The sequence below is a fragment of the Cyrtonyx montezumae genome, unplaced genomic scaffold, assembly GCF_038088225.1.
Source record: "Cyrtonyx montezumae isolate F1298 unplaced genomic scaffold, pur_monq_1.0 scaffold_3, whole genome shotgun sequence".
Lineage (NCBI taxonomy): Eukaryota > Metazoa > Chordata > Aves > Galliformes > Odontophoridae > Cyrtonyx > Cyrtonyx montezumae.
In genome coordinates, this window is record NW_027072034.1 from 120,693,471 (window position 1) to 120,765,559 (window position 72,089).

At 36.4% G+C, this 72,089-nt stretch overlaps 1 protein-coding gene across 3 annotated transcripts; it reads left to right on the plus strand.

The window, feature by feature from the left end:
* The first annotated feature begins 719 nt into the window (after window positions 1-719).
* Window positions 720-35,003, plus strand: SLC6A15 (solute carrier family 6 member 15). Of its 3 annotated transcripts, none has more exons than XM_065743211.1 (12): window positions 720-800; window positions 9,968-10,442; window positions 18,260-18,417; window positions 18,893-19,019; window positions 21,675-21,856; window positions 23,474-23,584; window positions 25,870-26,111; window positions 26,213-26,405; window positions 27,263-27,455; window positions 29,681-29,840; window positions 32,533-32,695; window positions 33,398-35,003. In XM_065743211.1, exons 2-12 carry the CDS (start codon window positions 10,154-10,156, stop codon window positions 33,767-33,769), a joined length of 2,190 nt encoding a protein of 729 aa, XP_065599283.1. In that variant the 5' UTR covers window positions 720-800; window positions 9,968-10,153; the 3' UTR covers window positions 33,770-35,003. The 3 variants fall into 3 exon arrangements, with proteins under 3 accessions (XP_065599283.1, XP_065599284.1, XP_065599285.1); XM_065743212.1 differs by lacking the exon at window positions 720-800 and adding an exon at window positions 7,973-8,283; XM_065743213.1 differs by lacking the exon at window positions 720-800 and having other exon boundaries at window positions 9,758-10,442.
* The last annotated feature ends 37,086 nt before the right edge of the window (window positions 35,004-72,089 follow it).

Sequence of the window (72,089 nt, forward strand, 5' to 3'; positions counted from 1 at the left end):
TAATTAAAATGCACTAACAATGAGGAATATACCACACAATGACAAACTGCTTCCAATGATGAAGTAGAAAAACAAACCTAAGTTTGTACCACACCCTTACTCAAGTCAGCTAGAGAGACTCTGTAACACTGAGGAAAAATCTCTCCTTGATTCCGGCAGCGCAAGGAAGCTGTATTGGGTTTCAGCATGCGTTAAACTTTTTCAACAGTTGTACTGAACACTAAGTAGGTTCGTTCTCCATTCCACTGCGCCCATCTTTTGCAAAGCAAACCTGCCTTCCTAGGCCAGTCTTCCTTCTAACCAGAACTGATGAACGTTTCTAGAGATAAAGGCTTGCAAACCCAAGGAAACCCACATCCCGGGGGCTCCCTCCCGACCCGTGCCCCTCTACCCTTCCCCGAAAGTCCTCTGCAGCCCACGAGTGAGACACACGGGCTCGAGGCTGCCATTAGGCCCCGGAGGCGCCGGCAAGCAGGCGGGTGGAGGGCGTATCCTTCCTCCTCCTCCTCCTCCTCCCTTTCTCGCGGCCGCCTCTGCCCGCCTCCGGCGCAGGAGATGCTGCTGCAGACGGTGGGGGGCTCCTCCCTGCGTCAGGAGGTGCGGCTCTCCCGGCCCGCCGCCACCGCCCTCCCCCATCCCCTCCCCCCTTTCGCTTTTATGTCTGTCTTTAAACGCCGCCGCCGCCGCAGCCAGGGCTGGGCACATGTGCGCGCCGTCGTCGTCTGCCTGCCTCTGAGCCCCGCGCCCTCGGAGCCCCGCTCGCCGCCCCGCACCCGCGGGGTTACCCGGCTCCTGTAGAGGTAAGGCGGCGGGAAGGGGCGCCGTGGAGCCGCGCCCGGGGTCGGTGGTGCGGAGGGCGGCGGGAGCGACCGTCGCGCCCGTCCCGGGTCCGTGCTGCCGGGCGAGGTGCCCTGCGCTCGGTGCCCGCGTTCCCTGCGGTTCCGCGAGCGGAGAGAGCCGGACTCTCTGGAGACATTCGCGGACGTCCGCGTGTGTTTGCAGTCAGCAGTGGGTAACGGGGATGTACGGTGCGCTTTTTTTTTATTTTTTATTTCGCTCTGGCGGGAGATGTATATTCTTTTCCTACCACGAGTAGGAAAAAAGAAATAAAATCATTCATTCATTCAGCTCCCGCGTGTGACGTACCAGCGCGAGTTTCAGTAGCAGAAGCGGGGCGAGGGCTGGCTGCGTGGCAGGGTCCGCTGCGTGCTGCGAGCGGCTGCCGCCGTGCCCCGCCACATGCGGGGCAGGGATGTGCCATTCGCACCCATCCCCTTGTCCCTCCTTCCGCAGCCTCTCACGCTGCGGGAGCCGGGCGGAGGAGGGCTCGGGCCTGGCTGCGCAGCGCTGTTGTCGCTGAGCATCGGGCGTCGCCCGCGCAGAGCGGCGCGGAGCATCCCAGCGCTGCCCGCATCCCTCGGCCGCGGTGGCCGGAGCAGCCCGGCAGGAGCAGGACCGGCGCGCCCCGGTGTCAGCCATGTTTGGGTGGGTATGGTAATGAGGACCTTTTCTCCACCTCGATGCGTCTGGGAGGTATTTTCTGTCTGGGCTTCTAATGGCTGCAGCCCTCTGCAATATCCACGGGATGACAGATTGATGCCCGCGTTTCTCCTCCAAGTTTTTATATCTCTTCAGTTTTCTTATTAAACCTTTCAATTTCCCACGCCCACGTTTGCATTAGGGTGAGATTTCATTGCAGTGCTTTGCTTTTGTTTCGGAAGTAAATGTGATGCCTGCACTGTCACACTGACTTGCCAGTTGAAAGGTTGCAATAGAATTTACTCCATTTCAATAATTTATACATAATTTTATTTCTAAGAGATGCTGTAGTCCAGACCTCATCCTTATCAGCCATTTTATTTTGTCTGTGTGTTACTACTGCGTACCAAGCTTGCTGCTGTAGTATTGATTTATAATTACTTATTTTTAAACGGTAAGGCACTGTGAACATGGCACTATGAGATGCTGTAGGATGGAGATCCAGATATCTGCTCTCCACTCCAAAGAGTATGAATGAAGAAAATAAACATTACATTGAGTTATCTGATGTAATGTGCATATGCACTGGACACGTTATCCATCTGTTATTCTGCTTTCTCCCTTTGATAAAAAATGATGACGATATTCTCTTTTTCTTTCTGTTTAGCATGTTTTCCAGATATGTCACCAACGTCTTATTAAAAAGGAAATTTTACAGAATATATGGGTAGATTATTTTTTTTCTTGGCCAGTATACAAGATAGATTGACACAGAGACTTGTTTTAAGACAACATTAGAATTACGACATGATTCTGTATTTGCTGCATATCAGAAATTTTATTTAGAGTCATTTGGGCACTTCAGATTCCAGAGGAAAGTATTCCACTGGTTTTGAATTAAAGGTGAAAAACCAAGCCTTATAATTGTTGTTGGGTGTTCCACCAAGATGGAAATTGAAGAAGTCAGAGTGCTAAAGCATGTTGTTAATTAAGTTAAAACTGCTTGTGAGGGCTAAGCAGATTCCTGTGTGACCTCTAGTCACACAGACAGTCTAGTCCTCTAGTGTAGTCCTCTAGTGTAGTCTAGTCTAGACCTCTAGTGTATCGTCATTCTTACAGTTTTTTTTTTTTTTTTCTTACAGGCAGCAAGTGGAAAAGTAGTAGTGCAGATGAGGAACGTAGAGTCTGAACAACTCTGCCAGCTCTTTTCCCTGCTGTATATTTCAAAAGCCTGTATGCACAAAGTTTTTAAAATGTTGAATTTATCAGGAAAAAAAAATCACAGGTTATTCAGAAATATTTTTGGGAGATAGTAGCAGGAAACCTGCAAGCTACTAATAAAAGCTAATCCTTTTGGTATAAATTGCATTGGTGAAGTGCATTGGGGTAGTTGCAGGAATTAAATCTCCAGGGAAGTATTTGTGATGGAAATCTTCTCAGGAAGACAGAATTTCTTCTGTAAAACACTAGTACACAAACAAGAGCATCCACAGATGTATGTGCGTACACTAATGTCCCCAGCTGTATTACACTGCACTTTTCATTTCAAGGAGTAGTGTTCTGGCTCCAAAATTCAGGATATCAAGTTTTTTGAAAGAGCAGCTTACTCATAAACTGTATATATCAGCATTCAAAGAGCTGTAAAAGAAAATGATACTAATATTAGGAGTAGCTTTTCTATGTATCAAAGGACCTCTAAATTTTCCATTCATTGCAGTAGAACTTTGACATATCAGCAGGTGGCATCCCAAAGCTTTAGCAGCTCTCTTTCTTGGAGTAGCCTTGCTGGTATTACTCAGGAAATGTTCTAGGAAAAAAAAATATCAGTGAATAATTATAACTGAACATTGATTTTTTTTTCAAACAGCTGTACATTCAAAACCTGACAAGTCCATAGAAAATAGGTTGAAATAACAATGATAATTATTAGAAGAGAGGTTGAAATACCAGTGGTAATTGTTAGAAGAGTTTTTAGGGAATAATTGTGCTGAGCTTCCCAGAAGCCTGGCCTGAAACCGAGCTCTTTGTTCTTACTCTTCACTCTGAGACCAATAGTTATTTGCTTATGGGAAAGGGAAAAGAACAAGACTTGCAATGCTGTGTACAACAAGGCCTTGAATCTAGTTGATGGTGCCAGTGGTCTGTTTCCCACTTTGGGAAAACTGACTTTTGCTTCTGGCAAATGATACTACTATTTCAAGTGCCAGAAACGAGTACCGCAGCAATAATGATTCAGCATATTCTTATGCTAAAATGGAGAAGGGAAGAGAAATTGGGATAGGGACTTCATAGTTCTAGGTTTTCTATAATGGAATTTAGATTAAGAAGTATTTTAAAAGTCAGGGATTTACTCTAATTTGAAAGTGTGATATATATAATTAAATAAAACACTGTTTTGAGAAGCAAGATTTCTGCAACTTCAGCTGGAAGAGTGGTAGCTACTATATCCAATCCTTCAGTAAACTTGTAAGGATGAGTGATAGTTCTTTCCATCTGAAGATGAAATTACAGAGAGCATGCCCTGCAGTTCTGTCAAGTATTTCAGCAAAGTTGCTTTGTGAAAGGAAATACTGGGAAACCTATGAAAGCTGTTGATAAACTACTGTAGGACCAATAAAGTTCAGAGATTGCATGCCATGAAAAGAAAAGAAAAAAACTGACATTCAAGAGGTCTAGGTTGTAACCTTCTCTCAGATATTTCTCTTTGCCTAGGGATGCTGAAGAAATTGAATAATTCTGAGAAGCAAATCTTACTTTTGTTAAATCATTGTATTTTTCTTCTCACTGTAGAGAGCATTTTCCAGTAACTGGAGAAAACTAGTCTTGGAAAGAAAGTATTGGCAAATTCTTGATGCACAACAGAGAGAACATTTTGTAGGAACTGAAATTTCCCAGTGATATTAAGCAGACCCAGTGTGACTGAAGTCTAACTACCCATACTTTACATCAGGTCTGAATTTTATATTGTGTATTTAAATACTTTTGCTCTTTTTCTGTAGTCTAAATGATTTAGATTTATGGACACCGGGATGGGGAAGAAGTGTAATGTACATTAGCATGTGACAGCATCAGTAATGAATGCAGATAAATGTAAGTTTCATTCTACAGAATATAATTATCTTTCATTGTGATTGAGTTAGATATTCTTTGAACCTCTATCTACTTCTGATGAGCTGCATTAAACCAGCTAGAGAGAAGAGCTGGATCACGTAATTCATACTGAGGAGCAGAATAATGACTGCTGGAGTGTATAGATCAAATGGACTTGACAAGGCAAAAAGACTGGTGCACATTCTTGTTTCCACCAAGAGGCATAATGCTGCATTGCAACACTACTTCAGTTTGCTAAGTGCATACTGTAACCCAGTGTAACTCTTGCTGAAATAATTGTCTGTTCACAGATTCCTTCAGCAATAACCATTCTTCACGAGTTCATTAATCACACAAAACCTGCTTTGTTCCTGCAGTATTCTTTTTCTCTCAGTCCAGTATTATAATCAGCTCTTCCCCCTCATCCTGTTGGCACCAGTTATCTGATTCCTTATTGAGGACTAGCAGTAGTTTTTTGATCCTAAAACTTAGTCTTTCAACTTATATATTGCTTGCATATGTCCTGTTTAAGGTGCATTTTATATGTTTCATCTTCATCGCTTTTGCATGTAATTCTCATCCATTTGATGTGTGTTTCAGTACAGATCTTTTCTGAATGTCTGCCATAGTGAGAATCCTGACTTTTGTTCCTTGTCCTCTGCTGAGTCATGCTGGTCAGGGTAGAGATTCAGTCAACAGGCAATTTTGCCAAGTTTTTGGGACTGAGCTGGTGCACTGTGTTCTGATAATCTATGCTCAAATCAGAGATAGAAGTATCCCGAACTTGCTGCAGCTCTGTATTGTTTTCTGCTATCCCCAGGGTACCATGTTAGTATGGTGGCTGCTTCATCAGAGAAAAGATCAACAAGCTCTGAGGAAATATACGTTAATATTTTATCCCTGCCTTTAATAGCAAACATTGAACTTAAAAAGGTATCCAGTCATCCTTTATGAAGTTACAGTACCATATTATAACTTCTAAAAGTTAGTTTGACTGAACTTTCCTAATATACTTCTATGAAGTACAGACAGTTATTTTCCCTTCTTCTATCTTAGGCAAAGATAAAAAAACATTTTTTACCAAAGAATATTTGAGGATTCTAAAGTCTGAGTGTAGATAATTCTATTGAGTTGCTGTATTTTGATTACAGCTAACCCTACTACAGCTCCTTTACTAGAGAATGCGTATTAGAAAGATTTGGAGAGAACATTTTGAAGCAAAATGTTTCTGAATGGGTCTTTCTGTACTTTAGCTGACAAAGTTGTCTCAAGTCCTACTGCAGATGCCTGCAGTTTGGTCAGCTGAGGCTGCCTTTCTTATCTCCCTGTGCCAGCATAACAAAATTTGGATTTGAACCTGAATTAAAAGTTGTATAGAGAGCTCTGATCTGCTAAGGAGCTAATTCAAGTCTGAATTTTGTATTGCAAGGGATTATTATTGCTTAATCTGCTAATAATGTGGAATTCTAATCAAGTTGCGTTCCCTCTGCATGCTGGTGTGCTAGGGCTTGATTTTTCTCCCATGAAGGAAGATAACAAAATTTCCACTGCCTTAGGAGGAAAGCTTGGTTCTGCAGTTTTCTTCATGTATCTGAAAAAAAAGACTTTTTATCTTTCAGTACCAGAAAGAAGCGTAAATTTTAACATATCAAGGACAATACTAGTAAATATCTTGTTAGGTTGATTTAGCAACTTATTTCCAAAAACTTTGCTTATGCCAACTCAGATTTTGAACCCTGATAATGTTCAGCAATTTCTGTTCTGTTAAATTCCCTCAAACAGTACAGACAGTTGTCAGGTCAGTTTAAGATTAACTAGGATTTAAAAGAGGTATTTTGCATAAGAAAAGGTAGTGCCTTTCTTTGCTACTTTAAGTTGTGGAGAAGTCCAGAGAAAAATGATTTTCTCCAGTAGCTACAATAAAAATTTTCCTTCAGCATTTTCATTTGACACATGACATCAGTTAGGTTACGAAAAGGATGAGTAAAACTGCTCAGAAACAAAAATGACATCAGTTATCTAATTCCATGAGGTAGATCTAAAATAGGGTAAACAAAAAAAAAACCAAAAACCCAACAGCAACAAAATGAAAAACAACAAACAAAACAGCTTTAATAAAGCTAAGTTGTATTTTTGACATTTTACTTTTAAATCCAGTGTGCTGGTAATTTAATATTGTATAGTAATATTTTGCCATACATGACAAGATTTAAGACTTAGAGCTTAACATAAGAGCAGTAATCTCTGAGTCTGTTACCAGAATCTGTAGTTTGTTGGTAAATGTGGTGGTTTTATTTACTTTAGGAGCACACTTTGGAGATACTTAGGAGATAAAAGAAGATAGCTGGAATTGGAATTGAAAGGGAAGTTTAACAGAATTTGGCATTATATTTCTTATTATTTCTTGATTATAATGAAGAACTTCAGCTCTGTACTTGACAAGAGACAAATTATGTGAGAACCTAAAATAGTATTTTATAGGTAAGAAGTGCTGTTGTTCAATTGCATTATACAAAATAAACCAACAAGTAAATAAATCTTGTTTAGTGATTCCTGGTTGTCCAACTCTGCCAATGAGGGATTTTTATCAGGTATCTCCTCATTCACCCTGGGGACATTCATATCTGTACTCAACTCAGGCTGAGTAGTGTGGAGTTTACCTTCTGTGCAGGTTGATCAAAGAAAAAGGTTTTTTGTGCAAGTGTCTTGGAGCGTGTTCTGGGAAGGCACAACACATCATCAAAACCCTTGAACAAATCAACTGGGAGCACATTTTAATAAAGTGCATCTGATGGTCACGTCTGCTGAGGTAGGACTGTATTTGGTTTAGTGTACACACTTAGTACAGAAAATAAGTTGTAAAGTCCAAATCTATCCGTGGATTTGTGATGTATCCTGAGGGACTCTAGCTATATACTCTTTGATACAGTCTGGCCAGTGGTACATGTTCAATTAGCAAACCAGTACTGTTGAAAATGAATAATGTCCCATCAGCCTGTTGAGTATGCCTTCAGCATTTTCTCAGATATTGCATACCTATACTATGATATTTCTACTACTGATAACAGCCTGCTTAATGGAAGGTTAATGAAAAGGAACTTAATATGTTATTCCTAGCACAATAACAATATCAGGTCCAGTGTATTTTGAAGTGTATCACTGCAGTGTTTAATGCATGAGAGAACAGGCAGAATGATGCAATTTCTGTTGGCATTGACTCATATGGGAGAGCAGCAGATAAATCATATTGCTACCCTGCAAGTTAGTATGTCAAACATACCTGTATAGATGTGACCTTTTAAAATATTTTAATAAATACTTATGAATAGCTTTCTGCTTCTTACAGTTCAAGAAGGATTTCAGATGTAAAGACAAATTTTGATGTACATTCACTTCTGAAACTTCTATATCAAGAACAGATAAAATTGTTTCATTTTAAATATTTACTCCCCTATATTACTCAGTAATGGAACTGAGAAGCTGCAATAATTTACATCAATGAAACAGAAGTTTAGAAAGTGAATGGAAGTAGCAATTGAAGTAACAGATGCTGTGGTTTATAATCCCAGAGCTCCACTAGGATTGCATACACACTTCAACAGTTTTACCATTGGTGTTTGCATTCTGTGTCTACCTAAATATCAGTCATAGCTACAGCTGCTGAAGATTGACTGGAATAGGATACAGTTTCTTGAAGAATCTACAGCCTCAAAGGTGAAATCAAGTTGCTTTCCTGTTACACTGTTCTGTGTCCTGCTCTGTCTGTCTGTCTGTCTGTCTATTTTTGGAAGAGCTAGTTTCCATCAAAACAAAGCCTGCTACTAGCTCCACCACACTTTAGAAATAAGGTTTATATGACCTTGAACCTTTCCAACATCAGTGGTGATCTGTAAAGCAGATTACAAATCAACTTGACTGTGAAAAATGTGGGATGCATGCCCATAGGTGAAGTTGGTGAGAAGAGGTAGTGACAGAGGGAGAGAGAGGGTGGGTGAGACGGTAGTGACAGGAATCTAGGGAATGAATGGAAGGAGATTACAGTGGGGTTCAGTAGGCAACTGGAGTGAAGTTCAGCTTCAAAATCCTAGGAAATTATCAAAAAGTTAATTATCCTCTCAGTCCCAAGGCTGATAATAGAACTCATGCTCTCAGAGGTTTTAGTGATTTTTGTGAGTGTCTCCTGGATAAGCTGTGGGCTGCATTCCAGTGGCTTCTCTCTTTGTGACCAGTCACTAGGCACTGAATTGCTCTTGGGGTCTCAATTATTGTGCTGTCAGTCTAGTAAAACCATGAACTATTCTTATCTCTATTTGAGTTCCTCGCAGTATAGTACAGTCTTTGTCTTGTGGACCAGATATTGTACCAAGTTCATAAGCAAAACTTGAAAGTTTACATGTATCCTCTAGGTATTCTGATTCTTATCCGTTAGGAGTTTTGATTAGATTCTGTGTGGAAATCTAGTCCTGCTTTAGGGTTTTCAAGAAGCTTAACACATAATCTAAATCCTTCTTAAGACTCTTAATTGTGCAGATGGTTTTGCACATATCAGTTTTGTCCCATGTGAACAGAAGAGAATTTGTGAATTTCTTGAAAAAAAAATTCCTACCTTCAGTATGTCAGCTGCAAGGAACTCCATCAGTCTTTATAAATGATTCATTGTGTTAAATAAAAGCATATATTTAAATAAAGGTTGCTTTTATTTTTTTATTAATCTGCATGTGCACATCAGGGTATTTGATGGATTATATATATATATATACATGTTTAGTTATTTCCTTTTTCCAAGAAAGTGTCTGAAGCAGTAAAGCTTTGAAGAGATTAGGCTCTCTCCTTTGAAAACATGATTGTGGTTATGTATTCCCAGATGAAGAATAAATAAGTCTCCTTTGCTTTTGAAGTGCTGAGTTCGTTCTATACATCAACATCTTAATTGCTGTATGACTTTCAGAAATGGCCCCCAAACATTAATCTACTTTGTTTAAAGTATATTTTAATAAACTCAACAGTTCAAGCTTCTAAGTCAGGGAAGAATGGAGCTGATCTCTTAAATACTATGTAAGTGTGTGCCCTATTACGTCTATTAAGAAGTATCTGATTATGCTTCCAGATTGAAATATAAACAATTATCCTACCAGTCTTTAGGAAACAGATGAAAAAACAATAAAAAAAAAAGCCCTCAGCAAGTGAATAAAATGCATTTTATATGAATATTTAAGACCAAAATGTGAATTTACATCTGACAACTGAAAGCAGTTTAATATCTCTTCTGTTTTTTTTTCTCTTCTCAGATCTTGAAGATAAGAAAAAATGGGTAAGCCAAAGCATGTGATTACTGAATTAAGTTCTGCATTGTATAATAATATTCCTTTTTTTCTTTTTTTTTTTTTTTTACCCACAGATACTTTCAATAGGATAAACATTCAGAAACAGAAGTCTTTATTTTTAAGTCCCTACTGTCAAGGACTCAGGCAGCATCTTTGTTCTATTTTTTCAGTTTTTTTTGCCAAGCAAAGGGAGAGCTTTCTTCAGCAATTTTCCATCTGTCCCATCTGAACTTGACTTCTGTGTTTTTTTCATATTACAAATGCCTAAAAACAGCAAGGTAGTGAAAAGAGACCTAGATGATGAGGTCATTGAGTCAGTTAAGGACCTTCTCTCTAATGAAGACTCTTCTGATGATGCCTTTAAGAAGAGTGAGCTGATGGTTGATGATCAGGAAGAAAAAGATGTGGATGTTGAAGAAGGCTCAGATGTGGAAGATGAAAGACCTGCTTGGAATAGCAAACTCCAGTATATTCTGGCACAAGTTGGATTTTCTGTAGGATTAGGGAATGTGTGGCGATTCCCATATCTGTGTCAGAAAAATGGTGGAGGTAAGTTTTTTGATAGTGGTGCTAAGTGATGAAGCTAGCCTTTAAGATTAAGGTTAGCTCAGGTACAGTAAAATCTGCTGCAGCATGCTGGACTTTTAATTTCTACCAGGTCTTTTGAGGAAAAATCCATATCCTCTTTGTGAGATAAATCTGCTAAAGTAAGTAGCAGATAATTATAAGATTCCATTTTCGTATTTCAAGGCAGAAAGTGTCTTACAGCTCTCGGGACTTTACTAGTGGCTATCCGGAACACTGTCAGGTCTTTCTGGAGGTGTTGCATTATTTAGGACCTGGTTACCATTGTGCTAAAGTGCTCTTTATAGTACTTGGAAAATAAAGTATTAAATCTACTTCTGCTTTAAAGACCAAAGCAGTATTTGGTCCTTACTATTTAGCAGTACTAAGCTTCAGAGCTTTGCTTTTTGATTGCCTTTAGCTCCTAGATCTTTATTTATTTGCTGTAAATTAGTGAGTGAAAAGGAGGGCATAGAAGCTAGTATCCAGCTGTAGTGGACTTCAGCATAACAAGGGATGTAGCTGTAGCGCAGCAAGTACTAAGAGAATTTGAGGCCTCACTGGTGCACATTTACTTGGCTTAGGATGAGGGAGCACCCAAAGGAATTTTAGGATAGCAGTTTATCTATTCATGTTTAATTCATGTTGCACTTTGAGCAAAAGACAATGTAACGAAACAAATCCTGTATTAATTCTGATAAAAAATTAACTACTCACGGTGGACCATATCATGTGGTGGTGAAAAATAGCTAAGTTTCAAGGAGATTCACAGTGTTTTAAATGATCTGGGGATATAGCCAACGTGAATAGAAGAAAAATAACACCATGTTAACAAATTGTTCTTTAAACACTGGCATGGGTCTTTGTCTTTCAGTATTTAATTATAGCCATGGTGAAGTTACATAGGAGAGATGATGCAACAGCTGTTACCACCATGCAGGAGGATTCCCCCTCATACTCTGCTCAGTTTGCCCTTGCACCTGGCCTCTGTCCTGTTGCCTTGCCGTTTTTTCTTATTTTTGGTTATCTATCAGATTCTGTGGATTCTGTTGAGACCTGAAGCTATTCAATCCATTTCTCTGAGAATAAATCCTAATCACAACATCTGGACTGTCTGAGTGAGAGAGGTGTTTCTGAAGTTCAGGATATCCAGAGAAGAGCAAATTGTTTAGGATAAACTGGAAGAGAGGATCTAGATGACCTTAACTTAGTGATTAGCACACTCTTTTTTTTTTTTTTTTTTTTTTGTTCTGCTCACTTCATTCCTTAGTTGATGATGTTATAATACTTTGACTTACCTCAAAACTGGGATGTCTCTTTCCTGCCTGTCTGTGAAGTCATACTATCTTCTATGCCCTTTTGTGAACAAGTGACCCTGGTTGTCATATTTATTCAAAGTTAATGCCTCCTATATATTTCCATGGGAGCTGCAACAGAGAAAAAGAACACAATAAATCTACTTGATAGAGTAAATTTGCAGCTACTAAACACTATTTTTCAACGTAGTAACTGCTATTAGAGATGCATTTTCACCAGGGATGAAAAAGAGTCTGCATGCCATGCTCTTAAAAATCTGTAAGGCCATCCAACACGTGGTTTGTCTTTCACATCACTGTCATCACAGCTGAAACACACCATCCACCCACTGCTGAGCTCTCATTGACTGTTTGGTCTCCATAAACTCTCAGGAAGCATCAGTGTTGGTGGGTACAATTTTTTCCATATGGCAGAATTCAGTAACACACCTTTGCTTCATATACACTTTCATGTCAGATACCAATTTGTCAGACTGCCCCTCTGCTGCCATCTGACAGATTGCAACAAAATGTAACAGTACTGGGAGGAATGTTCAACCTTTACTGCCACACCACCACCGTTTGCCTCTGACACTGTGAGCCAACTTAATAAAATAGGAGGTTTTACTTTCAGAGCAGCCCTCCTGTGTTAGCGTGCAATAGGTTCAAAGCTCTCTCAGTTCCCTGGGGTTTGTAGTGAGTCTTAAAAGTAGGGTCTATTCTATTGAGTTCAGGTCTGCATTTTCCTGCTGTTCTTTGCAGTCATCTGGCGAGTAGCTACTACACCTTTCACGTTTTTCAAACAGACACATATTTAAAGTTGGTTAAAGGTTGAAACAGAGTGGTAGATTCACTGATTAGAAGTAATCAAAATGAAGTAATTTGTCTGTTCTGCATGGATAAGTGATATTTAAGTGAGCTTGACTATGAAGGCAAGTGAACACAGTTGTCTAAGAGGTTCTGCTGTTGTGTTATTGGGTGCCTTTCGCACCCCAGAATTTTGTGTTGTACTTTCATGAGTACTGACTCAGTTTTCTGAATTTTTTTTTTAAGGTCAGTCTTTTTAATATTCCTTTAATGTTAGATGTAAAAACAACAACAGCAAAACTAGATAAACAGATAAAAGGTGTGACAATCATGAGAAAATCTATAGCAGATTACTTTGCCAATACATTTTGAAAAGATAGAAATGAATGAAATTGTATCAGGAAGTTTCATAGTTAAGGAGTCTGGATTTTGTACTGAAATATCAGAGATTGAACAGTTTTATTTCGTAAGCTTATGAAAAGCAAAATAGCTATTCCTGAGAATTACTGAGGAAATAAAATGTAAATTCTTAAAGACTCAGCAATGACTGGTAATTTTGTCCCATTGTCAAATTTTTAAGGAATGGGAACAAAGGAAGTACTCTCTTGTATTTCCAACACTGATATTTTCAGCAGCTATGTTACTTAGCTCTTTATCACTAATGTGTAATCAGTCGTTTGAGTTCATTAATATTTTCAATATTATTTTGTGGATTCTTAATTTACACTATAGCATGAGGTTAATGAAATTTAGTTTTATCTTATTCAGTGCCCTGAAAAAGTCTGATTTTTATTTTGCAAACTTAATTTTTCATTAGACCTGTCTGGGTAAGGGGATTTAAACAGTTTTGTAAATATTCACACGTATTAAATATGTGTTAGACTGCTGACAGGAGCACTGTCCAATCAGTAAGATAGGCTGTAAACTTACTGATAAAACGTAAAACCTTTATTAGAGTTTTCTTGATAAGAATTTTGTATTCTGTAATTGTGAATAAATTCACTTAAAGTAGTTTAGTAAACCTTTGACGTTTTGTTGTTAACTTCTCACAAGTTTGAAAATTTCAACATTTGATATTCAAAATGTTAATCTCCATCTGGATAAGATCTTGCAAGTTTTCTATTAGTAAGTATGCTGTAAGTTACAAGAATCCTGATGTCTTGTCCACAGTGGTGAAGCTCACCTTCACTGAATAAGAGTTGAATCATGGAATCATAGAATCCTTAGAGTTGGAAGGGACCTTTAAAGGTCATCTAGTTCAACTCCCTTGCAAAGAACAGGAATGAAACAGTAAGTGAAAAACTATGACAGCAGCAATTGAAACAAATCTGTGAAGATTTTAGATTTTTCAGGTTATATCAAGAATGGTAGAGAGAAGAAAAGTTCTGTACTACCAGTATAGTAATAGTTATATTGCTTCTGAAACTGTTTTCTAACACTCCACTCACTAAAAGCCATGCCCTTTTTCTTTCTTTCTTTTCTGTCTTTCTGTCTTTCTGTCTTTCTGTCTTTCTGTCTTTCTGTCTTTCTGTCTTTCTGTCTTTCTGTCTTTCTGTCTTTCTGTCTTTCTGTCTTTCTGTCTTTCTGTCTTTCTGTCTGTCTTTCTGTCTGTCTTTCTGTCTGTCTTTCTGTCTGTCTTTCTGTCTGTCTTTCTGTCTGTCTTTCTGTCTGTCTTTCTGTCTGTCTTTCTGTCTGTCTTTCTGTCTGTCTTTCTGTCTGTCTTTCTGTCTGTCTTTCTGTCTGTCTTTCTGTCCGTCTTTCTGTCCGTCTTTCTGTCTGTCTTTCTTTCTCCGTCTTTCTTTCTCCGTCTTTCTTTCTGTCTTTTTCTCCTTCTTTCTTTCTGTCTTTTTCTCCTTCTTTCTTTCTGTCTTTTTCTCCTTCTTTCTTTCTGTCTTTTTCTCCTTCTTTCTTTCTGTCTTTTTCTCCTTCTTTCTTTCTGTCTTTTTCTCCTTCTTTCTTTCTGTCTTTTTCTCCTTCTTTCTTTCTGTCTTTTTCTCCTTCTTTCTTTCTGTCTTTTTCTCCTTCTTTCTTTCTGTCTTTTTCTCCTTCTTTCTTTCTGTCTTTTTCTCCTTCTTTCTTTCTGTCTTTCTTTCTCCTTCTTTCTTTCTGTCTTTCTTTCTCCTTCTTTCTTTCTGTCTTTCTTTCTCCTTCTTTCTTTCTGTCTGTCTGTCTGTCTTTCTGTCTGTCTTTCTTTTTCTGGGCATTTATGAAAACTTAAGAACAATTGTAACATTCCACCTCTATCAGTATTATGTTGCTAAACTGAGTACATATAAAGAGAAATTACTTATTAGATATCTGATCATGATACTTGGCTAAATAGCAAAATAAGACAAAATCTGTATTGTGCGCAGTATTAATATTCACTCAATCAAGAAATGAATTCAAATGAAAAAATATGTAATATATTCTGAATATATTTATTTTTTGTTATGAAGTTGAGATGAAAAATATACAGTAGTGCTTTTATTTAATTTGTTTATTTTTTTAAATAGAAAAGCCAATGTTTAAGACCACAATATGCAAATAAAGTCATTTTAGAGTTGATAGTTTTTTAAACTATAGAAAGGAGACCTGGGGATACTGGACCAGAAAATTGTAACCACCAAAAAATTGTTCAGTTGGCAGATGTGGCAGACTGAATGTAACTAATTTTAGGATGCTGTTCAATGCTGGCATGTACAGTTTATTGTTCTAATTCAAATAAATATGATCCTTATTCAATATTGCTACTCCACGGACACGTGTTTTCATGGACTGGCAAATAAAATACATGCTGAACTGTTTCCATAGTGATTCTGTTTTATGATGAAGTGAAGATGTCTTACAGATTACTGAAGTATGTCTTGCTTCAAGGGAAGGATGAAAACAAAACAGTTGTGCAGAGATACTGTGAAGTATGTGAACTATAGGACACAGAAGCATTTTGCAGCTTTGATATGGCTAGATTCATACAAATGTGTACCTAAACCACATTGTATTTAAACCCAGATATGCACCATTGACCATTATGTCCTTACGGGGACGATGGTAAGGGAGCTCAGCAGGTTTGATTGATAAGAGTGCCAGTGTTTCAGGTCCTCTGCACAAGCCCTTAAATAAGGAGATGATATCCTCTGGCCATCCATAATGGATTACAGGGTTGTGTAACATGATGTAATGTGGATTTAACACCACATTTACTTAACTCATTTAGTTGAATCTGCCTGATAAATCTTGCTACTTACATTGATACTGCACCGTAAAGCACCCACATCAGCCCAGTCTTTAAATATGTGCTTAACTTTGCAGCCTTGTGATTAAGGTTGTGGACTGGGACACAGAAGAGCTGGGTTCAGTTGCTGCTCTAGTGCAGTCATCCAGAGGGATACAGGGTAAGTCACTTAGGCCCCAATTTTTTTGAGATGTTTAGGCTTTTCTCTGCCTAGCCATGCAATGCCTATCTAATTAAGGCATAATTTGCAGAATTGTTACAGTATTAAAAAAAAAAAAAACCCAACAACTACGCACTGTTTGTTTTCAATGAATTGTACAACCACATTTTTAAAGCTAGTGATGCATAAGCTTCCATGTCTCATTTATGCTGTGAATTAGCAGTGTAGTCCCGTCTCACAGAAATTTTGGGGGAACAATGGTGATAAAAAAGAGTACTTAATGGTCTTGTATGTTTTGTATATTCTTTGATAGGCCCCCTCATTTTGAAATGTTGTTACTCTGTTTCTCAGTTTTCATCACATTTCTTCTATCTCTTCTGTTTTTGGTTTGTTTTGGTTTGTTTTTTTTAAGTATTATTTTTTCCACAGTTGGACGTAAGTTCTTTGTAATTGTAGTTTTACACGGTGAACCAGAGGAGATGCCAGAGTATAAATTGAGAATGTGGCTAATTCTGCAGTACAAAGAATATTTCTATCACATACTTAAGCAGACAGTATATGAAATAGCTAGACAGATGATGATATCTGTCTCTGTGAAGTAGCATTGTATTTTCTAAACCAGCACATTTTTCAGAGCCTGGTGTAGATTTTATACAAATGCTGCTCTAGTATTTTCAATACATATTGTCATGAAAATAAAACTCAAGAAGGTGTTTAGTTGCTAACAGTAGCCTACAAACTGTAGTACAAATAATAGGTTCTTTGCCTGGTCCATCAGTAGCTGTTTCTTCTTTTATTTTTTTTTCCTCTGTATTTTTCTTACTTTTCTTAGACTCAAGGCTTCAGTTACTCCATTCTTAGGATCTTCATAAATTCTTTATAACCAAAGGTGATAATGATGTTCTCTTTGTGCATGTTTCATGAAGAGTGAGATAAGAAATGGACCTAAGTAGATGCAGATGGCACCATAAAATCTGATGCCTCCTGCACAGCTTATGAAAGTTTAACTTTTCTAAAATAAAGCTTATTCCTGAAATAAGCCACCTACTAAAGATATGTAAATTACAATGTATTTTGATAGACTCTTGAAAAAATCCTAGAAAGTTGTCACTGGGTAAAGAGTAGTAAAGTAGTGCTAAAGTAGTAGGTAAAGTAGTGCTTAGCTAGAGTTGAAGATAAATCCCAAATTGGCTTTTGAACTGTGCTCAGGTTCTCTCATCACAGATGTGAGTAGTCTGATTGGACACCTTACTAGCCCCATCTCTGTTGCTTTGCAGCCTGCTTTGTTGCTTGCTTAGACACAACTCTCAGGTGATTTTCTTTAATGATACAGTGGTTGCAATTAAAAGATGGATGTCCTGCACAGTACCCTGTGTTGCAGTGTCTTACATTTGAAAATAAGGTACTGCATTTTCAATTGCTGGTACCCAGATTTTGTTATAGCTGTAGTCCTATGTATTTCTCAGTAGCAAATATGAGATTCAGCTCTATAGTGTCAGTGTGCTTAGCATATGAATAAATTTTGCTTGCAAGTGATTTTGCCAAAGTATGCACCCTGAAATTTGCCAAAGATGCACCCTGAAATTAGAGTGGTGTGTGAACATTTCCTGGGAGTACAGGTTTGAAAAGAGGAATTGATTCACATACATGTAAAAGGTGAAGTTACAGTTGCATTCTCAGAAGTCTTTAGCTTGTGAGTAGGGCCATCAGTTCTCTGATAACTCCATCTCACTTCTGTCTGGTATCTGCCTAGAGCCTGGTAGAAACGGGGCAAGACTGTTGTTTGCTTAGCTGAATAGGATCACTGTTCTGCCCTTCCCAAGCATCTGAAGTGCATATGGAGAAAAAAAAAACCCACAACACTATAGTCTTTTGAAACTGAGCTGAAGATGGGATTAAATTCAGTGTTGTAGTACTGTATTTCCTTTATAAATTCTGTCTTGCTACTCTGTTACAAATCCAGATTCAGAGCTTTTTTTAGGAAATCATGATTCAGCTCCTGAAACAAAGAAGTTCGTTCATGTGCCCAAACTTTCACATAAGCAAAAGTAATGGCTCAAACAACCAACTAGATTAGACAGTGATTCACTTCTAGTAAAGTTTTCCTTAAAAACATTACAGTGCTTTAGAAACAAGCTGTCTCAGGGCTTTTCTGATCTTAGGAGATTTGTGACCAACATCCAAGTAAGATCACTCTTTGTATGCAGTAGAAAAAGCTTTGCCACAAATGACACAAGCTTGAAGGTATTAGGTGGTCTCATATGAATTACGTCAGATTGTGATTCTTTCTTCACTCACTCTGATTTTTACTTTGTTCCTTTTGCAGGTGCCTATCTTGTACCATACTTAATCTTGCTACTGATCATAGGGATCCCACTCTTTTTCTTGGAACTTTCTGTGGGGCAGAGAATCCGACGAGGGAGTATCGGTGTATGGAATTATATCAGCCCTAAACTTGGAGGAATTGGTTTTGCAAGCTGTGTAGTAAGTACTTTCACCTTCACTTCCAATTTGTATGATTTAGAATTTCTATTTTCCTCCAAGGAAAAGGCACTGACCTATAGCTGAGTTATAAGGTCGGTTTACACTGTTTAGGAAGAACTTAGTACTTAAATTAGTACAGTAAAAATGTTTATATGTGTGTATTTTTAAAATCATCTGACTTTGGAGATTGGGAACGTGGGAAAAGATTAGACTTCTGTTTGGAAAAACAGGCCTGTGAAAATATAGCTGTCGTGATAAATACAATGAAAAGCAAAAGTGTAAAAAGCCGTCATTAAATAGTGTTTAATAGAACAACAATTCTGACTTATTTTAGTGAAAATTAAGTTGACTTTCAGAAATCTGCAAAGGTAATGTAAGCGTTTTTTTATTTTTGAAATTACAAATGTAGTTCATACGTCTAACCTTTTTGATATGTCTGATATGTCTTTTTTTTTTTTTTTTGTCTTTTTAATAGGTATGTTTCTTTGTGGCCCTGTACTACAATGTCATTATTGGATGGAGTCTATTTTACTTCTCCCAGTCTTTTCAGCATCCATTACCATGGGACCAGTGTCCTCTAGTTAAAAATGCATCCCATACATGTAAGTCTGTTAATGTTCATTTTTATCATATAAATACAGGCCCACTCTTTGTAAAACCAAGTCTTTCTGCTGAATTTCACTGGATCAAGGCTTATTGGGAAAAAATGTGGATTAAAAGTCTGCTTTTAAAACTATGTCTTTTTATTGCTGGTCATTGTTAACATAACTGAAGAGAACTAAAAAATTCTTTATTGTCCCAGTTAATATATATTTTTTGCCATAATACTGAGCAGAGTTTATAGTGAGTTACTCTCTTAATTCTCTATGGTCATTTTGTCAGTGACATTAAGTTTGAGATTTTCAAACTAAATGGAGAAAAAAATGTGATTTGAACAGATATTTGTGGGAAAAAGTGTTGTACGCAAAGCCGATATTGCATCTTAATAAGATGTCACACGATCCTGGGAAAAATACAGGAAACTAATCTAAAACAAATACAAAGGTTTTGAAAGAGAACATTGCAGTCAACAGCATTTGTAATAAGTAATAAAATTAGGTGAGCATTACTTAGTATGTTGCAGACAAAATAATACAATTTTTCATAACTTTTTTCCAATTTTGATACTTCTTTTCATGATTACTTGGTGAAAAAGATAGAAGAGTTGTTTCTTCATTTCCTTTAGCATAACGTACATCTTGGCGACAAAGTATGAGTGGTTACACTACTAACAAAGCAGAAAATAGAAAACTGTAAGCAACAATAAAATGCATATGATTAAAGCACTACTTGCTTTCTAAACCAGTAACATTTAGATCATTGGTCTTTTGTTGTTGTTGTAATAAGTCTTATATGGAAATATGCAACAGCAGGAAAAGTTTCTAATACCTTGATTTCAGTTATAATTGCACACATGGCATTTGTCTTGCTCTTGAAATCTGAAGTATTCATTTTCATTTATTTTTAATTCACATCTTAAATTTCTCGCTAGAGATCATCTAGTCCAACCCCCCTGCCAAAGCAGCTCCCTAGCCCAGGTTGCACAGGTAGGCGTCCAGGCGGGTCTGGAACGTCTCCAGAGAAGGAGACTCCACCACCTCTCTGTGCAGCTGTGCCACTGCTCCGGCACTGCACTGGGAAGAAGTTCCCACACACATTTGTGTGGAACTTCCTGTGCATCAGTTTGTGACCATTTCCTCGTGTCCTATTGCCACACACTGCTGAGAAGAGTTCAGCCTCATCCCTTTGCCTCCCATTCTTTAGGTATTTATAGATGTGGATCAGATCCTTTCTGAGTCTTCTTTTTTCATAGAATCACCAAGGTTGGAAAAGACCTACAAAATCATTCAGTCCAACCGTTCTCCAGTCACCAGTCATTTTCTCTAAACCATGTCCCTCAACATAGTGTCTAAACATTCTTTAAATACCTCTGGGGTTGGTGACTCCACCACCTCCCTGGGCAGCCCATTCCAGTGCCTGACAACTCTAGAGAAGAAAGATTTCCTAACATCCATTTCTAACATTTCCCCTGACACAACTTAAAGCCATTCCCTCTCGTCCTATCACCAGTTCCACGAGAGAAGAGGGCAACCCCCAGCTCACTACAACTTCCCATCAGGTAGCTACAGAGAGTAGTAAGGTCTCCAGTGAGCCTCCTCCTAATCCAGACTGAGCAATCCCAGCTCCCAGCTCAAGGTTGAACAGACCCAGGTCTCTCAGCCTTTTCTCAAAAGGGAGGCATTCCACATCCTTCATCAACTTTGTGGCCCTCCACTGCACTCTTTAAGGACATGCCTGTCTTTTTTTGTATCGGGGAGCCCGGGACTGGACACAGTACTCCAGGTGAGACCTCACCAGGACAGAGTAGAGGGGGAGAATCACCTCCCTTGACCTGCTGCCCATGCTCTTTTTAATGCACTCCAGGATACCATTCGACTTCTTGGCCACCAGGGCACACTGCTGGCTCATGGCCAGCCTGTCATCCACCAGGAAAATACACAAATGATTGTCAAATAAAAATGATTTATCAAAAAGTCAAGTAAATTTTTTTTGAAGAATTATTTATATTTCTTTCTATTATATATCTGGATGCATGAAGTTTCTTAAACTGTTTAATAACATGAATAATACGGAATTATAGTATAAGTAAAAAAAAATAACTGTTGGAATGTGTAGCACTTTTTCTGAGAACATAGGTGTGTAGGAGACATTTTTTCTTTTTTTCATTACTTTAATATCGCTGTTTTATTAACATTTGTAATTAAGTGTCTGTTGATTTGAGTTCCATGACAAAGCAGACACTATTGGTAATGTTCTTCATATTCTTTTTAAAATTATTAAACATCAGCTTTCAAATTCATAGAGAGAATTTTTACAGAGAGTAACTCACAGTTTTATATATAGGAAATCTAATCTTATGTGTTAAAAATAAAATTCAAGTCTTTATCTACTTATTTGAATAATAGTTTCTGTTTAGGACTTCTACTGACCATATACAGAGGAATATGTAATACCAGAAGAGTGCTTTAAAAGTTATATCCAGAACTTTCAATTGCTAGCAGTTCCATTTTCTTTTACTCTTTGTGAATTCAATTTCTCTGTAAGCAGTGTTGGCAGGCACAATTGCAAGTATTAGAAATTGATATAATCTTGCAGTAAAGTGTTGGGAAAATAGTTATTTCCTGAACCAGTCTTTACTTGCTAACATGTCTTGACAGTTGTGGAGCCAGAGTGTGAGAAAAGTTCTGCGACAACCTATTACTGGTACAGAGAAGCACTGAATATTTCCAGCTCTCTGTCAGAGAGTGGGGGTTTAAACTGGAAGATGACTATCTGCCTGCTGGCTGCCTGGGTCATGGTATGCCTAGCCATGATCAAAGGCATTCAGTCTTCTGGCAAAGTGAGTATGCTGTTTACCTAAATGACAGTGCTTTACTTTGAAACATTTAAGAACTATTTTACTACATTTTTGTTCACCGCACCCTCTGTTCTGTCATGAAATCTGTAGGAGTAAGCTGGAAGCTATGACTCACCCCACTATTTGTATAATCTCTACTCTCTTAGTAGTTAAGCATTAAAACTGTAGTAATTTTCATGGGAACTGTAATTTAGTGGGGATTGAGATCTGAAGAAAAATCGTTTCAGTTCTCATCAACATAACTGTTGCAAGTAACTGCACCTTAGCCTTGTTGAACTGTTAATGCAACGTGAGCTTGTGTGCTTCTGAATGTCTAGGGAATTAAGTTTCTGAGTATATCTGTAATTTTCAGCATGATTGCAGTGCACCTAAGCCCTCAAAATTCTTTTTGTTTGCCTTTTATTGCTACTGTCATAAGTATCTATGCTTCTGACATTATCGCAGCCAGGATGCTGGGTTGTTTCTTTGGTTAATGACTGACCATCCCTTTGGATCTGAGTAGATGACTTCTACTTCTTTCCTGTCCAGCCCGTTAGACTGGCTAGCGAATGATTTGCTGAGATCTGTTCCTCTCAGTGGGATTTTCAGATCTATCGTTAATTCCTGTCACCTACTAATTATTTCTGTTGTTAATTCTTGTCACCTACTAATTATTTGCTATTAGGAATTTTTGCGCTGTGGTGGAACTGTGTTTGATCTCTTTAGTATCCTTCAGTTAGAGAAATGAATTGCAACTTTAGTGATAGAATTGTTTTTACTAAATTTTAAAGCATTTGCTTTTCAATGATGGATAGTGAAAAATCCTATTTAATAATGAATTCTTTATTTCCTCTGTCTATTAGATATATGAATCAATCATTGTGTCACAAATATGTTCTATTTGTTGATAAAGAAGCCCAGAAATGTTCATCTTCACATAGAACATCAAAAAAAGCTTATTAGAAACCATGTTAGAAAGCATGCAGCATTACACTTCTGGATTCTTAGGGCCCTGTGGCATTTTATTGTCCTGCAGTCAAAGCAACATTAGTTTCTTGCTTTTATGGGTCAAACTCAGGAGATTTTGAATGATTTCGGTAGATCAGAGATTGTCCCCAGTTTTCTTTTTAGCTATAAGCATTCCTTAGTGGTTTGAATCCATCTGTTGAATGCTTTCCCCCACAGACTGCTTTTTCTCTCTTTTTGACCTCAGAACGACTTTCTGTTTATGCTCCATCTTTATCGTATCATGTTCTTGAATTAAAGTACGTTTGTAAAGGAAACATTCTGAAACTGTAGTTCTGTTAATCTCCTCATCTTCAACACTCCTCATCTTCTCTTTGACTTCACACACAGTTTCCCTAGAAGACTTATAGTTTATTATCAGTTAATTAACATATTGGAAACTGTAGTCTTTTATTATGGTAAGGATGTTATGTGAGCATAGTCTTGTGATTTTGCTCTGTTCTGCAGGGACAAAGGGAAAGGAACATGTTTTGTATATTTCTTTGTGAACAAATAGTTTTTAGTTCAGCCACATGTACAAAAGACACTGAGTGTGAGACTATTGAAAATAGTGTCAAATGATGTCACGTTATATTTCTTTTTTATGTTTTTCAGATCATGTACTTTAGTTCTCTTTTTCCTTATGTGGTACTCTTGTGCTTTCTGGTCAGAGGACTGCTCCTTAATGGATCTCTGGATGGAATTCGTCACATGTTCACACCTAAGGTATGTTCATTATTATTATTATTATTATTATTATTCTTTGTAGTGTATCAAAGTTTCAGGAGTAATTAGCCCATTTATGAGTGCCCTAAGCATATTGCCTTCATAGAATATGGACAATTTTCCTGTTTGCTTCAATAGAAAAATTGCTGTTGACCTAGGTGCCGAATTATTAAGCCCTGAGGTATATAAGGCTCTGAGTGTTCTATATGTGTGTATGGAGTTAACCTCCATTACATGACAGGTTCCCAGAGTTAGCTACTTTTACAAAGCTAAGCAACTGGAAGTGCTGTTTGTAGGAACGAGTATGTTTAGAAAACAAGAGAAAAAGATTGGTGCATTTTTAATCTTGTGATTCTCTAGGATTTAAATGCTTCATTCTGGGGCGTCATAGTGAAATGCATTACCTTGACTACAGACACAGATTTAAATAATTTGTTATTTTTGAAAGGATTTGTTTCTTTTAGAAATAAACTTCACTTGCTTTACAGTGTTATGGTTCTGCAGGAAATTGCGGGCTGCTTAGACAAATTTGGGGAAATCTGAGCAACAGAGAAATGTAATGCTTATTGACAAAGAAGAAATCCATAGCAGAGATGAAATACAGACCTCCTGAAGTTACAATCTCATTACTCAGTGACAGTATTCTTTCTTTAACTATAAAAGTACCACTGCATACTGAGAGAGAATCAGTACTGAAACTCCTTTTTAATATCCACGCTGCACCGTTATTTCATCTTTCATACAACAAAGAAGCTGCAGTTGATCTTCACTTTATAGTTAACTTCCATCATTTAATTGTATAATTGTTTCAAATATTCAGATAAACAATCTTGAAAGACTTAGTCTGTCAATTTACTATTATTATTATTGAAATATAAGTTATGGTTTAAATCTGAGGTTAGGAATCATGTAAGTCAGATGGGGAATATGTGTATATAAACCTTCAGAAGTATTTTTATAGAAATTCTGTACTTAAACACTAACTTGGGTCGCAGTTTCCCGGGAAACTACTTGGGAATTCAGACTCCCCTGCATTTATTGTTTCCATGTAGCCTGTGAAAACGGAGAAGCATTTCATTAAATAAGCCAGTTACAGATTTGGTAAAATGAGAGCTATTCCTGTAGTACCCTCTAGTGGAGATTCTCTAGCATGACTCTGTGATACAAGCAGTTTGAAGTAGGTATAATAGCTACTTAAGCATTGGAAATATTAAACATATATATAATGACAGGAGCTAGTTTAGTGTAATAAAACACCTTTTTTCATATGTATTTTATTTTTGTCTGTGTACTTAGGTGACTGAAGAAAAGGTGTTCGTTATCTGTATATAGCAACAGCAGACTTTTTTTCTCAGAATAAGTTAGTCTGTTGCTGGCATCTGTTTGTGCTTTTCAATCTGAATGTTTTTAATAAGGTTTGAGTTTTAGAAAAAAAGCCATAAAAAAGTTTTTTTAGAAAAAAACTTAAGAAGATGAAATATTGAAGTTTTGTATGCACTTCTTTTTATCATTCAGAATTGAGAAGGATCTTACGTACGCAATGACTAATAACTTTAGACAAAGACGTTAATGAAGTTAAAGTTTAAATTGAAAGACAAAGATTAGTTGTTCCTAAAATACATCACTCACTTAACTTCAGCTAGGTGCCTTGAACTTCTCATAAGGGAAATTCTACTTATGCACTGCACAAATTCTGGTGGCCGAATGTTTGTTTTATATGCTACATTTTTGCTTCACCTATTTGAGTGTAGTAGAACTCCATAGAAGATGGTTTATTTTATATTCAATCTGTTGCTTCTAAATGAAAAACAAGCAAAACAACAAAACAAATTTCACTGTACTTACTGCACTTACAAATGGATTTTTCATCCCTACAGAAATCTTAATTTTAATGCCTGTCAGTACAAGCACTGTAAAAAAAAGAGTGAGTACTACAAATTTAAGAAAGAAAGATGTTTTCTCCGATTTCACAGTGCTACCAGCTACTAGTTCAGTTATCTCATAGCTTCAGTAGTATCTCATTGTTAAGAACCTACTGTAAAGAATATTTCTCTTTAAGATTTGCATTATATAAATTAAATGGAAATTCTGGTCTGTAAGTGCACCCAACTTTAGCTGTTGCATTCAGCTTTATCATGATGAAAACATGTCTGTAGTGGGGTGTGGTGGGATATTAGTATTTTTTGATGTAGGTTGTCTTCATGTGGAGTTTTTTTTTCTGTGTTCTTTTCGTGTAATAGAAATGCATTTTATAGCTGACATATATTGTATCTAATTTCAAACAGCTTGAAATAATGCTGGAGCCCAAGGTCTGGAGAGAAGCTGCTACTCAGGTGTTCTTTGCCTTAGGGCTTGGATTTGGTGGAGTCATTGCCTTTTCAAGCTACAACAAGAGAGACAACAACTGCCATTTTGATGCTGTACTGGTGTCCTTCATCAATTTTTTCACTTCTGTGCTGGCAACCTTGGTGGTGTTTGCAGTTCTGGGCTTCAAAGCCAATATCATAAATGAGAAATGTGTTATCCAGTATGAATATCAATTTTTTAATTATTATCTTTACGGTAAATTTCATTTATGAATGCCCTAGATCATCATGTTTGATTTCTCTGTTTCGTTGTGTTTTACAGAAATTCAGAGAAGATTTTAAAACTTTTGAAAACAGGAAATCTGAGCCAAGATATGATCCCACATCATATCAATTTCTCAAGCATTACAGCTGAAGATTACAATTTAGTTTATGACATTATCCAGAAAGTTAAAGAAGAAGAGTTTGATTCTCTTGGTTTGAAATCTTGTCAAATTGAGGATGAACTTGACAAGGTGAGAGAAGTATTTTGAAGGGGGGATATTTATAAGCCTGAAATAAACTGAAGTACACCTATACAGAGTATTAGTACTGTGTACCTATAGCAGTCCATATGAAAATATGATTCTGTGCAAGATCTCAGGTAAGTTCTTCTAGGTTTGATGTCTCCACTGATTTCTAGCATATTGTGACCATAACATTAAGAGGTTATAAATCTTTCAAATTTTGTTTGACCACAGACATTTTTCTGTATTCTAAATAGAGATTCAGAATCTCAATTCTGTCTTTCAGTGTCAAGATTATTTAATAATCAAGATTATTTAACAATATATATTAATAATTAATAACTGTTAAACTATTAATTATATATATTACTTTATATAAGCATTACTTCAATTGAAAGAAAAAGAGTTAATTACTACTTAGACATTTGTTTAATAAGCATCATCCTGTTTTGAAGTTGTTGTTATAAACCATATTTGTAGAGAATATTTTACTAACTTTAATTCAAAGAGATTTTGAGTTTGAAGCAGTGACATCCGTGCGTTTGCACCAGCATTTGAAGCTATAAATAAATATTGGTGACTTATGCATTAAAAAGTTCTGTACTGTTCCAGCCTTTTAGATCTGAAACATTGATACAGAAATGATAGGAATTATATATTACTATATGTTAGATATTACTATATATTATATATTGCTAGGAGATATTAGAGTGTATTTTGTAGCCATTTGATCTAATAACTCTATGCAAAATTATCTGTAAAAAATTATGTTGTTAATGGAGCATGAAGTCAAACTGTCACCCTGCTATTGCTACTAAGACTACTACTGCTGTCCCTGATTTATAATATTGATTTTTTTCTGACAGGCTGTTCAAGGAACTGGTTTAGCTTTTATTGCCTTCACAGAAGCAATGACCCACTTTCCTGCTTCTCCCTTCTGGTCGGTCATGTTCTTCCTTATGTTGGTAAATTTGGGACTTGGAAGTATGTTTGGAACCATTGAAGGCATCATCACACCCATTGTTGATACTTTCAAAATTAGGAAAGAAATTCTTACTGGTGAGTTTCACAACCTTTCTTTTCTCGTCAGAACAATAAGCCAAAAGTAATGAATCTTACTTTTATGACACTAAAGTTTTCAGTACTTCCATTTAAGAGATGAGGAAATCACTGTTCCGTACATCTACACACATGCATGTTAATATCTAAAAGTAAATACTTTTTCTGGATGCTACAAGAGCAGAAACAGGGACCTTCAATTTAATAGAGAACTTCTGTTCAAAATTTCTTTACATTAAGTTTTTCTGAGCTCTTCTAAAATATTTTCCCTCACATATAAGGAAACAAAGCACAAGAGTGAAAATATGTTGCAGACTACAATAAATCATTACAATTAAAAGAAAATGAAATTTTAATTTAATATGAAATACTTGTTATATTAAAAATCCTCTCTAGAAGAACAAGTTTTTCTCTGTTGAATGTGTAAATGATCTTAAACAAGTTCAATTTTTTTCTCTTTTTAATGTCTAAAGTTATGTGAGTTATAACCATGAAGTTTTGATTATCTTGTACAGTTTCTTGTTTTGCTTTAAATAGAAAATCAGCATAAAATATGAAAATTGTTTCTGAAAAGCTTCAGGAGAGTTGCAAGGCACTTGATACAAATTTGGATTTTGTATCAATAGCTATGACACAAGGAACAAAAAATAATAGCAATAAAAAAACAAACTTGCTGCTTTAGCATTTTGTGACTACATGAAGGAAAGAGTTAACCACTGCCTGGTGTAGCAGAACACTGTTCTTTCCTTTCTGCCGAGTACAAAGGTGGTACATAGCATTTAATAACTTAAAACATGCATTTCTTTTCTTTGCTTGATTTAAAAATAAAATTTTTCACCAACGTTAATAAGATGATTTTTCAGGAATAACGGATAACTAATGTGACATTTATAAATCAACTGTTTGCCCTAAGTATATATGCAAATATCATGTTATATAGTCATTACTCCAGTGTAGTGTTGCATTTTACAATAACTCCTTGTTAGGCCATTTGAAAAAAAAATATAGAGATGCTTTTCTCTGGTAGCACTTAAAAGTGTTACATGTGTATTACGTATTTAATCAGTTGTGCTCAAAGGATTACATTGTAGTGTAGTGTTTTTATAATTAACTTATAAAACTAGAATGCCTGGGTTAAGCTTTATATAGTATCATTGAGATTTGATAAGGACTATACTTGTTGTAGAGTTTGTGCTGAGAAACCACAAATCATCAGATTTTATGGAATTACGAATACGTTTGCAGCTTTTTTCACTGTAGTTCTACTTTTCAGAGAAACCAACTGATGTGTTTAAAGTTATTTTATGGAGTTAGTATGTGTATATGCTGAGTTATGAATTGTGTACTTACCAGAGTGTAATTACAACTGAGGGTGCATCTTTATTGTACATGTGGTGGTAAGACATAATGGGAGAACATAAAAATAACAAGGTTTTCTAAATTCACATACATACAGTTTTACTCAAGTTCTTTTCTCAGAGTTGGTAATATAAGTCAATGTGATTAATGAGAGTGACACTGGAGAGGTTCTACCTGTGCTGAAAAATAGTCATCTCACATCACAGTATTTAAGAAAAGCATCACTGTCCTTTCTCTACAATATTCAGTAGCAAGTAGCTGGAACTTGTAAAATTGCTATATTCTGTATGGATAGTTTTTACTTATTCACCTCACCTAATTTTAGACTATACAGGTGTATCATTAGCATAAGTTCTCAGTGGAGGGAATAAAAGGTACTTCAAGAAAGAGAATTAGTCCTGCTGGTGCCCAGCGTACTACAGATTTCACAGTTAATTGAAATCAGACTTATTTTGTAGCTGCTTAAGCATTCAGTCCTATTCTTGATGATGTTAGTTGAAGAAACATTATACAGGGTATTTAGTGACCAGATTATATGATGCTTAGCTCACCAGTTTTCTTTATTTTAGCCTTGTAGTTACATTAATTGAAATGTTTAATGGGAATTGGTTAATCTCTGCTGCTTAACAAGGGCTGCTGTAGTATGGCAATTCCAATACTTACAATTTTGTGACTTCTCTGTTTCATAGGGATTAAGTAGAATTCCTACTATTCTCAAAATTGTGATCAAAATAAGGAAAATGATATCAACTTTGATTAAATGAAATAATGTATTAAATTACATCTTTGCTGTTTCAAACTCTCTCTACACTTCCTCTTTTTCTATGGAAAATTATTACAACTCACATTTCTGTCCTTCATTTCAGTCATCTGCTGCTTGGTAGCATTTTTTATTGGCCTGATCTTCGTGCAGCGCTCTGGAAATTATTTTGTCACAATGTTTGATGACTATTCAGCTACTCTGCCCCTGCTTATTGTGGTCATTTTGGAGAACATTGCAGTTACCCGAGTTTATGGAATAGAAAAGTAAGTGAAGAAAATATTTCTCTGTCCATATCAACAGTATTCATTAAAATACTTATTACTATCATGATTCTATAGCACCAACTATTTGCTATGAACACATAAATTCAAGTTAATAGAAAGATATCCCTATTCATAAACCAAAAGACGAAGATAGGGAAATGCAAAATAAAATGAGAGCAATAGCAGTTAAGGATGAAAATAGGAATTTGTTTTTGCAGTTTGTCTTGCTGGTCTGTGTGATTATAAAGGTGTTATTCCTGGTGTTGTAAAGTAGTCAAATTAGGTCATTCTGCTACTTGAATCAAGTCTTCAAAGAACAGGTTTGGAACAAATCTCTGCAGTATTTTGGGTAGGCTGAGAGAAGCAAAGCAAACTCTAGTGATGGTAACAATAAGAATGTTTTCATTTGTTATCTAGATTTAGCTTGGGATGTTCTAACTGTTAAATGTTAGTTGTGGGTGAAAAAAAGCCAGAAGAAATTATAGCAAAGAATAAGATGAGAACTTATATGGAGAAAGCATGTTTGATTAAATGGCTTAATCTTCTAGCAGTGATAACTGAAGAGGGGAGTGAAGACCATCGTATCTCTAATGTTTCTACATCATTTGACAGAACTTGTTAGAACGTGAGATTGGTGGCTTATAAAAGAAGATGAGTAGAGTGAAGAAGGTGATGAAAGACTTTGAAAATGAAGAGAATAGATCGGTGTTTCATTAGGTGAAGAGCTGGGGAATCCAGAAAGAAAAACCAAGCTTTAGAGGGCACAAACCATTCGTAAATTCAGCTTCTTTTTAAGGGCATGTTTTACTGTAAACAAAGAATAGAATGTCCCAAACTACGTGGTTCAAAATTTCTTTGAGTGTTTATGTGACAGTAACTTCACATGTGTAACTGCTTTCAAAACATGTTTATTACTACAAGAACTTTTTTCACGCACACATTTCAATAGGGAGTAGAACCACAAGGGAATTAAAAAAGAATCATGGCTTGTGCACGCTCCAAAAGAATTAGCTCTAAAAATATTCTCTTTTTCTACTGGCTCTGGAACAATGTGCTCCATCAGGAATACAAATATAGTTTTGTTCAGATCATAGCTTGCAATTTTGAGGCACAAGAAGGCAGATTTAAAACTTCACAAACTTTTATTTCAGCAGCTTGTACGATGCAAACCATAACTTACGTATAAAGTTATTTTTTACACTGCAGTACACATATGAATTTAAAATTATTTTTGGAGAATCTGTGAGATTACTTTTACATGTACTCAGAAGGGATGGCACATGCCTTAGCAAATTCCTGTAAATTCAAGGTGAGTTTAAATATCTTCCCAGCACGGTTCAACAAGCAACTCCCCTACCAAATTTGGGCTACTACATTCTCACGTAAAGCCTCCTTCTGAGGAGAGGTGCTGTTATCTTCTCTGGCCTGGCAGTTGCTCAGCAGAACAGTCCTGCTGCTTTCTGATGCTCATGTTGACAGTGGGGCTAAGGAGGTGTATGTGAATAGTAGCTGTGACTAGGTTTGGCCTGCTTTGGAAGCAGACAGTGTCTGCTTTTTCTTCTACTTTCACAAAAACTAGAAAGGGTCATAAGCTATGTCCATGACATCTAGCTTCATCTACAGCAGTAGGCAGTCTGGTCTGCTTCTGAAATCTCATCCCTTCCACTGCCTGGAGTACCGAAACTACTCAGGTAGTTTACTATTCATTGCAGTATATGGCCATCTGTATGAGTCAGAAACAGGATTTTAAGTTTTTATCAGCCTCCATAAAAGTGACAGAAGCAGAAAGGGAAGAAGTATTCTTGTGCAAGCTGTGAGGTGAGGAAGTGTGGCTGACATCTTTGTGTATATTATGAATTTATCATTAAATAAGTGACTTCAAATAATATTGATATCATTACTGCATTAAAAAAGATCTGGATGCTGCAGTTATCTGAACTTCTATTACACTTAGTGGAGTCCTTAGGTAGTTACTTCATTGCAGAATTAATATTGTGTATTCAGAATTGAGGAGAAGGCTCAAGTGCTAAGAATCTTTTCAGTGCAGGCTTTCATAAAATGCAAGTTATATTTATGTATTTCCTGTACTATTCAACCTTGTTAGTAGAAGAAAATAGAAAGTAGCTTTGTCTTCCAATTCTATTTCAATGTTTACTTCTACATGAAAGGTTATTCAGAAAATATATGGTAATACACAGTATCATTTGAATTCACAAACTAAGTGAACCTGTGTTTCAAGGGAATAGTTGTAAATTTGATCCAGTTGGTTAGTAAAATTACAGATATTTCACCATTTCTCTCTGCTCAACATAAATTATTCATTTAATGCACTTCAAGATGCATCTGGTCTCTTATAACTTGGATGAGGCATTAAACTTGGAACCTAAACTTTAATTGACTGGATCACAACTCTGTTTTACTGCAACTATATTAATTATATTGTATTATGTCTGAAACTTCGGACTTCAAAAGATAGTTTACTGAGTCATTGCAGTGTGGAGTAATCTTTTGCTCATCTGTTCAGAACTGGTAATTAAGTTCTATTTCTCAGGCCATCCAGTCAGCTACAGTGCAGGCATTTCTATACATACATTTTTGTCAGAATGTCTGTTCTTTCATATTAGGTGCTATCAACTATAATATCTGAAATCTCAATGGACAGGGTAACGATGACCTTTTATTTCCTTCACAGGTTCATGGAGGATCTGAAAGATATGCTTGGATTTTCTCCAAGTCAGTATTATTACTACATGTGGAAGTATGTTTCACCTTTAGTACTGTTATGTTTGCTGGTAGCTAGTATTGTCCAAATGTGTTTAAGTCCGCCTGGCTACAATGCATGGATTGAAGATACGGTATGTATATAATGTCATAATAATCACAATAATCAGATAAAAAGTAGGTGAAATAATCACAATTAGGTGAAAGAAAAATCAATTACAAATTCAGTATCCATAAAAATAATGATATAGTGATTAACAATCTATTAAATTTTGAAATTCTTTTGTGTTAAAATACAAATGTTTGAGGTGAATGTATGTGTGGGTTTTTTGGTGAGTATAGAGGCCTGCTTGTGGGGTAGATCACTGGCCCAGTGTGAGTTATAGTTGACATGAAATTCAGACGAAGCAGAACAATTCCACATGATGATCTGAAAAAGTCCCTGTCTACTCCAGCTGTTAACCTACAGAACATAGACTAATTTTCCAGGCATAGTTACAGATACCACTGCACACTGCTCTGCTGTTTTAAGGATCAGGGAACTATAGGCAAATGCAGCAGAAGGCTGAATATGAGAATCCTGATTTGGGCTCCACGTCAGTGCTCTGAGAATCTCAGAAACTTCAGGATGGCATTTTGATCTTGCTCCCTGGCAAGAAGATACCAATCATCCATTCCATAATTGTTCAGCTTCAAAACCTGGAGTGATACCTACATTGTAGATGCAAGATGATAAGTAGAGCGTACATTTGAAAACTTCCAGCCTTAGTGAGAGCTACAGATTTGCTCTTTTTAAAGTTAAGATGTGCTTAATCTTTCTCTCTTTGCATTCTCAGGCTATGGAAGAGTTTCACAGCTATCCAGCATGGGGAATGATTGTCTGTATATCTTTGATGGTATTCGCCATACTGCCAGTCCCAATAGTATTAGTAGTGCGTCGCTGCAACCTTATTGATGACAGCTCTGGTAGCTTGGCATCTGTATCCTATAAAAGAGGCCGGATAATAAAGGAGCCTGTTAATCTGGAGGGAGATAATACAAGTCTAATTCATGGGAAGAGTCCGAGTGAAGTGCCATCTCCAAATTTTGGGAAAAACATATATCGAAAACAGACTGGATCACCAACTTTGGACACTGCTCCAAATGGACGCTATGGTATTGGATACTTAATGGCAGATATGCCTGATATGCCAGAATCTGACTTGTAATTGCAGAAAAAAAAATGTTCTCTGTTTGTTTCTCCATTTGCTGATCATGGCTCCCCCAGGAGAGGTGGTCATATTCACATACTAGGGTGTGATCTCAGGTGCTCCATAGTGACAGTCGTCAAGATGCTATGACTGTCTGTACAGGTTGAGAAAACTCCCTTTGGATTAGTTCTCTGAGTTTCTCTGAGTTGCACTGAAGAGAATAAATGAAAAATGAATGGCAGCTTACATCTGCCAGCATAGCTGAGAATTTGTTTTTTAAATTAATTTCTAAATTTAAAACTTTCCTATCACTGAAGCCCAGCTCAAATGATGTAATATTTCTTGAAGTAATATCACTGGAAATCTTTTTTTTTTCTGCTTCCAGATTAATTCCCCAGTATTAAAAGTGAGCTCTGAAGAAGTTCACCAAACCCATGTTTGTGCTCACATTTGTATATACCTTATGTAGATAATGCTGTACTTATTTTGTTAGCACTGATTATTACCTAGGCTATTAACTGAGTAAAAAACCTGCAAACTATTTTCTTATGTAATATCTGTATAGAACAATAGTATTAGAAAATCAAGGAGTAGACTTATTGGAAGGCAAGAAAAGATTCCCTGTTCATTGGGGACTGCATAAACCGTCTGTATTTTTATACGAGGGCTGTCAAGAAAGTCATGCCTCCTATTTTATTATATTGGCCCATGACATCAAAAGTGGATGTTGGTGGTATGGCAGTAGACATTGAACCTTCCCACCAGTATTCCATTACATTTTGTTGCTACGTGGCAGGTAGCTGCTGGGGAGCAGTCTAACAAATGGTATGACATGGAAGTGCATGTGAAGCAAAGGTGTGTCACTGAAGTCCTCCATGGAAAAAAAGGTGGCATGTACTGACCTTCATCAAAGCTTGCCAAACGTTTATGGGGACCGAACAATGGATATGAGCACACTGAGGCTGTGAGTGGTGTGTTTCAGGAATGGTGACAGCAATGTGAAAGGCAAGCCACATTCTAGATGGCCATGTACAAACGTCATACCACAAAATGTGTGGTATGAGTGTCATGATCAGTGTATGTGTGCAGATCAGTGGATTATAACTAGGGAACTGTGTATGGAGCTGAATATCAGCTCCAGTGCATTGGAAACAATGGTGGCAATATTGAGATATCACAAAGTTTGCACCAGATAAGTCCCACAAATGGTCACACTGGAAAAGAAAGAACACTGTACTCAAATTTATCGGGACCGAGGTGACGTGTCCTCGATCATGTCACTACTGGTGATGAGATGTGGTATCACTAGTATGAGTTGGAGTCAAAGCAGCAATCCACAGAACAGCAACATAGATTCCCCATCAAAGAAAAATGTTTTATGACACAGCCTTCAGCAGGTGGAGTGATGTGCTCTGTCTTTTGGAATGGAAAAGGGGTAATCTTTCTGGACTTCCTGAAACCCAGATGAACTAGCAACCCTGACCACTGTATGATTTCTCTGACTAAGCTGAAGGCTCAAACTTTTAGGATTAGGTCAGAGAAGAAGCTAACCTTTCTTTTGCAGCATGATAATGCCTAGCCCCATAACACTTGGAAGTCTATGGAGCACATTGCCAATCTGGAATGGACTGTCCTACCACCCTCACTGTACAGTCCATATTTGGTGCCTTCTGACTTCCATCTTTTCAGGCTGATGAAAGATGAGCACCATGGGCAACAGATTCATAGAAATGATGCCATCATAGCAGCTGTGAAACAGTGGGCCATCTTTACTGGTACAGATTTTAATGAGCATGGCATACATGTTTTTGTTCATCACTGGTGAAAATGCATAGATAACAGTGGTGACTATGTTCAAAATCAGTGTTCTGTAGCTCAGAATTTGCTCTATCTGGTAGCATTATTCTCTTTGTAGCTGTTGTTTCCATGGAAATAAATAGGAGGCATTACTTTCGGAGCAGCCTGCGTATTTTGTGTAAAATATTTGTTTTTTCAGTGTGAAAACAATGTAAGAGTGAGTCACTCCAAGAATCTTAAGGATTGTGCAGATTCTGCATTTTTTTCTATGCTGTGTGCCTAAAAAAGACCTTCTTGGTATTTATTGTGGTTATGAGATTACATATATATTATATTTATATAATATGCTTGTAAATATGTATATTACTCTGTATGTAATCAAAAGTTGAAGCAAGATGGCTTTTTTAATTAGTTTCCTTCTGTTTTTGCTTGTTTTATGCCAGTATTTCTTTTTTCAGTCAGTAATTGCCAAGAACTGTATCCCATTACATTTTAACCTATGAATAAAGAGATTGACAGGGTACTTGTCTGAAATTTCCTTTGGCACCTATTAGACTGTAGTACTGCTGAGGCAGTACTAGGCTACTTGAAAGAACAACACTAAAGGGAAGTGTGTAAAGAACCTGAAAACAAAAATAGTAAATAAGATTGCTTTCTTGTTATTAAACTACTGGACAAGGACTTTAACTATGAATACAGTAGTTAGATGCATCACTGTAAACTGACTTGATACACTGAAAGATAGAAAATAGTTTATTCCTTACCTTAGAGATCTTTGAAATTAGATGTAAATTCTGACTTCACCACCTGTAACAAGCAGAGGGCAAAACTTAGCTGCATTTTTTCAGTGTCAGATCAATAAGTAAACTACTTAATTTGAGATAAATGCACATCTCAGAATCATAACCAGACAATGATTTCTTACTCTCTTAATTTTCATAACTCCAGCCTCTTTCATAGAGCAAAAACTGAAACAAATTTTTTACATAGCTCTGAATTTCCTGTGTCATGTATTGCTCTTGGCCTTTGACTCGGGAAGAAAATCTGTGCAATCTGGTTCAGAGTGCTCTCTCCACTGCTGGTGGCCATGGAGGTTCCTTCTGCTTGACCACATGTGGAATAATTGCTTTGTAACACATACTATAGCTGCTTATTTCATGCCAAGCCCTGAGCAAATTGAAATACCTTAGCAACTTGGTTAAATTCCTTAAGGGCAAATATACCTTTAATTATTAGGCTTATTTTTTAACACTTGTTAAAAACTGTGTACATAAAGTAGTTTTTCATCTAGTCTTCCAGAATGAATGCATTAGAGCAATTGAGAATGCTGGCATAATTTAATCAGATTGCTTTTTCATAACTGATCAATTGGTAATATTCATAATTGTATAATGGATCAGTGTTAGAGATACAAAGGAAGCATCAGCTGCCCAGGTTCAACTGCTGAAGTTCATTGCTATGAAGTTCTTGGCTGTAGAGATAGGTGTTTTTAGTTATACATACCTGAGTTTTAGATGTGAAACATCTGCTGCTACATATGAGCTATCAAAAAGAATATGATCTCACTATCAAAGTAAAATAAGCACTTCCGTTAAAGTTATCACTTCTGTTATCATCGCAAAGAGGACTAATGCAACGTAAGTAGTATTAGTGCTCAAGATAATTCTGCTGGGGAATATGTATCTTGTTTTTGCCCTTTTGCTTGAAGACTTCTAATGAGTATTTAGATTTCCACTCATTTAAACCACTGATTATCACTTGTTTCCTTATATTTCCAATTAGCATATTTCACCTCAGCTTTATCAACATTTTTAGGCTTGAAGGATCCTTGCGTATATGTCCCATCTACTGGTAGGTCTTTGATTCAGGATTTAATCTCAACCTTGATTGAATAACTTGAAGTGCAGTTCCTACTTTGAACAGGTTGCTACTTGCTGACCTTACGGATGAAAAGAAAGAAGCAGTAGACAGTAGAAAAAGAGAAGTTTCAGATATTCATTAAATTAAAAGTCAGAATGTCTATGTGCTATGTCAATTATAGCTGTAATTAATTTGCCTTTTTTTTTTTGAGAAGATCATTGCAAAAGGCAGTCTTGCTTAAAAGTAGGTGGACACAATCAGAAATAGCCTAAGAACCAAATTGTGCACGTGGAAATCAATACATTACCAACATCATTTACTGGAGAAGGTCTAAGGTTTCTGATACTAATGTATGTAGATCTGATGCCCTCAGTGAAAGCTAATAGAAACTGTCAGCGTAAGTATGACAAAATGAAGGCCATGCCATTCATTGTACCTCCATAGAAACTCAGATTCAGTGAACTCCAGAACAGAGATAAGTCTTATTGCTTGACTGTAGTTCTTCCTGACGTTAGGAATTTCATTAGTACCTTACAGAAAGTCATGCAGAGAAGAAAAAAGAAGAGAAGAGAATGAGTAAAACAGAAAGAAAAGTTGAATAATCATAATCTTGTTCTTAGAGAACAGCTTATACAAATCTGTTGATGATAGCTAACTGATACTAGCAGATGAGTCGTCACTCTGGTATAAAGTAAGGGCAATCTTGTTACGCTGGGGAGAAGTCACTTACATTTGTGGTAGCAGTGGATGATTAAAAAAAAAAAAGTGCAAGCAGAAGGTTTCTAGAGGTTGTAAGATACCCGTCTCTACTGGACACCAAAAATGTCTAACATACGTTGTGCAGCTGAAATTCAGTGTACTTAAAAGTTTTCTACTGCTACAACATCTTAGAGAGTTTCACATAAATGTAGTCATGGCCGTTTTGAGAAATGGAGGACACTTAGCGAAACTTCTAAAAGTTTAGATTTTGTGGTTTGAGGGAGGAGAAAAAAAAAAAAAAAAGAAAGAAAGGAAACATATCAGCTGTGATTTACTTCTATTGCCACTGGACGGCGCTCGCATTTCATACCCATTGGTAAAATTACATACTCAGAAGTTTTTAGAAGAGGAGAGTATTATTCTTTTGTTCTCTACCTTAGAGAACTACCACGGTCTCTTTCTGACAGTACTTCACAGATGTTCTGCACATTCAAGTGCTTTCACTTTATTTTTTTTTATTTAATACCCAGGAACGAATGATTCAACAAATTTTTAATGCTAATGAAAAGAGCAACATACTGTCAGTATCCCAGTACCTAGTCTGGGTCTTGGAAACAAGCAGAAAGATGTGATGTGGTAGGTGAAAGCAAAGGGGCAGCAAAGGACAACGAGAAGGTACGGCAGCTGTTGGAGTGACATGAGCCTGTAACTTCCTCAAGAAAGATAGTATTGTGATATCTAGTAATGTTACAAAAGTAATGCTGCTAGTGAAACACATCTTGGGCAGCTGTTAAAACCTTTTGGCGTTGGGCTGTAAAGAATAGCTCACTCACTCTGACAGAAACACTATGCCTTTCATTTCTACTGCATCTTCATAACTTACCACTAAGTATACAAAAGTAGTAACTTAGACTTTTAGACTTTTGTCTAAAAATCAGCATCAGTAGATATCTTTGTTGTTTATTTTTCCAAATAATGTACATAAAATGGCAGTGTGAGCACCCATGCCACAACATTTGACTAACTTATTTGTATTAATAATGTAATTCAGTGAAAAAAACAGGTCTTTTGATTTAGTTCCTCATAAGAATACAACTATATGTGTGTGTGTGTGTGTGTGTGTGTACAAATGAGAAACCCTCTGTATGTCTCATACCTAGTCCAACTTCAACAGGTTGAAAATTAGACATTTTTTTAATTGCTAGGATAGATTAGTAACAAGACTTTATAGCAAGTCTTGTTGATTCTCAGATTTTTGATTCAAGCAAAAAGGAAATACATGCAAAAGGTCAGGTTTGCAGTTCAAAGAGCAAGGAGGAGGAAGTATGATTGAGTTTATTGAAAGAAAAAAGAGTAAATAACAAATGGAAAAGATACTGCTGAAATAAGGATAATTCAATGACTAAACAAGAGTAAATTGAACAGGCAGTAAGAAATCAGAAAGATAAAGCAGTATGGGAGAAAACAAACAAACAAACCAGAATGAAAACAGAACATGATAGCTTCCTGAAATAGAGTGTAGATCTTCAGTAGATACAGCCTATAGTTAGATGAAGTTGTTGAAGAGATATATGAATCAAAGCTGTTTGAAGTCGTGCTACCATTTGAGAGGAGAGAGAAGTGAATCAGGACAGGAGAAGAAAGACTTGGGCTGTGGAAGAATCTGTTTCCCTTTAAGTACAGAAATGTCTTTGACATACATGGTCACTTTTTTTGAGAAGGTCTGGGGAAAGATGCTGAAGAAATGCAACTGTAAGGATAGGAGACAGCAGATGTAGCTGCTTAAAACCAGTTTCCAATCACTCAAGAAAGACAGCAGTCACAATGCAGTAATAAAGGAATTGCTTACCCCTTTCCAAGGATCAGGGCTTGCTGAGCTCTCCAAAGGAGACAGTCTCCAATTAGAAATAGTTCCCTTGCAGCTGCCAGCCCTCAAATGATGCAGACCGAGGGTTTACCCCTTTCAGTCATACAGGTGAATTGCTTCTACCTGTGCTTCCAGAGCTGGCTATATGCTTTCCAAAAGTGCTCAATCACTGGTTCAGGCCATGACCTAATGGTTCCCATATAGTAGACTTCCAAAATTATTTTATCTTAGCTGTCTGAACTGAAGACAAAGTTATCACGGTAAAATAGCAGGTAAACTGTGTGGTAAGGTTTACAGAGAAAAATAATTACTCAAAAACACAGAAAACTCATGGTATTAGGATGTGAGGATGTAAGCTGAAGAAAAATGAGTTTGTGACTAAAATCTCCTATTTGGAGGCTGCAGTGTTACTGTGATTTAACATTGTAATAAATCTCCTGAGCATTTGCTTACTGTCAAGGATATGAATAGCCCCAGTCATTACTCATAGACTTGAAATTAGCCAAAACTTAAAACACCTAAATGATATGCATTTTCCTGCATGGCCCCTGGAATGGAAACCAGATACCCAGTCTCCAGATGCAATGTGTCTGTTCAGTAAAGTGTTCCAGAATTACAGATCTATAAATGAGCAATGTTTCCTGTGGGGACTTAACTGTGACAGAACCCCTTGTTCTCAAAAAGTGAGAAACCAAGGCATTCTAGAGAAACTGCCATATCTGGCAGGTGAGAGATATTTATGTCTGTGGATCTTGGTGGAAACTGAGCATTCAGCTATAAAAAATATTTTAAATTGGAAATAGGACTTAATGACGTCTTAATCAAGATCTCATGAATGGTCTCCTCCTTAGATAGCAAAAGCATAATATCATGCCTACATGACTGGTGTATACGTATACATACACATACACATACACATACACATGAACATGTCTATATGCAGACAAATCTAGCTACAATTCAGCTGGCTTCCTGGGAGAAAAGCAAACGAGGAATGGAACAGTCGGCACTTAAAAATCTTTACTAATGTCATGGTTTTATGATTGTTGTTATTCATATTCCACATCATAATGTCATGTAGTGCATTGTGACTTAAAGAGTTAATGCTCCAGCTCCATGGATCATCGATAGCTCCAGGTACATCTGTCTCAGAAGAGAAGAACTATGTACCCCCAAGGACTTTGCATTGCATAGCATTTTTCTGTTTTCTGCTCAAAGGGAAAGATAAAAAGTGTTTGTGTGTCATGAGACACTGACTCTCTTTCCTTTCAGATCGACCCAGCAGCAGGTGCTTTCTAGCTGTCTTGCCTCCAGTGTTTAGCATTAGGCCTTTGTTTGTTTGGGTTTTTTTTTTTTTTTTTTTTTGGATACTTTCTCTCATTTTATTTGATTTATTAGCCTCAATTCCAATGATATTTTATTGTGTTATTTTATTATGCATTCTGATATCTTATTTAGTAAATTAGCTTTCCTCTTGAGATTGTTGCCGCTGTTTTGTTTTTAGGCCTATCTCCCTTTTCCTTTTTCCTTTTCCCCTTCCCCTTTCCCAGGGCACAGATCTGTGGGTCCTCCACCCCAGTTTTCATGGAACTGGGCCAAACCAGTCCATAAAACGTTGTCAACTCAACAAGAATATTTATCTTCAAGTAAGTTTAGGATTATTTTGTGAAGAGTCTTACAAATGGCAAATAGCTTAAGAGGTAATGGCACTAGATAAAGAGTAGACTTCTGAATTCCAGAAATAAGAGGATTTTTGAGACATATTTTGAAGCTTCATGAGAAAATGTAAAATCTTCTGCTGACTTCAGATTCCCTAGGGTCAGTTTAACAATGCCTCCATATGCACTGTAGAAATCCCAGCGCAAGTTTAGCCTCTCACACAACTTATTTCTGACACTGTTATAAGCTTCTTTCTGATTTTATTGATTCCTCTCTGCTGAACCAGGATTTATCAGACTGTTTCTATATTCATCACAAGCTACACAAAATGCTATGTTGGCACAATGGATTTGGTAGATTGGAGACAGAAAGGAAGGGCCAAGAGAAGAAATTGCTTAAACCTACATTGCCACTGATGTGCAGAATCAAACTCTATAACCCAAATGAGGAAATAAAGCGGTATCCGTTTATTCAGTGATGCACATGCACCAGGTGCAATGGGGAACGCTCCACCTAACTTGCACACCAACAAGCAAAAGCTTATTACATATATTAGCCAAGTCCATACATATTCAATAGATTTCCAGGAATTGGTATACATATTCATTAAAGTTCCAAGAACTCTTTTGCGTACTGTCTCCCTTCCCTCATGCTCTCATTGTCCATCATGGGGGGCTCCTCCTGGTGGATGAAGGCTCGTTGTCCTTCTCACTGTCAACTTTTGACCTTTCTGGGAGGAGCTCCCCTTTTACTGGTTTCTGCTTGCTTCATAGCACTCATATCTTACAGTACTAAGTCTGTCTTGTGTCTGTCTATGCTCCTTGGTCTGTTTTGTGCCCTTTCACCATATCATGTCTTACATTTCTCCTGTTTAACTGACTCATGCATTTTCTGCCTCACCACTAAAGAAAGAAACATGGAATTTCACTTTCAACCTTTAAAATACACCATTCTACTTAAAAAACTTTGATCTGAACAAGAAAAAAATAGCAAACATGTCCACAGTTCTGTAAGAGTTTTATGTAATTTATTATTATTGGGCAGCTGAAGATTACAAAACACAGCATACAGGTACATATGGTTGTATAACTATAGCAAAGATTTGATTACACTGACTTTTCATAGTCATTGAAAAACAACATGGTGGACAGCATTTGGTTTCTAGTATTAGGAAGAATTTTTTCTGCTGTTCTGTCTTTTCCCTACTGCACAATTACCTAACTTTGGAAGAGACTAACAGTTTGGTGAAGTACCTGGAATTTGTAGAGCCACACTAAAGAATGTATCATACACATGTAAATTACGTTGTGACTATATGCATTGGATTTCTTACTTGTCTTTGCATTCTGAATGCAGAAAATCGGAGCCTGTGTTGCTATGCTAGACTGGAAATGTTTATAATGACACTGCACAGATTAAAATGTATGTAGTCTGGATCATACATGGCCTATGTACATGAACCAAAACTCTCTGGAATCTATTTCTCATTCTCTGAAATGCATCAATTTCAAGCATTTTGTCTGAGGGTGATGTGATATCAAAGAGCAAAATGATGTGATACTGAATAAATCTAGCTCTTTGATGATGATGAGGAAGAGGCAGTTTTCTCACTCTCATTCTTCCTCACTCTGACATTCATCAGACCTTCACAGAAGAGATCCAATTCATTATTATAACAGAACTCTTGTATTTTTATTTCACTTCATTTTCTTTTGGTAGTGAATTGAATTTATTCAGCATGGGATGAAATGAGTGAAAGCAAGAGGGAGGAGTGGACAGCTGGAGTGGAATATGAGATGGAGCTCTTTCTTCTGTTAATAGCTAAATTACTGTAGTAGACCAGTTGTATGACATTTGCCCAGAACAGGTGTATGAGTTGATAAAACTGGAATTTGCCCTAGGAAAAAAAATATCTAGATCCATGGTTTCATTAAGAAACCCATATTATGTGTACATGAAATTTCAATGCATGTATTACTAAATTAGTTGAAAAGCACATTCTTTTTGAAGAAGGTTAATAATCTTCTAGAATAAATTGTGAAGAAAATGTTAGTGCAGTACTGTACTTTGCATTTAATGAGAAAAGTATCATGTCAGTCATTTACATTTTAACCTTGCCTGCTTGCTGTTGCTGAACTAGCTCAGTATATTTCTTTGTTTTAATGTGTACTTGATAGTGCTGCTGACTTCTCATTGTCATGGCTGTAATACTGAATGGTGAATTTTATTTTACAGAATGCCAGTGTGTAACTGTTGGAACTCCTTCTTTCAGAGACTATGCAAATATGTCTAAATCCTAAATCAGATCTTAAGTTTGACTCCTAACACAATTGCAAATTTTCATAAAGTTTTGACTGTAATCCAGGGAAAATACTTCAGAAACTCAGCATGTGGTGCAACAGATTTTCAGACTGAATGCCTAAGAATGAAGTATAATAAAAATATAACAGTTCAGTGTCCTTACTGGATCTTTGCATAGTTGTTTATATAGTATAAAATGTGGAAAAGATATTGCTTGTAGAAATAATATCAGGAATAAAGACAGAAGGATTTTTGGCTACGGTTGACTCTCCAGTTTCTTCAGACATAAGATTTTAAGAAAAATGTCAAGTAATCATGTTCTTATATGCAAAAGTATGCCCTGCCTTAGCAACTTCAGGAGTATTTAAAAGGCAGGAGATTTCTCTGTTATCAGTATTGATTGAATCAGCTCCTCAGGAATATATTTTCTGTGGAAAGTACATAAATAGCCAGAAACTCACTGAGACTGAAATATAGTGATCATTTTAGGCAATGAGACATCCTACACTAGTGATGTTAAAAACACTAAGGTAAACATTCAGCAGAAACATGATGAGCCCACTGTATTTATATTACATAAAATAATGCAATATCTTTGAACTCCCTGATAAAACATATAAACAGATAAAAGGTAAAGGTATGGGGTAAACATATGGAAATCAAAATGCAGATAAGAAATGGGGATCAAATATGAATATCTCAATAACATAAACATAAAAATAATCTGCTTTGTTTCAGTTGCTCAAGATGAAAACATCCAAAGTTTTTAACCTGTGCTTATCAGGAATGCTGGTCATTTTGTAAGGACAGCTTCCTTGGAACAAAAAACAAAAAAACAAAAACAAAAACAAAAAACAGATGACAATACAAAGGGCAAAAGAAAAGTTTTCTTTTTGCTCTGCATTTATACAGGCTCTCATATCTTACATGAATGACGCACACACTTTGGATTTTTCTTCATCAAATTCATCCTTGCTGGGGACAAACAGACCTATACAGTTATTTATTCATGATGCTGGCATGTCCTAGGACCTGGCTAGAGTGCAAAATCCATTGTGGAATGCAGAACAAAGCCAGAAATACTCCCCACTACACACATGCATCCAGTCCCTGATCTGCAACTGCCTGATCTAATACAGGATTGTAGTTTACCATTCACAGTCTTGTCTACTAGATAGTGCTCAAGGTAAACAAACAGTGGGAGTTCCATATAATTCTTTTAGGACAGCAAAGAGCTCAGCTTTAGTGAGACTTTGATGCTGCTCTTAAATGCGAATGGAACAAAAGGCAAAGATACTTCATCATATTTCAAAAATTTGTATGAGAGAAGTAACTATCATGGAGTTACATCAATCTGACTCCCCAGCTTGAACCTCCCTAACTTCAGATGATTTACAATGATTGTAGAAAAAGGGAGATAAATGTGAAAGCAATGAAATGAAAATTCAGTCCTATTCTTCTACACTTTCCTTTTTATTTTTTATTTTTAACAGACAAAACACAGCAGGAAACCCCTCCAAGACTGAGAAAATAACTAATTAATAATTCAATTCTTGTTCATCTGATGTTAAGAAAGTGAGTCAGGTGGTATTTAATAAAACAAGAAAATGAGTATTTTGTTAATGGCAAGTCTCACAGGAAAAGTGTAATGTTCTTACTTATATATCTACTATGAAGAAAGTACCAAAAGTGAGACTGGAGAGTTAAGCTTCAAACCTCTGTTTACTGAGTGAGTGTCATACAATTTAACCCTGGAAAACGTGTCCCTGTGCAATCATTAAGGATGAAGATTTTTGTTTTTGAATCTTTTATGCGCTATTCATCCTGGCTTGCATATCACATATTTGAGCCAAACTGTGCAGCATTTGCCAGTATCTTTTTCATTTTCAGTGCTCTGGTCCCTAATTTAGGTTGACAGTCTAGTCTTGAACTAATGCAGCTGTATCATCAACAGTCTTATAAAGGCAAGTGCTTCCTTTCTGTTTGGAGGAGTCTGTTCAACTCACTGGTAGGTGCAATTAAGAAAAAATTATTCTATTTACAAAAACAAAGAAACAAACAAAAAATATTGTCCAAGACTCTATGTTATATGGGAGGGAAAAAGACTATGATTTGTAGATGTTTGCATCAAACTTTTCATCTCTATCTTTTATAACAAGGTAAGAATAGAAACAGGCATGGGAATTGAGTCTGAAAAGCTAAGATTTTTTAACAAAGCTGTGTTATTTTCATTTTTTAATGCATCCTTCATGCTTTTCATTGATGTAAAAACCTCCAAATCAGCATGGACAAGGATTCTTCTGGTGCAGATAGTATTGCCCAATTTCCATGAGATGCCCTTTCTTCCCAACAAATACACTAGCCCAAGAAAGAGCAAGATAGTAGCTTACAGGAGGATGCATGCCACTGTCAGCCATGTGATGCCATAACATCAGTGTTATAAACACGGCTGGAAACTACAGTGCAGTGCAAAGAGATTTGCACAACCTACACAAAGTTTACTGGATTTGTATGGCTTTGCGGCCAGACAAAATTGTCTAAAAGACTAGAATTATGCAACAATAGTCCCTAAATGTCCAACCTGCTAGTTTGATGTTTTTATTCTCCTTTATTTTTATATGTTTTAATAAAAATATATAAAAATATGTTTTGTTACTAGTATACATTAATCACATTATATATTCCATATGATGCCCAAGACAATTCTTCTTGACACAATGAAGACCAGACAAGCCAAAAAGTTGGATAACCATGGTAGGTAACTTTAGAATCCAAGAGTGATTTAGATTATGAGTCAGATCACACTCATTTGAAAGCAGTGGAATGGGTTGATATTTTCCCTCTGAAGCAAAGGTATTAAATGTGTCCTTAGTTTAAAGCATGGTTGGCAGTGTTTAGAAGGCACTGAATATACTGGTACCATTTCACATGGCTAATGTGAAGCTGGCTAATGCTACAGCCCTTGGTCTGTGTGCTTCCCCTAGGTTTTATTCTGTACTTTTTCTCATAATTTTTCTGAACTAACAGTAAGAGCAGTCAAATACCTTGTTTCACTGAGGATCTTAACTGTCTTAATGGAGGTGATTGCTGAACCACTCTCTATCATCTCTGGATGGTCTTAGTGAATAGATGTGCCTGAGGACTGGAGGATACTCAATGTCACTCTGGTCTTCAAAAAGGCAAGAAGTAGGATCCAGGAAGCTACAGGCCAGTCAGCCTGACTTCTTTCCCTGGAATGGTGATGGAAAACTTACTCTGGATAACCAAGCAAATAGAAGATTATTATGAGTAGTCAACATTGGTTCACCAAGGGGAAATCATGCTTGACCAACCTGGTAACCTTCTGTGATATCACTGTCTGGGTAGATGGGATGGCAGATGTTGTGTATTCTGACTACAGCAAGGCATTTGGCACCATCTCACACAACATTCTTGTTATGAAACTTAGAAAATGTAGGATAGATGAATGGACAGTGATGTGGATTGAGATCTGGCTGACTGGCAGATCTCAGAGGGTTGCCATCAGTGGCACAGTCTGGTTGGAGGTTGGTAACTAGTGATGTTCCTCAGGGGTTGGTGCTGTGTCTGGTACTGTTTAACATCATCAGCAACCTGGATGAAGGGATAGAGTCTACCCTCAGAAAGTTATCTGACGGTACATAGCTAGGAAGGCACCTGAAGACCATGCTACCATTCAGCAAGATTTGGGCAGACTGGAGAGCTGGGCAGGAAGGAACCTGATTAGTTGTAACAAGTGAAAATGTACAGTCTTGCACCTGAGGAGAAATAACTGCATGCATCAGTACAGGTAAGGGGATGACCTGAAAAAGAGGAGCTCTGCAGAGAAGGAGCTGTGGGATCTTGTTGGACAACAGGTTAGCCATGAGCCAGCAGTGTGCCCTTGTGGCCAAGAAGGACAGTGGTATCCTGGGGTACATTAAAAAGAGTGTGGCCAGCAGGTTGAGGGAAGTGATCTTTCCCATCTACTCTGCCCCATTGAGGCCATATTTTGAATACTGTGCTCAGTTCTGGGCTCCCCAGTTCAAAAAAGACATGTTCTAAAAGGAGTCCAGCAAAGGGCCACAAAATGATTAAGGGCGTGGAGCAACTGCTGTATAAGGAAAGGCTGAGTAACTTGGGTCTGTTCAGCCTGGGGAAAAGACGACTGGTAGGAGATCTGATAAGTTTTAGAAATAACTAAAGGGTGGTGAGAGACGAATGGATAAGACCAGGCTCTTCTTGGTGGTGCATAGCGATAGGGCAAGGAATAATGGACTAAAACTTGAACATAGGAAGTTTCATATTAACATGTGGAAGAACTTCTTAATAGTAAGAGTGACAGAGCACTGAAACAGGCTGCCCAGAGATGTTGTGGATTCTTCTTCTATAGAGATATTCAAGACCAATCTGGATGCCTACCTGTGTGGCCTATTGTAGGGTATCTGCTTTAGCAGGGAGGTTGGATAACATATTTGTTTGCGTTTCCTGATGTCACATCATCATGTACAGCACTTGATTTCCTTTGGGAAAATGAAATATTGTATAGAGGACGTACATTTGAAGCTGTGATGTAAGTTGAATGAAATTCCAAACAGCTGAGCACCAAAAATGCCATGATAGGCATAAAATGTAAACTTGAACTCTTTCAAATATTTGGAAGGCATATACATACAATTCCTAGAAATAACAGAGTAAATTCATCTTTGCAATATGAAGAATAACTTCTTAAGATTCAAGAACTGAATTAGAGAATCTTAGATGTAACTTCAACACAGTTTTCACCTCTGAAATGTTTTGAATAATCTCTTTTCATATCTGTTTTCTCAATACAATATGAATAGTAACATACATTTTAAGATTTCATGGATTTTTTCACTGACATGTTGAAAATAGTTGAAATAGGATACTGAGTATTCTTATTTATTTATTTATTTATTTTGCATTAAAAGTTTCCTCTCAGGAAGGGATAAGGGATTCCAACTACATTTGAGTGGAGGAAAGTAATCTTATTATCAACATTGATAAAGTGCTACATCTCTTAACAGCCACTGCTAGCCTTGGGGAGCTCCACAGGAAGCAAGGATTCTTCTGACTTTTCCTTTTCCCTGGCAACATTCATCATTGTCTAATTTAGCCTAAACATAGCCTGGGTCCTCAGGTAATGCTCAGATTACTTACATATTAGGCCATGTATTCAGGGAGCAGCTTGGAAAGTTGAATATATGATCTCTCTAAAGAAACTAGATTTGTTTTTCTGTCTCTATTTCATTTCACTTTATTTTCTAATTAGTCTATAGCTAGTTTGGCTGGAAATCCTCTCTGTGAGAGCAGGGGTCCTTTCTACCAATATTGCCACATCAAGAGTCTGGGTGGAGAATGGCTTCAGAGCAGTCCTGAGAAGGATTTTACTATGACAGTTGAGAGATGCTGGAACAGACTGAACATTTTTTCAGAGGACTACAGAAAAAAAAAAAAGGAAAGATGTGTAGATTTCAAGGAGTGTTGGGATTTTATAATCATTTTGCAAGAAAAAGGATAAACCAAAATTAGTTGATGTTTGGAAATTCCTTGTGGATTAAAAAATGCTCATTTTGTACTCAAGTTTTCATAAAAATATTCTTTTTTTTTTTTTTTTTCTTTTTCACAGCCTGGTAAAAATCTTTACAGGAAACAGTGAGAACATTTTAAGGTCTGATTTTATTTGTAATTGAAAGATATATTCTTTTTTTTTTTTTAGAAAAAATTTACAATATGTAGTAATGCCAACACAATAATTTTGTAGTCATTAAAGTAGCATTCCCATCAACATTGCACTTGCAGATGCTGGGATGTTGGTTTGAGAAGCCCTTCTCAGACAACCACAGGCCATGTTAGGCCTGAATTTCTTACTAGGACTATTTATTATATCATGGGGAATTGTGAGTACTCAGCTCTTCCCCAAATCAAAGCAGTTGTTTTCTCCACAGTGTTGTGGCTAATAGTCATACTTAGACTCTGGCAGGTTTTACAAAGTCATAAAAATGAGGTTATTTTTGGCAGCAGGAATGTTTTGATGCTCATGGGAATGAAGTGTTTTGTTGATAGTTTTCCTTAACCCACTGCAGAAACTGTTGCTGATGGGAAGGTCAGCCAATCTAAGACACTTGCCAGAGCTGTGAATTTCATGAGACTAAATTTCATTTGAAAGTAAGTTTTTCTTGCCATCATAAAATGTGTTTGTTCTTTGGAATGTTTTCATTCTAACTGATAGGCCTGGACTTCAAATAAAAGTATCAGTATATTAGTAATATCCTTGCAGACAACTTGTCAAATGACCACCCTCACAAAATAAGAAAAGACAGAAACTATGGCTCAAATTCACCATGAACCACAGAAGATATTGGAGCCTGCCACTTCCGTTGCCTGTACATTTAAACAGCTTCTTTGTATCAGACTTCTGAGATTTGGAAATATCATACTCACAGACAGAAGGAGATAGAGCAGAGCATACTTATGTAGCTGTTGAAAATTTAGAGTATCGCTAAATAAGTAAGTTAAAGAGCAAGAAAATACATATAGTACTGTAATTTGTCACTCTGTCAAGTAAATGCAGAAAAAGCCAGTTATCAATAGACCATCAATAAGTTTTACTCTATGAATAAAAAATGAATTTAATTTTAAGATATGAAAGGAGACATATTTCTAAAGGTGAACAAGAACCTTGGAAAATTGTAGCCATTTATTTCAATTGTTGATCATAAAGTAGAAAGAGATTTCATTCTCTTTACTACTTCAAAGAAATGTATACTTACCATCTGGTCAGACTTAACTATGAGGAAATCTCAATTTGCTTTACATTGACTACAAAGTCTTGCATGTCTTCTAGGGAAGTAGAACAGCTTTTTGTTGTGGAGGGAGATGAATGATTAGATATAAAAATGGTCTGCTTTCATACTTGGAAAGTGTTTTTTATCCTCCTGTATAAGGGAAGCAAAATAATAAATAATTTGAAGTAAAGCAGTTAAGTGTTCCATATATTTAAAAAGCCATCCATTGGGAACAGTAATGTCTTTTTAAATTTCACAAGTAGTGGTATACTTCCCATTAATGTCTCCCTCATACTGAACCCAGTAATTACCAAGTAATCAGGATAAACACATGAGAAAGAGGTATCTTATTTTTCTGTTTGGAAAAGGATACTGGAAATCAGCTGATATATGAAATCTAAAAGATTACTCCGGATTCAGAACAGCCATGAACAGGGAAAAACTTCAACTGCTATTTGTTGATGACCTGATTAATCTCATTCTTGGAAGACAAAGAAATGCCTAGTAGGATGTTGAGGGAAAGAGCCAGTAAAAGATCAGACATTGAGTCTTCCATGAGACACTGTTCTTAAAAGAAAGAGTAGTGTGCACTGATCAACTTAGCTCTATGTCAGACCTGTGGAGTGCAGCACTTGGATAGACAGGTATTTGTGAAGTTTGGCCTTACTCTGGCACCTATTCTTATTGAGCAAAAGCAAACTTTGAGGGAAGAGAAACAAAGCTGTTGTCAATAAAACTTGCATTTAAATCAAAGCACATTAGGAACAACATGGTAACATAAGGAACAATAGATAATAATTAAGCAGTCTTATTTTCTGGAGCTGAGCATTACTGTTGATATAAAAACAGCATTTAATTACTTTCATGGAAGACGAAAGAAAAGAAAAAACTGGAAAATATGAAGGCATTTGCATGGCCCTGGCCATGACAATCTATTAGAGTTATTTGCTTAATTTAAATTTGCTTCAGGTTTTATGACAGATTTTTTTTTTTTTTCTTCAGATATCTGTTGTAAGTTACTGCATAAAATTTATCTTCTTATTACCCAAAAGGTCAAGGGAAACTTCCGTGCTAGTTATTCAGTGATGAATGCATTTATGATCAATTTTTTCCACTCCTACTTGAAGTGTTTATGCAAACGTCTCAAAAAATCATGGAAGTTTCCATGCTAAATGGCAATATATAGCTATCTATACTGTAAAAATGTTCTGAATTTGTATATGCAATGTGGAAAGTGATAAGTGTGTGTCTTCCTCTTTATTTTGGAATTATTTTCCTAGTAAATCTCATTCAATTATGAAAATTGAAGATATCATGAATCAGTCAGACATAGCACTGGACATGCTAAACTTGTAAGTAACTTATTTATAAAGCAAGTTTATGTGGGGACAGTAGTACAGAAAGAATGGATTGATGAGTACTCTGACCTATGTTGTACTCATTTTTCTTGTAATTTGGAACCATTTACTAAAATGTTTCCTAACTTAATAGTTACAATTCAGATGTACAACATACATATCAGATGTAACCAAACCAAAACAAAACAAAACCACGAGGATTCCTGCCCTTTGAAGTTGTTAATTCTCTACAAAGACTGTCTAGTTAATCTTTGTCATAGAATATAATAGTCAAGTGCAAAAGAAAAACACTAGGCATGCACAGAATCAACACAATTAGTTTGGCTGCAGATCACCATGCTTATAAAAGAGATCAATGTTTTTCACTTCTACAAGCAACCCACTGCTAATTTTTGCCTACGTCTCCTCTGCCTCTCTTAATTTGCTTTCCCAACCTATCAGTTCCTTTTAAAATCCATCTAAAGAATTAGAACAAATTTCAAGTCTGTAAAGAATCACTGTAGCTTGATCGGATTGTAGAAGCTGTAGACATTAGACTAAGTGATGTATCCAGTATCCAAGCTAGAAAATTTTGTAAAATATGATCTAACCTTTATTTAAACTGTGCAGATGATATAGAATTCATTTCATCACCAGGAAACCTATTTCAATAGTCATCTACTCTGTGCTAAAAATATTCTTAAATATTTTCCTGAATTTCTTACATTAGCCTCCATCCATTTCATGCTGTGAAATTTCCACCTGCTCCATTAAAGGTGCTTCTACTCTAAAAAATTTATTTCCCTTCTTACCTACAAACTGTAATAAAATCCTTCTAATTTTTCCCTTGAATAAACACCAGATGTGGACATCATTTTCAAATAATGATGTCACAAATGCAGTGCAGAAAAAAAGCAGTAGGAAACCATGGAACCTACTTTTACACCTTCCAATCCTTATATTTTTCTTACACATACAAGATTCATGCTGACATTCCCACAATTTGCGTTTGCCAGAAGGCAATTTTTACACATTACTCCTCAGTTGATTACCTTATTATCTTTTTCTTAATCATTGCTTTTTAAACATGATCCTCCACAGAGTGAAGGTTATTGTCACTGTTTTAATCTGTGCAGACTATAAGTAAATATGTATCAGCATGGATATCAATAAAAAGCAATTGTTCATTTTTGTTCAGAAAAATCTCTTTTTATGTCATCAACAAACTTAATGAAGAACATCATATTTTCTCTTATTTCACTGATAAGTATATTAAAAATCATTAGTCACATACATACTGATGGCTAGACATCTTTGTATTCTTTATTCTCATTCTTGATTTTTATTAGTCCTCAGTTTAATGATAACTACATAAATAGCATTTTTATTAAACCTTTGATTTTGTTCTCTCAGTCAGTTTTCATTCAATATAATAGCATTTGATATAGATGATTTAACATCCTGTAGATAAGAAAATACAGATACAAGAGCTGAATTAAAATGTAGGGCCATATTTAAACTGGCAGGCTTTTTATGAGTTTGAAACTGTGCAAAAACTCTGGCCCAATGGGCAGGAGAGCTTAATGTGTTTTTTTTTCCTCCTGTGCTTAGGAAATATTAATTTTCATTAAGCATTTTCAGAATCTAGGCTTGAGGCAGTGGAAGCTGCAAAGTGTCCACAGAAAACACTCTCTTTCATCCATAATGAAAGACCTGCTTTGGGGAGACAAAGTCTTTCTGTCTCTAAGGATGCAATAAGCCAGCAGCACTGGCACTGTTAAAATAGCAAGCATATGGCAAAAGAAAATTAAGGCAAAGTTGAACATTAGTGTCATCTAATCTGACGTCATGTGGAGAATATTCTGTAGGATTTTGTCCAGTAGTCCACACTTAGGTTGAATAATATTGGTTTGGATACAGTGGTAGCTATCCACTCTTTCTTTTCCCCATTCTAAAACTCTTCTTATAGCCTGCTGTACCAATACTATAAAAGATGTAATAACCGTATAGCTGTATATGCCAGTCCTATGGAAAGAAGCTGTCTGTCATTATTAAGATGTTAGTCAAATCATCAGGCAGTGTTCTGTTGCTCAGTGACAGCATAAACTATGACACTATACATCTGAAGATACTATTAAAAAGAACAATGTCCTTTACATTTTCTTTCTATGAAATTAGAAAATCTTTTCATACTATAGAGAACAGCTATCTCCTATTCTGAGTCAGATTAGGCAATCTTCCCTATTTAAAAATATCTACTCAAGTAACAACTTCTTCTATATATTTCAGAGTTTTCAGAATAAACATGTTCACTGTTATTGTAATCAGAATGAGTTTTAGAAGGGTCTTTAAAACATCTGAGGCTTCTTCTGTAATCACATTCAAAGTTAATACTCTTTGAAATAAAATAGTATATTATGCTCCAGTAGTAGGATATCCAATACTTATTAATGTATTTTTATATTGACAATCTCTCTCTGTTTCTAGCACATATACTTACTGTAAATGTGAATCAGAATAACTTCCTACTGTGCTATTGAATATATTTTAAGAAAACAGAAGTTAAATTGTATTTTAATATTGGAGGTGATACTTTTCCTTAGTTCTGATCTGTATCATATAATATGGAAATGACAATGAAACAAGAATTGAATCTATTTGTTGTGAAGATAATAAAGACAATACTTTCAGAGAAATGTTATAAATAAGAACTCTCACTGGTCAATTTAAAGCTTAAAGGACAGAATAACTAAGAATAACTGAAATACACTTTATCAGTCTTATTCTATCAGAGTCATGCTGCATGGTTTCTTATTTTTCATCCATTCTATTTTGAAGATAATAGAGAGTTAAAATGAAAAGGCATTCAAACCCAGAATGATAACTCCATGTCATTGATTTTGAGCTAAAAGTCTAATCTTTCCTCAAAAGATGCAAAATATTCAGTTCTCCATGAATTACTGAGTGATAAAAGTGACGCCCCAGGAAGGGGGAAGGGGGAGAGGGAAAAGGGAGATGGGCCTAGAAACAAAACAGCGGCAACGATCTGAGGAGGAAAGCTAATTTACTAAATACGATATCGGAAAGCAAAATAACACAATATAATACAGTATAAATGGAATTAAAGCTAATAAATCAAATAAAATGAACAAGAGAGTGTCCAATAAACCGAAGGCCTTATGCTAAATGCTGAAGGTGAGACATCAGCGAGCACCCACTGCTGAGTCGATCCCAAAGGAAAGAGTGTCCTGTGACCGCAGACAGTTTTTATCTTTCCCTCTGAGCGTAAACACGTAAGAACGCAAAGCATCGCAAAGTCCTCTGGGGAATGGAGTTCTTCTTCTCTTCTGAGACAGGTATACCTGGAACTATCGATGATCCACGGAGCTGGAGCATTAACTCTTTAACTCTAAATGCACTACATGATGTTATGATATGGAATACCAATGTCAAAAATCATAAAACCATGACAGCTTTTATTATGGATCCCTCCAACTTGTTGGAAAATGAAAATGAAAAGTCTTTACTGCAAATGAAAAAATGACAGTTTTGCTTTTTACATACAAAAAAGTTTTCCCCATTTTGATTTGTACATTTATAATGAAGGTCAGAAGTCTTCCACTGGAGCTGGTTTGAGAAATGAACACAAGGTTGCTCCTCATACTTTATTATTTTTGTACTCTGAACCAAATTCTAATTTTATTTACTTGAGGTTTTATAATTCAATCCTCAGAAATAACTTTTATTCCTTGGTTCTTTTTTTTTTTTTAATTCTTTTTTTTTTTTCTCATAATATTTCAAATCACTTTACTTTTGATTATGTTTGCAGTTTTAACTACACATCACTTTACTTAGGTCAACTTTCTTTTACATTTCAGATTCCTTTGAAGGGCCTTTAGTTCTGAAGTAAATCTGCCTCTTTTTATTTCCTTTTTCTCTTATAAATTCTGCTCAATTTATTCTAGCTAGTCTGTTTCTGATTTATGTGTCATTTATTTACACTTCATTATTTTCACCTTTTAAACTTTTTCACCCTGTGATTTCTCACTTTACAATTCCTTTCAACATCTTGGAAGTGCTTCCCCTACACCAATTAAAAAAAAAAAATCTTGTTTTTTATTGTATTCCTTTTCCTTGGTGCTGGAAGAAGGCTTCCTTTAAAGTTTTTTTCTTGCTCTTAAAAATACTTTGTATTCTTTACTAGTCAAAGTACTTTCATAAAAGCTGATGATCTTTATAACACACATGGTGAATTTCCTATTATGGTTAACACGTAAGATAGCTTGCTTTTCTGCAAGAAATCTTGGAAATAGCTTAGGATTGTGTTAACCTCTCATTTTAAAAAGGAAAAAAAAAGGTGGGAATATATCAGTCTCAGTCTGGCATGTTTCTTCTAACCATTTTGATTGTATTAAAAAAAAATGAAATGTGGATCTGTTTTGCTCTGTATTAAGATTGGCCTCAGCATGGAAAGAGAAAAAAAGACTTCTTATGAAAGGAGAAAGCCTGATAAAAATCATAATGGAATATTGAAAAAAACATTAAAGGCAACATTTTGGCTATGGGACTCATATTTTTTTTAAGTTGTAAGAAAGAAGGGAGAACAAGAATTCACGCTGCTATCAGTCACATTTCACATTTTTTAAAAAAGTCCTCCTGGCTGTAACAAGAGGCTCATATTTCTGTACTGCAATTAGTTTTTTAAAACATATTTTGGGACAGAAGTTTTATTCCACATCCCTAAAATCTAATAAACATTTAATCTGCACAAACTGACACTACTATTTTTCTTTTTGGATTTCATCTTCACATTGTTCGAAAAAGGAATAGCTATTAACTTAAGATGGCTAAATAATGATGACTGTACTTTGTACAGCATAGTATAGGGGAAAAATTGAAAGGAAAGATTTCTATTCATTTTATGGAATTGATCTTTATTTTTCTTAGATTATAATCCTGGAGCATTCTATGACTTCCATGGAAAATTCCTGTTATCCTCTATATTCTGTTCATTTCAGCCTGTTTTTTAATGTCAGAATCTCTGATGAAAACTTGGTGAATTATTTAAGTATCTGATCTCTAATCTTTATGAGCCTGATATGGTTGGTGAACAGGTGTTCCCAAAGATGTAGAATGAATTAAAGTTATTCTGAGTATGGTGAGCACTGTGATGGCTTACCAAACCTTTAGGCTGTAAGGCAGAATTAGAGAATGCATCTAATTGATAACTCATTATTTTAATTTAGATCTTTTACAGTTCCTAGTATTACTGTTCCACAGAGTACAACAACTCCCAATTTGAATTAATTTGTCATAGTATGTATTTGAAAACAAACGAAACATCAAAGTGAAGTTTGTGTGCAATCAAAAATATCATTATAAGGGCTTTTTTTCCCCTTCCCTTCCCTTCCCTTCCCTTCCCTTCCCTTCCCTTCCCTTCCCTTCCCTTCCCTTCCCTTCCCTTCCCTTCCCTTCCCTTCCCTTCCCTTCCCTTCCCTTCCCTTCCCTTCCCTTCCCTTCCCTTCCCTTCCCTTCCCTTCCCTTCCCTTCCCTTCCCTTCCCTTCCCTTCCCTTCCCTTCCCTTCCCTTCCCTTCCCTTCCCTTCCCTTCCCTTCCCTTCCCTTCCCTTTTTTTTTTTGCCAGGTTTTCCCTGAATTATTTCAGAGTATTAAAGAGGAAGGTTCCAAGACGTTTTAATAATTCAGAATAGAATTGTAGAAAATGAAAAATTATTATCCTGGCTAGTACTGTCATTAAATACCATCAGAAAGATTTTTGATGACTAAAAAATTATAAATTGTTGTCCTTTGGGTGGAAAACCTAAATCACATGGTATTTAGCTTATTAAATATTTTCTATTAACCTTTTCTTAGCAACAAAATTAGTTTTTAATTAAATGAAAAAAACACTTATTTTCCTCAAACACTTTTGTACAACACTCAGAAGTTTGGCAAGAATGCTTGCTCTCTTGCCAACACACACACAAATTCTGGAAGGTTATGAACAAGTGTCTAGGTTTCAGTTTTCTAAAGTAGAAAAACTATCAGTGTTTGGTTTTTTAGGTTTGATGAAGTCTAAATTTCCAATTAAAAAAGGTAGAGGAAAGAAGTAAATGTGCTTATTAAGAATCTTCATCTTTACTTTCTGAATAATTTTACCGTTTCACAACATTTTGAGTTTATAAAATTATGTGTGAAATGAAACTATATGCTCTGCCATTTAAACTTGCTCATTTTCTCAGCTGTTTTAACTAAAATTCTGAGATGCATTTTTTTAAATCTAATTCAGATTATTAGGGTTAATAAGCATTTAAATGCTATTGTTGTGACAAAATAGGTTCCTAAATAACCATTATTGCAATTACATAAAATCAAATCATTCTGCTGACAAACTTGAGATATATATTAAAAGAATAAATCATCATGCGGGCAATTCCTTTTCTTTAGGAGTCTCAGACTTGGAGCAATTTTATGAAGGCAAATCTACCTCAAAAACAGAGACTGAAAGGACCTGGAACTCACATACCCACATAGCTTCTAAAAAATGTAAAGAAACATTTGTTTTCGGACTAAGAAATATAATTGAAAAAACATTCCTTGTAAAACATACAATATAAGAAAATATATCAGTTAATCAATTTGACCCCATATTTCTTCTGACTAAATGTATACATTTAAGTGAATAACACAGGGGAATGGATTTTCTTACTGTGTGAAGCAAGGGTGTACAATGGTACCAAACTCTTATTTCTATGGCTTTTCTGTCTCATTCACACAATTTATGTAAGCAGTTATGTATTATGTAGGTTGCTCTGAAAGTAATGCCTCATATTTATTTATATAGAAGCTAAAACAGATACAAAAGGCATGAATTTCTTTTTGTGGTATAATGTCTGTGCACGGCCATCCACAATGTGACTTGTTATTCATGTTGCTGTTGCCACTGATAAAACGCACCAGCCACTGCCTTGCCATGCTCATATTCACTATTTAGCCACCATAAATGTTCAGCAAGTGTCAATGAATGTCAATGGGTGCCATTTTTTTCCACATGGAGGAATTCAGTGACACATCTTTGCTTCACACACACTTCTATGTCAGATACCATTCTGTCAGACTTCACCTCTGCTGTCATCTGTCATGGCAACAAAATGTAACAGAATATTGTCAGAAAGGTTCAACCTCCACAGCCATACCACCAATAAACACCTCCAACACCGCATGCCAACAAAATAAACTAGGAAGCATTATTTTTGTAGCAGAATGTGTATATGGAAAAAAATAAAACATGATATGTGGATAGCTATCCTTACTGTCAGCATCCCCAAAAGGATTAGGGGAGCAAGGTACTAATGTCTTTGTGGGCTGATGGGTACCATCACAGCTCCAAGAGCAAATGTCTTGGCAAATATTTGAAAAGATATTGTGACATCTGAATTGGGTACGAAAAATTTTCACACAGGGATAATACCGTACATAGATTACTGAATTAAGACATGGATACCAACATTGAGGGTACAAACGTACATTATAATAAATGTACAGTAAGGATATTTATTTATAGTAAATTCCTCGAATCCAAGCAGAAGAAACTTTACACAGCATCCATGTGTGACTTTTTGTTTAGTTTTGTTTTTTGTTCTGTCATATTTCCTGGGACTGTCTTTGATTCCTTAGTCTTGTACTCTCCCAGCCAACTCCCAGACAGTGTTTGAAGGATGCTGTGGTCCTTGACTTAAGTAATCATTCACTGTTCCTTCAGTCACATACAAAGGACTTTATAAGAGAAAACCACACCAGTAAAATTTTATCCAAAGCAACCTCATCTCACTTGCTGCCTTTCATTTAGTGCCATCAGCCTCACATTATTTCTGCTATCATAGAGTTTGACAAGTTTTAAGCTTAAGCTGGTTGGGTCTTTATCTGGGAGAGATATACATTAAATCATACCCTATTCCACTTAAGGAGGCTATGTGTTTGCACCAGTCCTTAAACTGCACATGAATGTTAGAAGTGCACTAAGAGGATTAACAAATAGAATCACAGAATTACTCAGGTTGAAAAAGACCTTCAAGATCATCAAGTCCAACCACAACAAGTCATTTTGGCAAGCGAGAAGTCTCTTTTACAGAGGAATGAAAGAAGAATTTTTGTTTAGCTTTGTTTTGTTTCAATATGAGGATAAAGAGCAGTTCCTGAAAGACAGCATTCCTACCAATATCAAACTGAGTTTAACAAAGAAATCTTTCCAACAGAAACATTCAAAAACTCAATGGGAATAGTATTTACACTGGCTAAGGCTGAGGATTTGTTTACAGTATATAGAAGTATGGGTGTAAATGTTCTAAGCTGAATTTTATTACGAATTTTGGGAAGAAGAAAATTCTCTTGTGAAGTGGGAGATATAGATCGTGAAAAATCTACGGTGGCAAAAGTCTTAACTGTTGGCTTTTTAAAACTTTCAGAGGGACAAAAACTAGATTTGTAAGTCAGTTTATTCAGGGGAAAGATTGGAAGTTAACAGAGAACAAAACTATACAGACATGATGAATGATGAGAACAATTCTATGAAAGTATATTGATATATTTTCTAATAATAATATCGAAGAGAAGATCAAAATGATCTGTTGAAACACATGTTCTAGTGAACCTTTCTCTCTATCAGGTTCTTCCAGCATATCATTTATCAGTGAAAGAAGCTAAATAAAATGTTAGAGAATGACCAATCCAGGGTCATCTGATCTGAGCATTCTGTGATGTAAAAAACAAAGCCAGTCAAAACAAAAGTCAAGATTAGAACATATGAGTTTGACTGAATGCCAGTTATTTGCAGTCTGAAGTGAAACCTGAGAATCCTGTAAAAATCCTGACATTGTGGAACATTATTAATTGCTTCATTTTTATCTATCAGTCTTAACGGTATATCAAGGTCGTTACTATAACTTGTAGATCTTCAAAAATTTCTACCAGTGGAATAATTTGATAATTTTCATTTAGAAAAAGAAGAACAAAAATTCCAAATCTTTTTCTCTTGTGATAGTGAGAGAAGGGAAACCTTGACAGTCTATCAATTTATCTAAAATTTTGCTTAGGTATACTAATCATGTACCATCTCCTGGAGTGACTTTTATTGCATATAAGGAAAGTTAAACCTTCTATTGTAAAAAAGTAATAAAAAGATTTGTATCTGAAAATTTAGGCCTAGAAGAAGAGAGAGATTTTAGTCACATTACACAGAGCATTTCAGTGCTTAATTCTGAGTTACTTAGATGTTATCTGATGCATAAGGGGGAAGAGAAAGCTAAGAATTACAGAAGTCTGGAAACCTGAGTAGGCAGCACTAAATCAAACACTCTGGAGAGTGTTTTAATTCTAACCTCAGTTTTCTGAATGTGTTGTCTACTGTTAAAGGAAAAGCTTTGGCCCATAGTTCAGCTTTATCATTCTCATCCTTACTCATTACTTTTGTAATGAGTGTTCTTGTCTGAAAAGGAAAGTGGTCAATTTCTTCTAAAAAAATGAAAAAGAAATTGCAGTACTCAGTACTCATTATAATGGATAGATGAGGATCAAATTGTTCAAATTCTTCATCATTCAGTGTGGGGTGGAGGGAATAAAATGCTCCTTTGTCATAGAAAGATTTCAACCTAATTATCTGAGTTTACACTGTATGCTCTTACATCTGCCACAAACAACGTTACATTTTGTTTGAATAAGAAAATATTTAGCCATAAGGAGAATTCAAACTTAAATGTGACTCTGTCTGCAAAATTATTAAAAGATTATGTAAAAGGAAGTGAATTGGTTTCCTATTCTTGCTGTAAAGATTGAATATGTAGAGCACATTAAATAGATGATGGATTGAAAGGGAGTGTCAGTCACCCTTTTAAAGCTTTGCTCACATTTTCTCTATCTCAAAGCCATTAAGCTTTTTTTTTTCTTTTAAAGTGGGACAGATTTAATAAGAAGAATTACAACCATCTTCACAGAGAAAAAAAAGGGCTGCATAGTTAAAGCACCTAAAAACAGTAAAATCTTGAGTCTTGAATGCATTTCCTTTAACAGTATGACAAAAAGTCAATATTAAACATGATATGGAACTAACATTTTTCCTCCTCCCACTTAATTCTGTTTTTGCTTTTGTTTTTCTACTCTGTGCCTAAGTTCTGAGAATGTCATATATTAAGTGATCAAGGTGAGGAAATGCCTAGTGCAATTTTGAGTGAGATGAACAACCAGCTACTCAGCTTTGCCAAAACAATGCCATTTCTAAGCAGTGACAGAAGCTGAAGTTTGTTGTATCCTCAACAATTTTAATGTGGAAAATATGAGGTGCTTTAATAGTGTAGGTACAGGAAAAATCCAGTATCTATGCATCAGTTTTGAAAATTGCAGTCCTTCTGGAAAATAGACTCAAGTGAGATTTATTTACATGTTTTGTGCAACAAGAATGATAACCATCACTTGTCCTTGTTCCCTTCTGTTTTAGAAAATCTACCTTTCAGTTTTGCACATTTCATTGCACACAGACTGGCTGCATGCCCTGGAGGTAAAAGAATTACATCTATGTTAAAAGCTGTGACAGTTAATCCTTTATGGTTTTGTAACAAATGAGGAAGAGTGTCTAAAATTAATCATAATGAAGGTAAACTATTAAGCATTCTGAAAGAGGGGTTCTATGTTCAGAAATACTGCTTTGACTTCAAGGAAAAATAAAAATCCCTTTAAGCCTGTATTCTTTGCAGCAGAAATTTTGCAAGATATTAAAAAGTTGAGAAGACAAAGCAAGGAAGAAAGAAAAACTATGTATTGATTGAAAATACAAATTTTTGTATTTTCCTCAGTGGAGTTCACTGGGGAATGGTTGTAAATCTCCACATTTATTTCAGTCCTCTGGAATAAGCCATATTAAATGACCAAGAAAAAAAGGAAAACTTGCTTTGAAGAAGAGATAGTTACAGTTTCTCTCATTGTCTACTACTTTACTTTGGAATAAATACAAATATTGTAGATTTGACAAAATCTATTTAAAAACTGCAGTTTTAAAGCCATCCAGCACATAAAATCAATGGCAGTGATCAAAAAGAATATTTGGGTGGTGATGTGTTTGCTAGTAATGAAAGAGGAAAATAAATCAAAATAAAGAATGTTTACCATAAAATATTAGTTTGCTCAGTGATGAATACCTCAATACTATTTCTGCAAGATCTAAGAAATCTTCAGCGTTAAAGGAGAAAATTATTTTCAACTATGTTGATTTACACATTCACATAGTTTTTATGAAAGTTAAGCTGCTAGTGAGTGAAGAGTGTTGGTTACTTAACGCAGCAAAATATGTTGGGAAAATATAACATTTGAAACGCTGTATTCGAAGGAAAACCAGCGCAGCCCAATAGCCCAACTCCAAGTGAACAATGCTATCTTTGCATTCATTAAGACAAGTCAAATTACTTAATAAAAATAGTAATAATAAAAAGATTATGCTTTTTACAATTAAATTTCAGAAGGTCTATGAAAGTGTTTATAACCATATTGGAAATACTCAGAGAATGCACTGTCACTTTAAACTATTTCAAGATTTTTTTTCTTTTTTTTAAAGACTTTTCATGCCTCTTTGTTTTTCTATGGATAAACAACATCCATCATACTGTAGCAAGGGAGTTACTCTGTTGACTAGATACTTCTTAATCTCTTTATTTAATTATCCTGGGAGTTGTATACATCATCTGTGACAAATTCACCTTCACAACTAGTAGAATTAGAACATTTAATGAAAGCTAAATTGCGGTGGCTTGCTGTGTTTACGTGTAAATTTTGGTACAGATAACACAAATGCTACATCACTTGTAATATTTTTAGAACTTGTAGAAAAAATACTTCTTAGAATTCCAGAAACATTGGGAAACACTTAAATTGTTTCAAATTATATAAGTCACATGAAAGAATTCAAATATTTGCTCTTCTGGACAGCTGAAATATTTTATGATATGTACTAATCCTATATTTTGACAAAAGACAATTTTATACTCAAAGAAAATAAGGATTTTAAAAGACAGTATATTCCATTTCTGTTCAGGTAAATAACCTAAAAAACTTTCAGGTAAGTGAATATTGAATCTCATGGGCTTAGAGCATTTAAATGTTGGAATTTTATTCCCTGTTGTCATTGAACTAGAATATCCCCCTATGCTATATCTTCAGTACTGCATTATGCAGACTGTCTTCAATCAAGAGCACTAAGGCAGCAGAATGTCAAAACTTAGACACTATAATAGTGAAATATACATTGCAGTGATTAAATTATGATAATAATTATTATTCAGTCAGACCAGTATATGCAGAAAAGGTCCAAATCTACAACAAAACATCATGTTAACTTTTCTGACAGAAAAGATACTTATTCTTAACAAAAAAAGAAAAAAAGTTCACACATTAAAAATCTTTACTTTAGTTAAACATTATTACAGTTGGAAGAAGGGATCGACAGGTTTCCAACCATTTCCAAGCATGAAAGCAGGTTTCTTTACACCTAGAGGACTCATGACACTATCCTACATTCAACTTCTGAAGGTAGCTCAATGTTCTGGGAGCAACATATCTACTTATCCCTTGCAGCCCAGTACCTTAACTTGTAGGAAGAGCACATCCAATATCTGACCTGTCACTCTTAGGACTATTTTGCTGTATCAGCATAGTGTTGCATTGTGTTTTAAAGTCATACCATTGGCTAGTAAATCTTTCTAATCTGTCTGATCCCTTTCCTTTGGGGGCAACCTGAAAAAATGCTATGTTCTGGGATCCTTTTGATTAGTTTTCCTTGTGAGAGTTTATGGCAAAATGGCACTCGCAAAGTTCAAGCTTTAAATATATTCCTTTTTCAAACAGAAAATCAAACTTTTAATCAAAACACATCCTCCTTTTACTTCTCTGCTTTGCAAAGATATTCATGATCAAAAGGTAAGAATCCTAGTATAGTTTTTGAATTATAAGACACCTACTGGTAGGAGACAATTGAGCCAAAAATGTACTCAAATTTCTTCTGATGTCATATGCCTTACAGCTAAACTCAGAAAATCAGTATAAAAAATTTCATTAATTTGGTAAGCCTGGAGATCCAATCATAACTGAAGTGCTTTTTTCAAGTCACATAAAGGTGAGACATACTTTTACTGCATCTTGATTGACTTTTGACCAACAAAAATGCCTACTAGGCTAAATAATTTATATCTTAGAAAAGTAATGATTTCAGTATGATTTCTGATCTTCTAATGTAGAAATCTACTTATGTATCTTCAAAAAAGATGGAGTATGCATTACCATTCCAATATTTGAAACAAAGACTCATAGAATCATCAAGGTTGGAAAAGACAAGATCATCCAGTCCAACAGTCTACCAACCACCAATAGGTCTCACGAAATTGTGTCCCTCAGCAAATGAAACGTTTCTTGAATACCTCCAGGGTCAGTAACGCCACCAGCTCCCTGGGCAGCCCATTTTAGAGTCTGACCACTCTTTTGGAGAAGTATTTCCTAGCATCCAGTCTGAATCTCCCCTGGCTCAACTTAAAACCATTCCTTCTAGTCCTATCACCAATTACAGGAGAGAAGAGGCTGACCCCCAGCTCACTACAACCTCCCTTCAGGTAGTTATAGAGAGCAAAAAGCATCTCCCCTGAACCCCCTCTTCCCCAGACTGAATAATCCCAGCAACCTCAGCTGTTCCTCATCAGGCCTGTGCTCCAGACCACTTACCAGCATTGTTGCACTTCTCTGGGCATGCTCCAGGGCCTTGATGTCATTCTTGCAGTGAGGTGCTCAAAACTGAATACAGAACTTGAGGTGTGGCCTCACCAGTGCTGAGTACAGGGGACAAATATTCCCGTGCTCATGCTGGCATGTCACGGTTTTATGGTTTTTGGTATTGGTATTCCACATCATAACATCATGTGGTGCATTAAGAGTTAAAGAGTTAATGCTCTAGCTCTGTGAATCATCAAAAGTTTTGGGTATACCTGCCTCAGAACAGAACTATATTCCCCAGAGGACTTTGCACTGCTTTGTATTTTTACATTTTTCTGCTCAGAGGGAAAGATAAACACTGTTTGTGTGTCTCAAGACACCTGCTTTCCTTTGAGATTGACCCAGCAGCAGGTACTCGCTGCCGTCTCGCCTTCAGCGTTAGCGTAAGGCCTTCGGTTTATCAGACACTCTCTCTTGCACATTTTATTTGATTTATTAGCTTCAATTCCAATTATATTGTATTGTATTGTGTTATTTTGTTTCCTGATATCTTATTTAGTAAATTAGCTTTTCTCCTCAGATCGTTGCCACTGTTTTGTTTTTAGGCCCATCTCCCTTTTTTTATTTTCCCTTTCCTTCTTCCCCTTTCCTGGGGCGTGGGTCCATGAGTCCCCCACCCCAATCATCGTGGAACTGGGCTGAACCAGCCCTTAAACCGTTGATGTGGTAACACTACTTCTGATACAAACCAGGCTGCCATTGGTGTCCTTGGCTACCTGGGCACACTGTTGGCTCATATTCAGCCAAGCATTGACTGATACCCCCAGGTCTGTTTCCTCTACACAGTCTTCCAGTCACTCTGCCCTAAGCCTGTAGCATTGCCTGGAGTTGTTGTGGTCAAAGTGTAGGATTCGACCCTTGGTCTTTCTGAACATCATCCCAATGGATCCAGCCCATCCAGATCCCTCTGTAGGGCCATGTTACCCCCAGACAGATTGACTCTTTGAGCCAACTAGGTGTCATCTGCAAACTTACTGAGGGTGCAGTCAGTGCCCTCATCCAGATCATCAATAAAGATATTGAAGAGGACAGGCCCCAGTACCAACCTCTGGGGAACACCACTCATGACTGGTCTCCAGCTGCATTTCACTCCTTTAAACACCAGACTCCAGGCCCAGCCCAGCCCTCCACCTAGCAAAGAGTGTACCTGTCCAAGCCATGGGCATTCTGAAGAATACTGGGGAGACTGTCAAAGGCTTTGCTGAAGTCTATGTCAATGGGTCACTAGATCACAGCAGGAGATGAGGTTGGTCAAGTAGGACCTGCCCTTCATGAGCCCATGCTATCTAGGTCTGATCCCCTGGTTGCCCTGCGCATGCTGTGGGATCTCCCTTGAGATAATCTGCTCCATAATCTTCCCTGGCTCTGAGGTAAGGCTGAGAGGCCTGTAGTTCCCCAGATTTTCCTTACTACCCTTCTTGTAGGTGAGAGTCACATTGGCAAGCCTCCAGCCTTCTGGGACATCTCCAGTCGACAGGAGCACTGATAGATGATGGAAACTGGCTTGGCTATCACTTCCGCCAGTTCTCTCAGCACTCACAGGTAGATCTTATCTGACCCCATGGACTTGTGGCAGTCCAGGTGGAGTAGTAGGTCTCTGACTGTCTTCTTGTGAATTGTGGGGAGCAATTCTGCTCCCCAGCAGAGATTTACAGGTCAGAGAGTGGAATATCCTGAGGATAACCAGTCTGACTTTTAAAGACAGATGTAAAGAAGACATTGAGAAACTCAGCCTTTTCCTTATCCTCAGTGGCCACATTCCCAGCCTCATCCAGTAAAGAATAGAGATTCTCCTTGGTCCTCGTTTTACAGTTGATATATTTGTAAACTATTTCTTGATCCCTTTTACCCTAATGGCCAAGTTGAGTTCCAGCTGGGCCTTCGCCTTCATAATTTTCCCCCTGCACATCCTAACAAAGTATTTGTACTCTTCCTGAGTTGCCCATCCCTTCTTCCACATTTCTCCTGGAGCCTCAGGGAAAGCTCCCAGTTCATCCACACTGGTCTTCTTCCCTGCCAGCTCATTTGGACAAACCTACTAGAGTTCAAAAAGCATTTGGACAGTGTTTTCAGACATAGGGTTTGATTTTTGGGTTGTTCTGTCAGGAGGCAGGAATTGGGCTTACTGATCCTGGTGGGTACCCTTTCATTTCAACATATTCTACGTCAAATAAATGCATTTAACTCCTTGTATATCCGTCTGACTAAGTCTCCAAGTTTCTGAATATTCATCAACATGAACAATACTGAGAGGAGCATACTACTCCTAGTTTCTTTAAGCTTTCAGAGCATTTTATAGAACACTTTGAAAAACCAATCAATCTTGGGATCATAGGAGGATAATCAAAACTTATGAGTATTATTAGAAAGCATAAAAAGGGATTTACTTGACACAGTACATTAAAAAAAAAAAAAGTAAAAGAATTAACCCTCTTGAAATCAGTGTTGGTCACATCTGTGGGATTTGTACAAAAAATTCTCAAAATAATTTTGTATTTTTGGTGTTATTACTCAAAAACAGATTCATGACTATTATGAAATGACACTATTTTTACTACTTTTCAATTGTACAGTAGAAGAACACAAGCTACATGTGTTAATTTTAGAACTCCAATTATAGATTTAATATAATTGTAAAAATTGTAAATTGGGAAAAGTTTCATGTTACGGTCCTAACTGTGGCATAGCAAATCCTTTCTAATTTTAATGTGTGGCATCTGAATGAACACAGATATTCAACTAATGTACTTAATAGTTAGTGTAAGTACAAAAATCTTTCAGGGAATTCAGTTTTGTTGGGAAATCAAAGTCAGGTGTGACATTTGCTAGACGTAATAACTTAGACCTACCAGCCTTAAAATAAAACCATCATGTACATATAATGGGACAAAAAGTCATCTAAGATAAACCAACAGAGTAAATATACACTAACACCTGCTTGAGGAAATCCCATTCTCACAAAGGAGAATAGCTGTCATGTCTGCTCTAGCTGTCTTGATGCCTTCTGACAGGCGTAATCAAACAGGAACACTGAAATTTTTACATGGAAATATTTTGGGAACTAATTTCATTACAAGTATAGAATCATCCTGGAAGTAGTAAAAAGTTATGCATTCCTTAATTCATTTGATTGTTATAATGAGGTATATATTCATATTATGATGCTTCATTTAAAATTTTCAGGGCCTAGCTCACCTTCAATATTCCATATGGCTTTGCATGCACACACACAGTGCATACAGCATCTCTGACTCTCATTTCAGTATTTCTGCTAGGTGACATATCTGAGGCCTTCCAGTTTAGATAACATCCTGGAGTGCAACCTACAGATAATATGCTACAATTAATTTTCAAACACAGAAACAAACCTTTATCTAATCAGGATTAAGAACATGCATGGTTTGTTTCTATTTAGTAAAATCAGATCAGACTTAGGTCATGAGATACTATGCCTTTTACTTCAGAATCAGTTAAAATTGTAGACTCGGACAAGAAGATCCCTAGAGACCTAAGCTTACTTCAGAAATTTACAGAAATTTTATGACCAATAAATATTGGCATATGCCTCTCTAGCACTCAAAACTTGCTTCTAAGCTTAAGCAAAAATATCCCTTCTAGATTGCAAGACAGCACTTGCTGGAGATGCATGACAGCAACCTTGCTTTTCAAAATGTGATAATGTAATTAGTGTTGCTGTTTAACAAGGAATCATGGTCTAGTCTTACCTCTCATACCTCTTCCAATTTAGTCTACTAGAAAAGTACAAATTGAAATATGTTCTCAACCACACTACGGCAGTTCCTATGACACTAATCATGGACCTTGATCTATGACTAAGCATTTCACAAATACAGAACAAGTAGATTATAGCTCTACAGTGATTGTGACTAAAGTGTGTGTGCACATGCATGTGTATGTGCTTGTGAAATATCTTGGAAGGGGACAAGAGACATTAAGGAAATATTGGTTGGCTTGGCTAATGACCAACTATGGAGAGCATGAACTTACAGCAAGTGAACAATTTTCACATATATTCTATTCCTAAAAGAGAAGGGTTTAAAGAGGAATTTGAAAGGGAAATCGGGAGAGTTTTAAGAATATCTACAGGAAATTACTCCCAAGAGTAACAAGCAGCACATAAATGTTAAAAAACTCCAACAACAGTGATGGAAACAAAGTCTAATGGCCCACTGAAGGCAGATACTGACTTACAAAACTGAGTTTAATTATAGAGGTCAGCAAAATATACTGCAGGTCATAAACAGGGAGAGGACAGTGATTGCATCCAGTGAGAAGAGTGCCATAGGTAGGCAGCAGGTTTGCAAAATGATCTTTTACCTAGGCAATCTGGCCTGGTATTAGGATGAGAACGGATTCTGAGACAACATAATGCTAGTAAAATACCAAGGCGTTTTCTCATGCTTGCTGTTCTTTACAGAAATATATATTATAGAAGAAGAGTGAGGAGGCTCACTTGAGATTTTTGCATGTACTATATTGGCTGTGCCATCTGCTTACTTTCTGTACTGCACTGTATCCCACAAAGCTCAATTTTCAATGAAGTATAAGTGTCGTTGTTGGAATGCATGCAAACACCAGAGTATAACACAATTTAAAGTCTGGAATTATGTGTAAAACCTGTTCCAAACTTCCAATTTCTGTTCCAGTAAATATTTGATACATTTAAGCAGGGACATTTAAGAAGGGTCTGGAACCAAGTCTTTTTTCTTTGTTTCCTTTTTTCAGAAACTGTTTGAAAACACCACCCTCATGATATGAACACTGACCAAAACTTCTGAAAAGGGATGAATATAGGCCAGAAACCAATGCTCCTGAAGTAGGAGGGAAGCTTTTAAAACAAAACAATCTACACATCTTTCTGGACTTGCCTCACTCAGTCCCTGATTTTGTGAACAGAAAGGCAACAGACCGGCTGGCTTGAAGGGATGTAATTTGATACGAGTGTGATACTCTAGAAAACACCAGCAAGACATTAGGAACAGGTCAGGGGAGATGATAAGAAGAGGGCTAAAAATTTCCAGAGACTATAAATGCTCTGTAAAAATCTAAGATAGTTGGCTGAGAACATGTTTATTAGGAAAAAAACAACAAAAAAAAGGCAGCAGCTGGCTGATCAGGGATAAGAGAGGAGTAGCTTGGGAATTACTTGTGCAATAATATCATTCTGAATCATGAAGATAAGACACCCTGAAAAATGCATAAGGCCACCAAAGATAGGCGCCTTTTGCTAGTGCTACAGGTCAGTCTCACAGAAGAGCCTTGGATGTCATTGATAGAGTTATGGAGAGCAAGAAGACCCTAAATATTTTCCTGACTGATGTTAGGGCTGCAGCATGTCCTCAGAAATATTAACGACTCCATGAAGGGGTCCAATGAAGGAGAACTTCTAGAAAGAAGAAAATTGTAAAAACATAAAAGAATGAAAATAAAAAATGTAGCTTTGAACATAATAACAGAAATATATTGAATTTCTATATTACTGCCTTCTTCTTTGAACCTTTTAGCAAATTTATCAAGATACAGAAACCATTGCTCCTAGAATTACTTATCTGGGATATATTTCTCAAGCTTAAGTTTTATAAGAAAAAAAGTTTTAAATGTGCAAAATTATAAAAATATGTTACTTTAATGAATTGGTTGAGATTTTATTTGATTTGTACTCCCTCTTTTTCTGTTGTCAAAAGGCATGCAGTATCAAAGTAAGACTAAAGGTGAGAAATAGTGGCAGGTGAGAAATAGTGTTCACATACACAGTAGTTTCCCTTCACCTACTCTCTCTTCCTTTTCCTCTTCCCCTACCTCTTCCACTTCCCCTTCCCTTCCTCTTCCCTTCTCTTCTGTTCTGAGTCCAACATCTAATATTGTGGGATTCAAGAGCTGAGTTTTCTTTATGTTCAGAGAAAAAAGTAATAATGAATTCTTACGAATGACTATCCAAAATGAACAATGTTTAATACACACTAACTGTATTTCAGTCAGCTTCTTGAATTGTCACAGCAGCTACATGAAAAAACAAAATATACTAATAATAAGCAAATGGCTAAGAATTATCTAGGATCTCTGATGAATGGCAGAAAAAAACCCAGGTTTTAATGCATATTTGTGTAATTAATTATTTACCATATGCCTTAGTTTCATTAACTCTACTGAAAGGAATGCAGGAGATGAGAACACTTGTGGTTAGATCTGAAA

What these genes read in the sequence shown, in the direction of transcription:
- SLC6A15 (XM_065743211.1), top strand. Translation starts at nt 10,154, where the DNA reads ATGCCTAAAAACAGCAAGGTAGTGAAAAGAGACCTAGATGATGAGGTC. An exon ending in GTCACATGTTCACACCTAAG is followed by an intron (nt 23,585 to 25,869) that starts GTATGTTCATTA and finishes AATTTCAAACAG; the next exon opens with CTTGAAATAATGCTGGAGCC. An exon ending in AATGAGAAATGTGTTATCCA is followed by an intron (nt 26,112 to 26,212) that starts GTATGAATATCA and finishes TGTGTTTTACAG; the next exon opens with AAATTCAGAGAAGATTTTAA.